The sequence below is a fragment of the Neovison vison genome, chromosome 10 (genome assembly GCF_020171115.1).
Source record: "Neovison vison isolate M4711 chromosome 10, ASM_NN_V1, whole genome shotgun sequence".
Classification (NCBI taxonomy): domain Eukaryota; kingdom Metazoa; phylum Chordata; class Mammalia; order Carnivora; family Mustelidae; genus Neogale; species Neogale vison.
In genome coordinates, this window is record NC_058100.1 from 22,719,059 (window position 1) to 22,791,147 (window position 72,089).

The 72,089-nt window shown below is 35.0% G+C and overlaps 1 long non-coding RNA gene across 1 annotated transcript; it reads right to left on the reverse strand.

Moving 5' to 3' along the window:
• Nucleotides 1–10,303: 10,303 nt before the first annotated feature.
• LOC122918109 lies at nucleotides 10,304–54,804 on the reverse strand. Its single transcript, XR_006386555.1, has 3 exons — nucleotides 54,728–54,804; nucleotides 52,638–52,724; nucleotides 10,304–10,410 (listed from the first exon to the last, which is right to left on the reverse strand). It is a non-coding gene; the product is annotated as an uncharacterized LOC122918109 (long non-coding RNA).
• Nucleotides 54,805–72,089: the final 17,285 nt, after the last annotated feature.

Consider the following 72,089-nt stretch of genomic DNA (forward strand, 5'->3'; position numbering starts at 1 on the left):
ATGGTAATTTTCTGTTCCTGACATTCCCTGTATATTTGTTGTTTGGAATTGTTCAAGATCTGTTCTTTATCCCTTTATTTAAATTAGATGGATAAATTGTTATTTATTAATTTTCTACTGAAACCTAAAAAAAAAAATATTGCACAAACTTGGCAGCTAAAACAGCATTCATTTATGATCTCATAGTTTCTATGCATCAGGAGTCTGGGCCATAGCGCAGCTCAGTTAGTTCCTTTGCTCTCAGACTCACAGGACAGAAAATAAGGTGTATTCAGGGCTGGATTCCTTTCTAGGATCACTTCCAAGTCGACGTTGTTGGCAGGACTCAGTTGCCTGTGATTGTAGAGCTGAAGTTTACTTACTGAATGTCAGTCAAGCATCATACTTAGTTTTTGGAGGTCCCTTGCATTCCTTGATTCAGTCTATTTCTAAGCCAGCAATGGTGTTATAGACCTTCTCATGCTTTGAATCTCTCCTTTGCCACCTCCTCTCATGCATCTTTCTGACTAAGCCCAGCTGGAGAGAAATCTCTGCTTTTAGGTGCTTATGTGACTAGATTGGGCTTATCTGGAGAATTGAGGATAATCTCCTTATTTTAAGTTTCATAACTTTAGTTATATTTGCAAAGCTATTTTTGCTATGCAACATAATCTATTCCAGGCAACCAAGATCAAGAAAGCCCAAATTCCATCATAGTTACATATTATTTTCTTTGGTTTATAAGCAAATGATTTGGTATTGTGTTTTGTTGCTCACCTTCTTCTAGCTTTGATCACTGAGGGCTCTTTCAGATTAGTTCCTATATTCATGATCCTCCTCTTTTTTTTTTTTTTAATTTTTAAAGCATTTTCTTATTTCGTGGTACACTACTGAATGTCCCAGGCTCATCTAGTATTTTCCTTGTCCCAGGAATTATATTACAATTATATATACAATTTCTGTAAGACCCCCGATTTCTTTTATTCTGAATTCCTTAACATATCCTCAACAAAAAAACAAAAAACAAAAACAAAAACAAAATGAAGCAATAACAACAACTAAATAACAACAACAACTAAAACTAAACTAAACTAAACTAAACTAAATAACAACTAAACAACAACAACAATTAAAAATCCCAGAACAACCATGAGACAAGAGAAAAAAAAAGTATTTATTGGTAACACGTCAGTAGGAGACAGAGAATACTAAAATTTCACATGACCTATAACCAGGCAAGCAAAAACTAATGCTTAAGAGTTCATTCTGGAGTCCACATCTGATTGGTGAGTCAGGAAGAGACTGTGATTCATATTTAGGTAGTAATGGGACAAAATATTGTCCCTATTTAATGACTTTCTTATAGTCTAGGTAATTCTCTGACATTAGGGCTTTGAATATTGTCTATCTCCTATTCTCCCAGTGGTCTCTTGGAACAAACCTCTGTTGGAAGTCTTAACATCCCATGTCTCCTGGCTTCTGTCTTATATTTCCATTTTTAAGTTTTCTATAATGTGTTTCAAGTCATTGGTTCATTGCTACCTATATTTTCAACTATTGTTTATCTGCCATTTAAGACATCCACTGAGGTTTTTTTTTTTATATTTTTTGTCAGAATTTCAATTTTGTCATTTATCAAATATCAGTAAGGGCAAAGAAGGTTATGTGCTGAAAAACAATAAAATTAGCTTTACCCTTTATCACAATATACATATAATCATATAGGTACAAATTCTAGTATTGTTTTAAATCTGGTTCCCCTTAAATGAAAATAGGTGTTTTAGGGTGTTTCCTATACTATATTCTGGGGGAATATCCAACATGAATAATTTGACAACCTTAGAATTTTAATTACAGACTAATTAAACTACAGATTTAGATTTTACCAAATCCTGAGTCTTACTTAGCTGAAGTTTGGTAATTCTCATTTTACGCACAAGAATGCTAAGACACGGAGAGGCTAAAGAATAAGTTCAGTGTTAAAATTAGTAATGTGATCATGGAATCTATGCTCTTAACTACTATTACTGTCTCCATTATAATGGCTAAATACTGAGTTTTAGCTAAATTTTGTGTCACATAGAAAGCCAGTTTTGTCCAAGGGAGAACACAAGAAGATAAAACATATTATATCTGCCTTTGCAGAATTTGTACCCTATTTAGAATATTGCTGGCAAAGGCTAATTAACTTATTGAATCAAACAGTATTATAGAAGACGAAATACAAGACCTGTACCACACTATATGGACAATACAAAGATGAAATCAATGGCCATTACTATCAAGAAGTTTACACTGGGAAGATTATGGCTGTATTTAAGAAATAAAAATATGATGCAGAATGGAATAGTGGTTAAAGAGAGTGATATAGTGTGCTTCTATACTTTTTCAGGTATCCATTTAATACGCCTTTAGACCTTTTTTCCCTGAAACATTCTCTGGTATTTGTGTGTATATAAAACTCAATTTGTATTCCAGCACCTATCAACTTCTCAAACTGCTTATCAAGGTTATGTTAATTGTAGGGAGGTCTGAGTAATGTCTATTCTCCCAACTACACATGAGCTTGATGACAGCAGGAACCACATTTGCTGAAATACCAATTTTTATATCTTTTCTCATGACATTTAGATGCTAATAATATGATCGTTTCAAAAAATAAAATTAAAAACTCTTTTCCTTAAAACACAATTTAGTCAGTGTCACATCGGAAAAACTGAATACACTATCATTTTTAAATCATGCTTTCCCCCACTTTTCCATTGAGCTCTGTTTTATGTAATTTGTCATGCTCCTTATATTCATTCAATAAAGAATAAGAATCTTTTATTAACCCAGAATATTAATTTGAAGATAATGATTCCCTACTTTAGAGTGGTCATCCTATGTCTTCCCTAATCAAAAACTTGTTTTTCAGTATTAAGGGTTAAATTCCATTTTTATTGATATAAGTGAAATGGAAGAATATTGGAATGCATGAAGCTGTTCTTATATTCAGGATTATTTTCTTGGGCTAGATTCCCAGCATTGTAATTGCAAGAGCTGAGAGGGAACATTGGCATATTGAAATAGGATGATTTTCAGATTATGTAAAATGTTTCCTGAAGGCACCTCACATGTAATATTAATAAGGCAGATAAGGTTTATAATTATAGTATTTTGCCATAGGAAACATGGAAATGCTGTATGAGAGAAATTATATTTTTTAAATTATATTTTTATTACTATACTTTCTTGTATCTGAATGTAGCATACATGAATTTTTGACTGAGTCTCGTATTTGCAAAAGCAGTTCTTTCCAAGGGAAACCATTCGTGCTTATATGGAGAACCATACGTGTAATCATGAAATGAATAGCCATTCAGGTTTCTATCACTGTATCCCTTGTATTTTTTTTTTCAAAGCACATCAAAGTTTAGATTGGAAGAAACTTGCTGAATTTGTGGGTTCAAGAGTTTTATATTTAAAATTCATAGGTTGTTTATTTATATGAGCTTTTCCTTTGTGTAAGTATAAACAAGTGATAGTAAAAAAATAGGTACAAAAAGCAGAAAGATCATCAATGAAGGCAGTATGAAGTCTTACAAATCAACAGATGGAGTGACAATCAAGATCCATCACTGGAATTAATGAATTCAGGAAGAAATAGTCACAGAACTATGGAGGCAATAAAAAGATTAGTGCCTGCTATGGGTGGGAGGGGGGGGGAGATGAATTAGCAAATCACAGAAGATTTTTAGGACAGTGGAAATAGCCTGTATCCTAAAATGATGGCTCTAATGATGGGTATATCATACTTTTGTCCCAACCCAGGTATACAATACTAACAGTGTCAAAGTCTTAAAAACATTTTTAAATGGAAAAGAAAATGGAATTTTCTTCAGCTATTTGGAAATGGACTAGTAGGTGGCCACTAAAATGCCGGCTTGTTGCCAAAAGAAACAATCAGCAGAAGATGGCCCCATTTCCTCTTAAGCATCTTTTAGAATATCAAACAAATGTTCCTTACTCTAGAATGTAACTGCTGCCCAGATGCAACCACAAGGAGTAGAAAAGAAGTAATTATGAACATTCAGTCTCTACTCTTCAGGAGAGCACCCTAGGAGAGCATGAGAATAGATACTAAGAATTAATAAGCCCATATCTCATACTGGTTTGCTACTGAAGACCTATACGGTGTACCTCCTACCCATAAAAATTCCCATAATAATAAGAGAAAGAACAATTATTCCCACCTAATGTATCACACTTATTCCTGGCATGTGCACACATGCACATACACCATGCATTAGACATTTCCTCAAGAGACATCTGAGTATCCTTTTAGTTGCCTTATCCATCTTGGGGTGATCACGTTACTATAATTTAAAGATCATCAAACATCCTCTAGCACCAACATCTTTATATGTGTTGTGAATGGAGAGGGAAGGTGGGAGTGCAGATAACTATTGCCACAGTCCTCATTTACACAACTGATCATAGTTAATATTTTGGACTCCTTTTTTTCCACCATACTTTGTGTGCTCCGTTAGTTTTCCAAATGGCTTGCGTTATTTTTGGGGGGATAGAAGAGACCAGAATTTCTATTCTTGAAGTCTAGATGTCTTGATAATATGCCTGTATTAGGGTTTGTAATCACTCATTTTTCTTTTATCTTTGGACATAGCAGTTATCAGGAAATGCCTTAGTATTGTGGTCACCAAGCATCATTGTCTGGGTACACTGTAGAGAAAATTTCAAGTAAAATGCATTTCCAAATGTGTATGTCATTTTGAATTTGACATCTGAAGCTTTTCATAATTAGAACAGTTTCAAAGTTTGTAGTTTTGAGATACTGTAATTATTGACCTTTAAAAACAAAACTTCTGCTTTTGTTTTAGGATAGAGTCACAAGACAACTCTCTTGCACCCTAACAACATGAACATAAAATCTGAGAGCTTAGTGGGCAAAGAGTCAAATTAACTACAATCCAAAAAGTGACAAGTCTATTTTGGGGAAGGAGGAACCCACAGCAGCTTTCATTCTTGGCAAAGCAGCAGGAAGCAAAACGTACTGCCACAGACGCAAGAAAGAACACTGATGAAATTGATCAAATTTGTAAAACCCGAGGGTGGTCTGGCATGATAGTTTAGAATCCCTGGGACACAACAGGAATCTCCATGCAATTTCCACTTTTTAACACAGATTCCCCAGAGTGCTCCTGCCGTGATTGGCAGAAAAGCAGGAGGTGGAGAGAGACCTCCTCTGAGGAATGAGTGCTGAAGTTTGAGGGTGGAATAGAAGAGCCCAGAGACAGTCTCCAGGCACTTCCATCTTCACACTGAGTAGGAGGCAACAGCTGTCTCCCATTTGGGAGGGGCTGTGGAGGAAAGCTGAGAGTCCTCTATGGGTGCGTGCTGAAGAATTTTGCAAAAATCTGGTATTAGGCAAGTGAGAGAAACCCATGATCAGTCTAAGCCATCTGCAGATGAAAGATGGTTAAGGAAGTTGAAAAAAATTTTTTTACCCACTAAAGATTAAGCACAAAGTGTCTGCTAAGGTCGACAGGTAGAGAAAAGCAAAGAAAGAAACCTCATAGGCAACCACCTTACATTGAGAACCAAGCTGTGGCACCATATACTGGTGTGTGCAGATGGCCTGAAAAGGACCTTTGAGTTGCAGGTACAGGGGCCTGCTGCTGTCTGAGCGTAGGGAAGAAGATCTGCAGTTTAAATCACTTGAGGGAAGCTTCTGTTCCCAAACTGCAAAGCCCACACCCAACTTAGCTCCAGGCCAAATTGACTTTATGACACATGTTGATGGCCTGACAGATAGCCAGTGATCTTTTCTGGGGATCATATTATTGTTATAAATAATATATTGGTATTGGGGCACCTTGTGGCTCAGTTATTAAGTGTCTGACTCTTGGTTTCAGCTCAGGTCATGATCTTAGAGGTCCTGATATCGAGCCCCATGCTGAGCTCCTTGCTCAGCCGGGAGTCAGCTTGAAGATTCTCTCCCTCTGCCCCTCCCTGCTCTCACACGTGCACTCTCTCTTTCTCTAAAATAAATAATCTTAAGAAAATAATGTATTAGTATTATTTACTTTAGTGTTTGTTACTTCCTTTACATCCAAGCCAAATATTAGAGAATTTACTTAAAAAATAATGGGTGCCCCTGGGTGGCTCAGTTGGTTAAGCAACTGCCTTTGGCTCAGGTCATGATCCCAGGGTCCTGGGTTCAAGTCCCACATCGGGCTCCCCCTGCTCTGCGGGAAACCTGTTTCTCTTTCCCTCTCTGCCTGCCACTCCCCCTGCTTGTGCTTTCTCTCTCTCTCTCTGTCAAATAAATGAATAAGATCTTTAAATGAATAAATTAAGTGAATAAAATCTTTAACAAAATTAATGAAAATGTGACACAGTATCAAGGGAGGAAAAAGTCAATGGAACCCAATTCAGAAATGGAACACAGTTTGAAATTAAAAAGGGAACAACAAATGTGTACAGATAAATAAGTCCATAAATAATATAGAACAGAATAAGCCAATTATAATGCTCATAATGAAAACATTATTGGAGATGAGTAATGGTGGGTTTATCAGTGGGCTAAACAAAATAGAAGAAAGAAGAAGCATAATCAATCAATAGAAATTATTCCAACTGAAACAGAAACAGAAAATGGTAGAAAAATAAATGTAAAAGAATATCCAAGGTATTGAGGTGAAGTAAAAGAAGTAAAATATTCTAATATATATGTAATTGGAGTACCTGACGAGAAGAGAAAGAAAATGGGACAGAAAAAAATAGTGAAGAGATAATGTCCAACAATTTCCTCAAGTTAAAAGCATAAGCCCATTAATCTCAGTAGTTTAGAAAAACACAAGAATATAAATTATCTCTCTCTCTCTCTCTCTCTCACACACACACACACACACACACACACACCTAAGTGCATCCTTATCAAACTGTTGAAAAGCAATATGACAGAAAAAAATGTTAAAGCAACTAGTAAAAATAGATGAATTACATACAGAAAACCAATAAGAATGGTGTCAGAGTTCTCACCAAAAATAATGGAGATCAATTAAAATGAAGAAGGGCACATATTGCATGGAGCACTGGTTGTTACATGTAAACAATGAATCATGGAACACTACATCAAAAACTAATGATGTAGGGTGACTAACATAACACAATAAAAAAAAAAAAAGAAGGCAGCAAAGGGAAACATATTTAAAGTACTAGAAGAGAAAGTAAGAACTATCAGTCTAGAATTCTCTGAAAATATCCTTCAGAAAAAGACGTAAATAAAAATACTATAGATAGACAAATGTTGAAAGAATTCATTTCCAGCTACAAGAAATACCAATAGTTCTTTGTAACAAAGGTAAATAAATGTTACTAGATGATCTTGCCAATGAAATGAAGATTTTCAGAAAACTCACACACAGTTTATAATTACTCTAAATATATTCAATACATATAATTAAATTGCTTTAATGGCTATGTTGATTGCTCGATATAAAAATAAATAGCTATGTGTTTATTCATGAGTTAACATTGCTATTTCCCAGCTCTGTTCATCGACAAGGTTTAAAAGCAGCAAAACCTCACTAAAAATGAATCCACCTTATGCTCAAATCTTTGTTTTAATTAACAATCTCCAAGGAAAGGAATCAGGGCTACTTGAAGAATTAGCAGATTCTAGGACTCGAACCTAGGAAATAGAAGATAAACATAGAGCATATTATAGAACACAGGGAGTTTTGTAAAAGAGAAAAATGGAGGGAGCACATTAAAAAGACGAGGGAAGTCAATGTGGAAACCTCCCAGTGGTGAAAGTCAGAATAATTTGAACAAAATAAAAAATTATAATATTGGATTATAGCCCTAAGAATGACATATTTGCACTTCATAATTGTTTAAAATATTGCCTTTATATACACGGAGAAAATCTGACAGTATTCTATTTTTTTTTCCTTTAGCCATCAAACATAACTGAAAACATTCAAGAGGAAAAAGGAGACTTATTGCACATTTACTGTATTTTTAAACTTTTCGACCCATCAGTTATATATAGATGTATTATTTAGTTTCTACTTATATGTGAATTTTTCAAATTCCTCTATTACTGTTTTGTTGAAAATTTTTTCAGCTTTATTGAGATATAATTGACATATAACATTGTGTAAGTTTAAGATATGCTGTCTGATGATTTGATACATCTAATGCAAAATGATTACCACCATAGTATTAACTAATACCTCCATTTTGTCACAAAATTCCTGTTTCTTTTTATGGTGAGAACATTTACAATCTTCTCCCTTGCAAACATTCAAGGATATAAAACCTTATTATTAGCTATAATAACCATGTTGTAATATTAGATCCCCAGAATTTGCTAATCTCTTTGACTTGAAGTTTAAACCCTTTGACCAGTGTCTGTCCATTTCCCCCAATTCCAACTCCTGGTAACCATCATTCCACTCTTTGTTTCTCTGAGTTTGGCTCTTTTGAATCCATACCCCAGTGTTATTATATAGTATTTATCTTTCTCCTATCTGACTTTTTTCTTTTAGTATAATGCCCTTAAGGTTCATCTAAATTGTCACAAATGCCAGGATTTCCTTCTTTCTCTTGCTGAATAATATTCCATTATACATCTATTTTTTAATCTATTCATCCACTGATGGAGACGTATCTTGTTTCCCTGGCTTGATTAGTATGACTAGCACAGCAGGGAACATGGGGATGCAGATATACCCCTTCAAGGTCATGCTTTCAATTCCTTTGGATATATCCCTGGAAGTGGGATTACTGAACATCTGATAGATCTTTTTTCAGTTTTTTGAGGAAACTGCATGCTGTTTTCCATAGTGGTTACCTCATCAGTAGTTCTAGCTCATCAGTAGTGCACAAGGGTTCCCTTTTTTCCACATCCTCACCAATACTTGTTGGCCCTTGTCTTCTTGATGACAGTCGTTCTAACATACGTGAGGTGATATCGCTCCATGATTTTGATTTGCATTTCCCTGATAAATAGTGATGTCAAACACCTTTTTATGTACCTGTTGTCCATTTGTAGGTCTTCTTTGGAAAACGGTCTTTTTTTTGTTTAACTGTGTTGCTAAAACCTCCTAAGTGGTCTAGAGGTCTCAGAGCTGTTTTTGTTCATGGATAGCTTGCCTAACCATTGCTTCTTTATGGGGAAATGAAAGCTGGTTTCTTGTTGCCATTTTTTCCACCATCCCTCCATTATTTATTTCTAATTTCATTCTATTGTTTATAGAATATACTTTATTTGATTTTGTTTTTTTCTAAATATATTGTGACTTATCTTGTGGTCTTACATGTGATCTTAGAGTGTATTCCATATGTGCAAGAGAAGAATGTGAACTTGCGATGGTTGTATGGAATGTTCTAGAGACATATGTTGGATCTACTTAGTTTAGAGTGTTTCCAAGTTTTCTGTATGTTGTTGAAATGCCTGGTAGCACTATTTATTATGGACTATAGGTATTTAAGTCCCCAAATCTTATAACTAAATTGTCTATTTCTCCTTTCAATTCTATCAGTTTTGCTTCATGAGTTTTAGGACACTATTATTAGGTGAGTATATGTTTATACTTGTTTTTCATCTTGATTGATTGACACTTTAATTATTACAAAATATATCTATGCAAATAATCTTTTATGTCTATCCTGTTTAATATTAGTACAGCCATTTCAGTTCTTATAGTTTCTGAGTGCATGATTCCTGTGTGCATGGTTCAATACTTTTACTTCAATCTATTTGTAACTTTGAATCTAAAGTGTATCTCTGGGAGACAGTATGTAGTTGTCCTCTTGACTATGCTGCCTGAAATTGTTTCTGCAACCTAGAACTGCAGGTATGAGTAAAGATACCGGGGAGGGGGGGCGCCTAAATGGGACCTAAGGAAAGAACATGTGTGGTTCTCACTGTTGTTGCTGAGATTTAGTCAGTTTCTGTAAATATGTTTTTCTATTTGCTTTATGCTCTTAAGACAATTTACAGAGACTTCAATGTTATATATGTGTATTTTTGTCCATTAAATGTTCATTTCCCTGGAGAGAGGGTTTGTTGAGCACCTCACACTGCCATTGTGAAAATCTCTGTTTTCACGGTAGTGATGGTCGGACCGCTGCAATCTGCCCCATCCTATCCAAGAGCACAGCTATTGCTTATCTTTTCAGTTTCTTACCTATCACACTTTGCTTCCTTTATTATACTCTTGACCAGCAAAGATGAGAAAATGACAAAAGCTTAAGGAGAAAGTTAAGACGCCATATCAAGCTCACCTTTCAGTGGCTCCATTTCCTTTGGTGTATTGACCTCTGAAGTCCAGGGCACCTTCATATCCCTGATCTCCAGTGCTTGGCCAGCTACATGAGACCGCTGTAGTTCTGATCTTCTTTTTCTTGACCTCCAAACTGAATACCAATTAAGAAACAGAAAGTGTCTCAAGGAAAAGGCAGCAGAGAATATCGGGCTCATCTCACTGCATTTCTTTTGTGGTACATTGACCCTTAAATGTCAGCTGTCTTGGATGCTTTCTAAGACTTTCAAATGTCAGCATGTTTTTATTTCACCCAGCTTTTACAGCTGTGATGCTTGTATGCTACTCAGTCATAGCCTGGGTTCACTTAACTGTCTAAAAATTCTCAAGTTTTAAAAAGGGTACCTTGAAGCATGCCTAGGGAGAAGTTATAAATAGTGATGTTGACTCTGTTAATGTACCTATTATCTTTGGACCACATTTTTTTTTTTACTGTCATTTTATAATTATATTGTTGCTTGATGTATTGTGGGAAGTTGTTTCAGTGGTCACTTTCTGTTTTTGGTAATATTTCCAGATGTGTGGCTGTTGGTGTTATTTTTAGTGTTTAGAGAATATCAGAATTTGGGAAAGAGAGGTACCTAGCAGGAAACAGATATTGTGTCCTTTGGTTTTATTTTACATTAAAAAAAAACATAAGGCTCATGTGTGGGTATGGTCATAGCTCTTCATACTGACCTCACTCTAGTTGAACTATATGTGTGATTGTCAATCAACTGAATTCCCACTCAAGTCTTCAATAAGATTGGGCTATTTTAGCGTTGTCATAGAAAGCTGTTGCATAAAAAGTCAGGAAAAGCCAAACAGAGAAGCATAATTTGATAGAAAGAAGCAAACATTCATTTCTAAAAGGATGACTAGATTCCTCCCACCCCTTTCTTTTTGAAAAGCAACCAGCAACAGCTTTATAGTGACTAAGGAAAACACTCAAAGAGGTAGATGGAATTGGGTTATGTTTTGTGACTGAAGTACATGCACAGAAGTTGCCTATGACATGTTAAAAATGCAAATGAAGCAAGATGATTAGGAAGTCCAGTTAGATAGTAACGATTCATTAGTTAGGCAGAGTTCTTTGCATTGTATCATACTTTAAATGAAGGGTTTTTCTAAGTAGCATAAAAAAATAATGGTGCATCTTAACAATTGTTAACACCCTCAAATATGTGAAATGTGGTATTAATCTATATGTGAAATGTGGTATTAATCTATATTTTCTTCCATTTTTGTGAGTTTGGTTCACAATGCATTGTATATAACACATCCCAAATATTTTAGTGCATGTTTAGTGCATGAGGTTTCTTGTATATATGTATATATGTATATATGTATATATGTATATATGTATTGTATATATGTATTTAAGAAATGACTTTATACTTATTGTTTTGAAATAGTTTTATATTACAATTATGTCTTATTTGAAAAGTTTAAGTTAGGTTAAATCTTTAAGTGGTTAAACTTTTACATATGAAATTTTACATAAAATTTACATTCTCTATTTTATAAATGTTTGATATTTTGAGGTCTAATAGGGTTTAGATTCCTTCAATAATATATCATCTTTGAGGTTTTCAGAAAAAGTATTCTGATTATTTATTGACAACACAAAATTTTGGCTATTTTCACAGCAGAGACATATCACTAGAATTTTCATTAAGTTTCAGTTGCTAAAATGTTGAAAAGGAACTATTGACCAACTGCGATCTGCTGGTTGGAGAGTCAACATATTGGAAAACAACGTATTTTTATCATTGTTTTTAAATAAAATATTTTTTCTATGATAATTCTTTATACCTTATTTGAAGAACCTCAGCAAATGTGATGGAATTTTTCTTGTGTTCTGGTTTGAGCACCATGGCTTTATGAGATGTAGGTATGATTCTGCTCTGGGACTAAAGAGTGATAAGTTCTAGCTTTAGGTTATCTATTCATCAGTGAGGCAGTCATAGACAAAAGCAGCCTCTTTAGGATTTTGTGTGCACATCTAAAAACTAAGCTGGGGGCGCCTGAGTGGCTCAGTGGATTAAAGCCTTTGCTTTCGGCTCAGGTCATGATCCTAGGGTCCTGGGATCAAGCCCCGCATTGGGCTCTTTGCTCCGTGGGGAGCCTGCTTCCCTTCCTCTCTCTCTGCCTGTTTTTGCTTGCTTGTGATCTCTCTCTGTCAAATAAATAAAATCTTAAAAAAAAAAATAAAAATAAACACTAAGCTGGTAACTAAGTTCCCAAGAAATTTATTATATTCATTATTCTTTTATTATCAGAAAACAATAAGTAAATTCTTATTTTACATGTCAAGAAATTCATTGTTGTTTTTTTATTTCCTAGTAATTATGTTTTGGGGGAAAGGTGCCCCCACATAGACCAGCGATTATTTTTAGCAATCTGTTTAGAGAGCTGTCCATTACTATGTGGATAACAACAATAGAGAGCTATCCATTACTATGTGGTAACAACAATAAGCTTTCAGAGCAAAGATATGTTCATTGTAAAATTATATGATATTTTGATTTTAGAAAATAGATGAATGTTGAAAAACTCAAAGGGTAATTTTGCTAACATTACATTGTGCAAGGGACCTTGTTATATTTCCCAGCATAAATTTAGATCCAGTATTTGCTCAAAATTTGCAAAAAAAATCCCTTTTAATATATTCATTCCCTTTGACTATCTTAAATGAAACTTTTATTAAATAGCACCGGTAAAAACAATCTGTGTCCTAAAATGTATATTCATCTCATAACTAATCAGCATCTGCTCTTGATATAGACTAAAAAAGCACATTGATCCTGACATGATTTCAAATCAATCGTTAGAAGCAACACGTTGGACCAAAATGGGCTGTTTTGGAAAAAGACTAGCTTTCCTGTAATCCCTAATACAAAGTTTGTCTACCCACAATTAATAAATCAAATAATCTGAAAAATTATTTAACTACAAATACTCAAATGCCTTGTATATGGTATTCTTACCTCACATCTGTAGAGAGAGTTAAGCCTACAACCCCCACTTCCTCCATTTTCATCTGTGCCTAGTATACTTTGAATCCAGAAGACCTGATTTGAATAATTTGTCCCTCTTTCAGACTAAACCAAATCACTGCTTAATAAAACAAGAACATAATCCCTTAATCAATATTGCATATGGTTGAACATGGCACAATGATTTTGAAATGTCTGATTATATTGCACTACCATGATGTAGTTGATTGAAATAAAATATATGCATGTCTGAATGTTTTGGAAATTAGAAATTAGCTATTCGTTTTTTCTTTTTCCTTTTTTAAATAATGTGGTAGGTTTAACCTAGCGAAATTTATTTGCGTAAATGGCAAATTGAATTCATTCATTACTGCTATCAAGTGTTTTATTCATTTAAATCAAAGCATGTTTCTTAAGGGTTTTGATTTCCTAGTCCCTGTGATAATATAAAAACTAATGAAGAATAAAGGATTAAATGAATGTATCGCTTTAAAAAAATTAAAATAATACATGGAAATAATCTGTAAACAGCACAACTTCATTGTACTTAGTAAAAATAAATCTCTGATTAAGGCCCCAAGTTGGGAATAATAACCGATGGTGGATAAAAAGCTCCAAAAATTGCCTGCTTTTTACAGTGATGCCTTCAAATGCAGAACTGAGCTCCTGATTCCCCTTAATATATCTTTGAATATAAAGTCTGGTTTGGACTAATACATCAAATTCCCATGGAACACTGCTGGATAAAGTAAACTGTATGGACGCTTTCTACATTATTTTTATTGTGAGAAATAGAAAAGATGTTGATAAATGAAATGTGTACGATACCTAATAATGATTACAAGGACAATGACTCTGAAGTTTGGTCACTGTCAACATCTGGTTTCCATCTGTATGCCCAGAGTGGCTGCTTCCCTTCCTGCCATTCCCCAGCCAAGAATAAAGATACCAGGGACCAGAGGAATAAGAAGCCAATTATTTTAAGGACAAAGCCTATAGTAAGTACTAATTGTTGCTAACTATATTATTTGACAGTCAAAAGTTGGCCTCATCAGCATTTCTAGTCACCAGGAAAGACAAAAATGGGGAAGATTAATGATGAACCAAAAGAAATGTGTCAAATGCTAAGTTTATTTTATTGTGGAAGAGGTGAAGAGATACAGGGTGAGGCGTGTGTGACTGTCCATATCAAGGATGGAAGAACTACCTTAGCATTTCCCTTAATTCCAATGGAGAAGTTTGAAAAATATCTATATAATAAGTAAATAAATTATTTCTCTGAAGAATTTTGATATTTCAAGCATCCAAATATTGGAGCTATAGTTATTTTTAATACATCTGTTTTTAACTTTTAAACTAGGGTTGAAATTGATTTACAGAACACCATGACACCATCACAGCATCTGATTTTGTTGTGCATTTGCCTTTACCAGTTAGTTTTATACATTCATATTTTTTCAGCTGTCAGAGCACTTTCATTCGAGTTTGAAGAAGAACTCCCCTTTGTATTTCTTGTAAGGCAATTACAAGAAGTAGTGGTGAACTACTTCAGCATTGTTTTGCTTGAAATGTCTTTATCACACTGTCATTTCTGAAGGACAGCTTTATCAGGGATATTATTATTGTTTGGCAGTTTGGGGTGTTTGGTTTGGTTTGGTTTGGTTTTCCTAGAAATTTGAATACACTATCCTACTTTCTCTGCCCTCAAGGTTTCTGCTGAATTTTTCATTTCGCCCTTGAACCCTTTAGCTCTAAGATTTCTGTGTGTGTGTGTGTGTGTGTTATGGTTTCTATTTTTTTGTTGAACTACTTATTTTGTTCATGTATTGTTTCTCTATTTTTATTTAGTTGTTTATCTTGTAGTTCACTGAATATTTTAAAGATTATTCCTAATTACTTATCAGTCAGTTCATAGATTTTTATTATTATTTTACGTTATTATTTTTTATTATTATTTTACAGTTATTGGAGCTTTTTTACTTTCCTTTGATGTTGTCATATTAACCTGGTTCTTCATGATCCTTGTATCCTTGCTTTTGCATTCAAGAAACATTCTCCTCTTCCAGGATTTTTCAGTTCCCTCTGGCAGGGAAAAAACTTCAACAGTCTTCCCAGCCTGGGGTTCTGGGCTGGCCAGCTGATAGTATCTGAAGGTAGGTGGTACCTACACCTGGGAGACATTTCTAGAAGGCTGCTGCCCTTACTGTGAGGAGTGAGAGATGGGGGGAGGTCTCATGCTGTTCTCCGTAGTCATGTGGGACTGCTGGCTGGGCACCATGGCTCAGGTAGGGCCATTAACTTAGTTCCAGATTGTGCTGCATGATTGGGGGGAAGGGGAGGCTACAGGCTGGGTTCTACTCTTGGGCAAGGCTGCTGGCTGAGATTCCCGCTAAGGTGGGGCTATCAGCTATTCTAGCAGTCAGATGTAGTCTGTGCTCTATGGTCAGGCAAGCTTATTGTTCATGCCTACCCATGGAGTGACACTGTAGGCTATGCCCCACCTTTGGGTTGAGTAATAAATTCATTTACATGGGCACCTGAGTGACTCATTCTGTTGCGTATCTGCCTTTGGCTCAGGTCATTCATAATCTTGGGGTTCTGGGATCCCGCTCTCAGTGGGCTCCCTGCTGAGTGGGAAGCCTGCTTCTCCTTCCCATCTCCCCTCCCGCTCGTGCTCTCTCTCTCATTTTCTCTCAAATAAATAGCAAATAAAATATTTTAAAAATTGAATAAAATCATTTACATTTTTTCTTCATGAAAATAATATTCTTGTAAATTAAAATTTTCAAAAATTTCAAGTGATCATGATTACCTTATTATATAGGAATATTACAAGTGAAAAACTTGATATGGAGAAATGCTCAGGATGACTCAGATTCTAATTAAAATTTTTGAAAATAATTTTTGGAAGTATATACAAATAATTCAATATTTAATAATGTGTAATATTATCTCTTAACCTAACCATATAGGTCACATTTTAAATGTTGAGGCAAGTTTACTTAATAATATAAGTCCCTTACAGTTTGTCCTCTGTGCTGTGTAAATATTAACATTATCTGTGTTTCCCACATCTCTAAGTTTAGGAAGAACTGCTGTTGGCACATCATTACCAATAGCTGTCCCTGCGGTATAATCTCCCCTCCATATATCCTACTGTCTATGACCTCTATCTTTCTTTTTTACTGTGTCTAATATCACAAATATGGAAGTTCTACAACCTTCTAAAACCCATTGATTATAACAGTTTATTAGACACATTCATTCCATATGCCTTCACCTCCTTCCTACCTAGATTAGATTGTGTGTTCAATATAACTCTCTCTTGAATATGCAACTAATTGTATGGATCCTTGCTCACATTTGATAATTTTTAAAAATTCAAATAGGTCAAAATTTAAATACATGACTTAAAATACTACAAATTTTAAAATTAAATATTAGAAAAAATCTTAGTGACTTTAATTTTGGCAAATGTTTCTTAACACATACAAAGCATACAGTATAAAAGCTGAAATATTAATAAATTACATATAATCAAATTTCATTTTTAAAGATTTTTATCTATCTATATCTATCTGTTTATTTGTCAGAGAGAGATGCAGAGAGAACAACCAGGGGGAATGGCTGGCAGTGAGAGAAGAAGGCTCCCTACTAAGCAAGGAGCCTGATGTAGGGCTTGATTCCAAGACCCTGGGATCATGACCCCAACCAAAGGTGGCTGCTTAACTGACTGAGCCATCCAGGTGTCCCACATACGGTCAAATTTTAAAATATCTTTGCTCTTCGTAGACTCTGATAAGAAAAAGGAAAAGGAAGTCATAGATTGCGAGAAATATTTATAAAATATTTATCTGAAAAAAGCTTAGTATCTAAAATATCTAAAGAACTCTTTGAACTTAACAATGAGGGGTGTCTGGTGACTCAGTCGGTTAAGCATCTGCCTGCAGCTCAGGTCATGATCCTACAGTCCTGGGATACAGCCCCACACTGGGCTCCCTGCTTAAGGCATAGCCTTCTTCTCCTCCCTCTGCTATTCCCCCAACTTGAATTCGATGGCTCTCTCATTCTGTCAAAGAAATAAATAAAATCTTAAAAAAAGAGAAAAAAGGACTTAATGATGAGACAAAATAACCCTGTATAAAAACAGATGAAAGATTTAAACAGACATTTTATCAAAGAAGATATATGCATGACAAATAAGCAAATGGAAAAATGCTCAGTGTTATTAGGGAAATGAAAATTATGATCTCAATTGGAGAGCAGTAAACACCCACTAGATGGCTGAAATTAAGAAGACTGACTATATATTTTGAATATCTTATTTATATTTAAGGTGATCATTAGAGTATCACTAAAGAGATACAGGTTTTCTGGGATGAGTATAATGCTTTTCTTTGTTTTGTTTTTCTTGTTTTTAAAGATTTACTTATTTATTTGAGAGGAAGAGAGCATGTGCACACGTGCCTGTGAAAACGGGGAGAGACAGAGGGAAAGGGAAAGAAAGTCCCAAGTGGATTGCACACTAAATTCAGAGCCCAGTGAGACTCAGTCTCCTGACCCTGAGATCCCAACCTGAGCTGAAACCAAGAGTCAGTCGCTTAACTGACTGAGCCACCCAGGAACCCCTGACTATCTTTGATTTTATGTTCAGAAAAGAAGGAAATTAAGGTTAATGTGGAAATGACTAGTAAGTGAAAGTTTCATATTCTAAGAATAAATGAGTTTACCTGCTTTTTTTTAAAGAAATGTTTATGGATAAAGACTTCATTCACAGAAAGAAACTTCAATAGTAATGAAATTTATGACTTTGTATTGCTACTGTTCATCTAGTATCTGATTGTAAGAATGGCATGATCAGTCAGTTCATTTATGCCTTTAATTTCTTTGTGGAAAAATTAATAAGTCATTGCAATAAAAAATAGTCACAGTCCAGGAAAGTAGCAAATTAACATTATTTTCGTTCCTACCATTAAGGATACACATTGGATTCATATAATATCAAAGTTTCAAAGCCAAAGCCTTTCAACAGTACATTACCTGCCAGGACTGATTTGGAAAATTAGTAGGGAAGGAAAAAAAAAATCACGTGCAAGAAATACGAATACAAGCTGTTCAATGAAGTCAAGTATCATACCCGTAGCAGAAATGCAGCATGTTTAGATCTTAGTAGCAGCTATATAATACACAATAGCCCAAATTATAAACACTCCCCTCTTCCACAACTTTTGCCAAAGAATTCTGCTTCTATGAAGACAGAAAATATGATTAGAATTAAAAATATCTTGAATAGAGTAGAGTCTTCATAATTTGATGGAAAAGGATAAGAGTTCCGTGACCCAAAGCATTATCACTATATGTTTAGGTTACAAGTGTTTTATATTTTTTTTAAGAAGAAGAAAGCCAATAATGTTCCTTTTTTTGTCTTGTTTAGATGCTAGCACCAGAATTCCATTTATTATTGAGTTTTTGTCTCATGATCTTTAAGGAATAAACTTCAGGGATACTGAGAACAATCACTGTAGAGATGTATAACATCTCTTATTGCTTGACTGAGCACAAAAGCCTTAGGAATAACCCTAGGGGGGAATTCACTCTCTCACTGTGTACTTAAAAATCATTTATGCTCCCTGGATTCAACACTCAAGCAGGCCATGCTAACAGAGCAATGCAATTAACCTTTCTTATAAATTAAATGTGCAAATGCTCTACGTACTACTTGCTTAGAATAATTTTCCATCATTTGCTGAATGTGTTAGAAAATAATTTTCTACCAATGGCTAGGCAGTTTGGAGATTAATTACAGATTTACTTCTTATTTTTGAACAAGTTATCTATTTTCAGGGGAAAGAAAATAGCAATGTGCTACTGTTTCTCTCTTTTATAACATTTCAAAAAGCACACACATCCTCCCAAGAAAACAAGGTATAAATATCCATTTATGCCTTAGAATATACTTATATTAATGGTTTTTGTTAATATTGTTTTTCAAATAATTTGTCTTTAATAATTCAGTACGTATTTACTCACCATCTTAATTTTTTCTTGAATTATTGTAGTAAGAACACAACATGAGATTTATCCTCTTAACAAAATTTAAATGTACCATTAAGTATGGAGAATTTTAAGTATAGTGTTGCACAGCTGGTCTTGTGAACCTACTTATCTTGCGTAAATGAAACTTCTTATTCTCTGATTAGCAACTCCCACTTCCCTTCCCCCAGACTCTAATAACCATTGTTCTACTCTCTGCTTCTATGAGTTTGACTATTTTAAGTACCGCCATAGAACTGGAATCATACAATATTTGTCCTGTGATTGGCTTATTTTACTTAGAATGTCTTCAAAGTTCTTCCATGTTGTAGTATATTGCATATTTTCCTCTTTTTAAAGGCTGAGTAATATTTCATTGCATGTATATACTACAACACATTTTCTCTATCCATTCATCTATTGGTGGGCATTTAGGTTGCTTTGACATCTTGGCTATTGCGAATAGTGCACTTAACGTGAGAGTGCTAATATGTCCTCAAGATCCTGATTTCTTTTATTCTGGAGAAATACCCAAGAGTGGGATTACTGGATCATTTGGTATTTTATTTTTCATCTTTATTTTTTTTTTTTTTTTGAAGAACCTCCATACTGTTCTCCATGACTGCTGTACCATTTTGCATTTCTACCGTAAGGGTGCAAGGGTTGAAATTCCCCCACGTTCTCACAAATGTTTATGATTTGTGGGTTTTTTTTTTCTTTTTTATAATAAACATCTGAACAGGTATGAGATGATTATCTCATGGTGATTTTGATTTGCATTTCTCTGATAATAGTGACATTAAACATCATAAATTACAAAGTACCAATATGTTACTGGCCTAAAGACAGGCCTATAGACAGTTGAAGTGGTTGCCTCTAAGAAGTAAAATTGAGTGTGGTTGGAAGGGGCAAGGAAAGGTCACTGTGGTTGCTGTTATACACGCTATGGTACTTTGACTTTCTTTCAACTTTTTAAGTTGTTTATTCTAGTTTTTATTTCAATATATCTAAATTCTTTACTATTTTTTATTTATATCTGGTATATGTTATCTATTGATTTTTATCTTGTTTGCTTTTCCTAGTCTCCCCCAGCATATCTCCTGCAGAGTGCTGTTAACACACTCTCAAAATTTTCTATTTTCTATTTTATGTATGTATAAAATATATTGTAGCATATACATGTATGCAGAATGAACATGATATACCCACAGAAGTAAACATTACTTTTGTTAGTTAGCTGTTACTCCACACTCTACCTTTAACTAATAAATATACATTTTTCAACAACTGATGTAATAGTGTATAAAAACAAGATTCTAGTATGGGGGCCTGGGTGACTCAGTGGATTAAGCCTCTGCCGTTGGCTCACGTCATGATCCTGGAGTCCTGGGATCAAGCCCCACATTGTGCTCTCTGCTCAGCGGGGAGCCTGCTGCCCCCTCTCTCTGCGTGCTGCTCTGCCTACTTGTGATCTCTCTCACTCTGTCCAAAAAATAAATAAAATCTTTAAAAAAAAAATATTCTACTAAAACATATTAATCAGTAACCTGGGTCCATTGTTCTGCATAGGCTAAATAATGAGGCTAGGTAATACTAAGCTTTCAGTGATAATACCAACCCTTCAATATCACATAATTGTTCATTATATTTTATTTTTCTAAATGAACTAGCAGTAATAAAAATTAACATGAATAGATAGAAAGAGGGAGATTACATAGCTTATTTAAGTTGATCAAAAGGGCTTTTGTGAAGTAGATCTAAATCAAAACATTTTTTCAGTATAGCACTGTGAAAATAAACCCACTGAATTTCATCATCATTAAACCAGACAGAAAAAGCACTTGAAGGTAAAGAAAAATATTATAAATTTCATCATAACAGTACTTCCGTATAACTTTTTTCTTATTCATCAATAATTAAACAAAAACCGCTTGAGTAGGCTCAGAATGCTTCTTGATGCTGCATCTGGAAGTACTAAATTTTATCTTTGGCTAATATGGTGTTGTAAATCATGAGATGCTGTGGAACACTAATTAATCGTTGTTAATTGTGCAAGAAAAAACTATTGGCTCTGACAATGTGAATCCTCAAAGGACGGAATTTTCATTTTTATTGCTGTGGAAAACATATACTGTGAATTAAGGAACTATTTATTAATTAATAGATGCACTAATTAACATAGCAGAAGCTAGCTCATTTCTATTATTCGAAATAGTTCTCTAGCCATGTTAAAATTAGGCAATCTCAAAAATATTAAAAAAAATATTAAGAGAAAAAATAATAAGAGAAATATATGCTGTACAAATATAGTATTCTGACTTTCACATGAAAATTTACTCTTTATACATTTAGTGAAGCATGCAGTCACAGAACTGAAAGATAATGCAGAGATATTTTGAATTAATATTTATTTCATCTGTGCTATTAAAAATACATTTGTTCCATTTCATCTCATTCATTATTTATATAGTTCTTTCTAGTGCTACATTTTATCCACTTTCTAAAACTGAATGCATCCACTTCTAAGACAAGGAGTTGATAGCAGCAGTGGCCTACACTGATGATTTGTTTAAAAAATATATAATGCATACCTAATAGGAGTTAGATTCCTCATTCTAACTCAGGCAAGTTCATTTTCTCTCTGGTTAAAATGTATATCCAGATTAATCCGGGGAAAATCAGAAATAGATATGCCATGACTAATCTCTGCTATATTGTTCTCAAGTTTCATCTTACAATTCTGTTTTTATAGTATATATGGAGAAAAAAATATTTTTCTTAAATTTGCTAGGTATATAGTCTTTTGCTTACATTGTCTTATCATTTACTCTTTCCTTTACCTTCCCATATCCATTTTCTGTCTTCCTTGGGGTTTTCTAATCAACAACCTGTTTTGTTTTGTTTTGTTTTTTTAATTTTATGGCATATTCCTGTGGCACTGCTTGCCCCCTGTTGCTACATAGTATGGTTTTATACTTATATATAATACATCAAGTAATTCCAGTTTTACATGTTCTTGTATACAAAAAAATATTTATCACTATCTGGAAATAAGTAAATTCTGAAAGCTAAGACCAAATACTAGCCTATCTAACACAAACACAAACATCATGAAATATGGATTGCATTTCCCTAGTAATTTGGAAGAAATTTATGGTAAAGTCAATAAAAGAGAATCTCAAGGAGGGATGACAAATATATTTCACATTAAATGACCATTCTATTCTTACTAAAACAAGTAAAGTTGCAACTTAGAGAAAATTATTAACTTTTAGCTAAAATTTATATTAATAAAGAATAAAATTATTAATACTTAATTGACTCAATAAATGAATAGTCTTTTTTTACTGGATCTTCATGTTCTATAAATACATCTGTATTTTATATTATGAATGAGCTTTCAATTATTTGTCTTCACCCAGGCACAATAAATTTCAACAATTAAGTAATTATTAGAATAATCCATCTTAGTAACTTAGCTTTGCCTGTCTAGGTCAAAAGTAAAAGCAGCTTTTATTTTAATTAGCTGAATTATTTCCTTAATTCTAAAATTACTTAGTAGATGTGCTACTGTCAAAACAGTGTGAACTCAACTCTGTAGGAACAAAGACTGGGAAAGTTTTCAGGTGGGATGTCTTATGAGCCATTTGTGTTTGCTATTCTACCTTACACAAAGGAAAAACCAACTTTCTCCAAACTTCATGACAGAAAGTAATTTTTCAAGTTGGAGCAAGGCACAGGATTGTAGCAATGCATCAGGAGAAGTTCTTGAGGAACAAATTGTAAAGAATAATTTCCTGTATTGGTTCCGGGACTTCTGGAATTGGCAATCTAATATGATTAGATTTTAAAAAGCTAACAAATTGCTTTTCCATTAATATTAAAAAATAACTATTTACTGTAAATTGTTTCCATAATAATCTCTATAGTTCAGTTTATATTTGTTTTAACCAAGCTGTTCAACTATGTCTCTATAAGTACATTCAAATCTATCATAGCTATTCATTTAAAAATACTGTAAGTTGATACTTCACTATTATTGTCAATAAAAGCTTCAGTGATCATAAAGTATCTATAAAATACATTCTTATTTTGTTTTGACCCAATAAATTTTCCACTTTGCATTTAATATTGCCAGGTAAAACTAAACTTTTTATATTTTCTCTATAGATCTTTCATGAGTCATATCACATTCACCAATAAAAATGTGCTAATTTTTCTGCATGTTCGATTTACTTTCCTCACTCATCTTGAGTATACTTCAGAATCTGTATAAATTTTTAATTTACTGTGCTTTATTCTTAGCTTACTTGTACATAACACCTGTCAGTTTATCAATTGAATGTAACATGCTCCAATTTACTGTGTGGATCAAATTGTATTACTTTTTCTTCTCACTTATGAATCTCTTTCTTGCTGCATTTTAATGATTCCACTATAACTGCAACATTAATTTACAGAGAAAATCAGAAATTTACACATGCCCTTAACAGTTAAGCTTAAATAAATATTCATGACAAATGTAATATGTTTATTGTATTAAATTGAATATGCCATTTTTAAAACTGTATTGAAATTCTGACTTTTTTTTTAAGATATTTTAAAATTTATTTGACAAAGAGGGAGATCACAAGTAGGCAGAGAGGTAGGCAGAGAGAGAGGGGGAAGCAGGCTCCTTGCTGAGCAGAAAGCCCAACAAGGGGTTAGATCTCAGGACCCTGAGATCATGACCTGGGTCAAAGGCAGAGGCTTTAACCCACTGAGCCACCCAGGTAGCTCTGTAATTCTGACTTTCTAAAGGAGCAATATAATCAAATGAATTTCACTCTGTGACTCACTTGAGTTATTCAACAATTTCTTTTGAAATCTCATGGTTGTAAAAGTTTCATAGTCTAAAATTTTATTTGATTTTATTCAAGATCCCTGTTTATTTTTAAATCTTTATACAAAGAAAGGAAAAGTATGTCTAGTATTGTCATCCTGTATTATCAGTTTCATATCATACTTTAGAGTTAGAATATTTGTGTTAGGAATGTAACATTTCATTGACATACATAGCTCATGTAAAGAAGATAACTGGTTTCTTTCTACATTTAGATGTTGAAAAATTGCCTAGGATAGTCTCAATTTTATTAGACCCTATATATCAAAGGGCCTGAACGGATTAAAGTTAATTTCTAAATATCTAAGATTAATCAGGAGGAGCTTCTTGTTGAAAGTAACCTGACATTTCTGGAAAGTTAGGTAAAAGAGTTGACTTCAGGACTGTGATTTTCTTGTGTTTACAAACTTCAGTTATTCAATGAAAAAAATAAATTAGCTTGAGCTCATGGTTTAACAGCTATATTTATGGTGCAACTTTGACATACAACTTCCTGACATCTGGACTCTTTCATCTTGTTTTAATATGTATTAGCTTTTCATCATCAAGTTTAAGCTTTCTACCTTGATCATAGCCCTTTGTTTTCCTAGTTTCTTGAATTTCGTTAGACCTCAAATGTTTTATTGAGCTATGCATTCTGACTAGTCTTATGAACATGGCAAAAAAAAATAATTTTTATATTGTATAAAAATATAATATTTTCACTGAGCCAAAAAAGAGGGGTGGAGACAAAAAGCTGATTTAATTTACTTGTTTAAAAAGTCATTTATTTTTTAAAATTGAATATGACTATAAACATATCAGAAAATAATTACTTCACAATTACTTTAATATCTAAAAGTAGTTACATTCAACTATCAAAAACTTATTAATATGTACTCTGCTATGCTAAGTAATTTACAGGCATGGTTTAATCTATTTCTCATAAGTAACATTTAAAAATATATGAATTCATTTCTTATGTATGAATTCAAATATACTTGATACAATATAAATTCAAATGTAATCCATGTTCTATGAATTATATTTTTATTTTGGTTTTGGCTTGTTTGGCAAGTTACTTAAATTATCTGAGCCTCATTTTCCTCATTAGGAAAATAAAGACAAGAACACATGTCTTATTGGGTTGCGGTAGGGTTCGAGATAATGTAAATAAGCTACTTGCCTGGCTCTGTGCCTGCCGCATGGGTCAGGCTTAGAAATTAGTCTCTGGGAACAGGAGTTCTGAGATAGTGAAGTGAGTAGCTCAACAAATCTACTCCCCAAGAAACAACAATAAAACCGGACAAAATATTTTATGACTGTGGAAATAAACCGAGGACATACATCTCACTGAAAAGTGGTTATATATTTAAAAGTATTGAACTTTGAATATGAATAGTAGAAGTCTGTGGTGGTTTTGTCTGGGGCTATGACCACTCCTCACCCTACCCTGTTCACCATAGTTGTGACATCAGGGTGCAGTAAGACGTGGAAACCAGTAGCTTCATTTCCATTGGCTGATTTTATTTGGAGCCAATCATGTAAAACCCTATGCCCAGAAGCAGCAGTAACAATGGAGACCTATGTGGCAAATGAATGGGCCAACTATCAACTTCACTGTTCTGAAGTTCCTGTCTTGTTTGCAGCAAGTAATTGACTGGAAGACCAACCAGAAGTTTGCTTCATCAGGAATATGTGAGAAGGAAGCCATAAAGGCCATGGACAGGCTTTCCATATATCTATTTTATTGTGACTTAAACACTGCCTGCACTTTGAAAGTACTCCCTAACACAGTTCCACTGACAAAAGTTGGAAGCCTTACTGGCTCAAAGTGTTGAGCGCAACTGTTGATCTGTCATTGCTTGATGACAAGTAAGCTATACTGACTTCTAGGAAGTTAGACATTTAAAAAAAAAAAAAATTGTGTAACCAAGAAAGAATAATGAGACTTAGAAAGGTTAAGACACTTGTTATCAACAGACTCCTTTATGCAGAAATACAAATCCAAGTAGTAAAGGCAAGGATGACCTGATGATGAATTCTAAGTAGATTTGTAGAGATCTAGATTGATTTGCTATACTTGTGTTTTGTTGCTTTCCTTACTCTGGATCTAAAGGAAACTGAAGTCATTCATGGAAATAGGTGAAAGCCTTGGTTTTATAGAAAAGCTAGAAAACATCGCATTCTCTTTTTAGTGATACATGTTAGACAACGTATGATTTTAAGCATTTTGTTTGTTGGGTGTCATCGCATTCTCTCTTTAGTGATACTTGTTAGACAACATATGATTTTAAGCATTTTGTTTGTTGGGTGTTTAGTTCTTAGGTTTCCTATCTTACAACAGACTGATTTGTAATGAAAGGATTGGTATGAATCAGACATAGGCCAAGTAGCAAGAATTTGTATCTGAAGTGGAGAAGAAAAAAAGATGTTAAAAAAAAAAATGTTTAGAGAGGAATAGGAAAGGAAATAAAATACCTGGGCCAACTGAAAGTATGCTTTATCTCTTTATATTGAATTATCTTTGGAAATATTTAGATTAAACTACAACCAGCAAGCCAAATACAGCCTTCTCTTGTTTATTAAATAAAATTTATTGGAATACCACCACACCCATTCATTTTTTACATTGTTTATGGCTGCTTTTTACTACACTGGCAAAGGAGCAGTTACTCGAGAAAACCATGTGGCTCATGAAACCAAAGATATTTACTATTTGTTATTACCTTTATAGAAGAAATTTTCCAGCCCCTAATTCAAAGTGAAGACAAAATTTTTAAGTTGGATTTAGAAATATAGAAAAAGGTATATCATTGTTTGATGGTACATTAGAGAGTATCTACCTATCCCCCTTACTTTACAGATGGACAGATAACATTCATTGAGACTAATTGATAAACTCAGCATTCAAAATTAATAATCAAAACCTCCAGTACCTGAAAGATTTTAGGAACACATTAGTTTTCTAAACTCAAGTCTCAAAAATGAAATAGGACACCAAATATCACCGAGAGAAAAAAGAAAATAAGAAAACCTTAACTTATGGTTATATACAATGTTTTAAACACTACATGTTTTAGAATATGAATAATTCATGATTAATTTCAAAAAGTAGTTGTGAAATTTCTCTGAATCATGTGGAGCTATAGGAGCTGTAAGCCTTCAACCCAAACAGTTGAAATTAGATAATGTTTTAAAGAGAATTCAATCTGAATATACAGTTTTTCACTTCATTTTCCTTAAGCTCTTTAAATTTTTCCAGAGAATTAGTAACCAAATGTTTGCATTCAGTTTTTTAACTTATTTTTTCCATGGTTAAAGAATACATAAATTGAAAGACAAAAGGACATTTTGTGATATATACAAATTTTGAAAGTGAATACAATCTATATCAATATAAAACAAATTAGCATCAGGGTAAGAAGGAATTGATATAAATAAAATCCATTACATTACAAAACAAGATCAAGATTAAAAATGTAAAACAGAGTAAAAAATGCAAGATTTACACATACATATACATACATATATGTATGCATATGTATAAATAATCTTAAGAATAAATTGTGAACTTCATATTCCTCTGGGAATAATACTGCTATTCCCCTGTAGAGTTGCCAGATAAAATATAGCCTATCTAGTGAAATTTGAATTTCAGATAAACAACAAATATCTTCTTTTAGTACAAATATGTCCCAAAAGCATTCACAAGGCATGCTTATACTAAAAGAAAAAAAAATGTTGCTTATCTAAAATTCAAATTTCACTGGGCATTCTGTGTATTTATTTCCTGTAATCTGGCAGCTCTATATTCCCTCCTCAATTCTACTGGTGCTTCTATACTTTATCAGCTCAGTTACTGAATTGTTCCCTTGTAGAGCAACAGGTGTTCTCTCGTTAACCCTCTGAGACAGTTGTACCACATATAAGTTTGATTCTATTTGCAGCCTCTTTTCTAAAGCTGTATGATAATTTGATTTCATTCTTCCTCTCAGCTACATCTATCTAAGCAATGGTAGACTGGTTCTTTTCAAGACAAAGTGGGAAGGTCTACCCTCAATCTTTATATCTGGACTTAGTTCTTTCCCTTAAGATTTATGTAATCTGAACTAATAGTCTCAAAATTTTAATGCTATAACTTTTTTCCTGTCCTAAAAAAATCACTATAGGTTTTACTTTTAACATTTTTATTTAATTACCTCATTGAATTTGACCATAAACTCATTTGGATTTGGAAAGAGTGAGAGGGAGAACTAATAGTGAATACAGTTTCATTTCAGATAATTTAAAGTATATTCATGTATTAAATGTTAGTTAGTGCCAGAAATTAAATGAAATGTTTTGCATTCATAATCTTACTAAATCATGGCTCATATTTATGAAATAGATATTATGTCTGTTTTAAAGATGAGGATTTGAGGGGCACCTGAGTGGCTCAGTGGGTTAAGCCTCTGCTTTGGCTCAGGTCATGCATCATCTCAGGGTCCTGGGATGGAGCTCCACGTCAGGCTCTCTGCTCAGAGGGGATCCTGCTTCCCCCTTCCCCTTTGCCTGCCTCTCTGCTTACTTATGATCTTTTTCTCTCTCTCTGTCAAATAAATAAATAAATCTTAAAAAAAAAAAAAAAGATGAAGATTTGAGACATTAGATACAGTTCCCAAGTCACATATGTAATAATAGGTTTAACATTTGAAACAAAGTCAGTTAGGTCATGATAGATGCTCTGAAGGTGGGGTCAGAGGGTCAGAGACTGGAACACAGCAAGCACATTCGGGTGTTTTGACTTAACTCAGTAGCCTGTCCCCAAATATGATACTCCATTTCATATGCCACTATGATTAGTTCTTTACTTTTTTTTTCTTTTTAGAATCATTTAAGTGTTTTGTTTAATTATAAAAGTAGTATGCACACATTGCAAAAAATATGTTCAAATAGTACCAAAAGGTTATAAAGTAAAAAAAAAAACAAAAAACAAAAAAACTATATAACTGTATAGTTCATGTTTTATTTTTTCACACTATACTGCATACTTCATGTATTTAAGGGTAAAGGCATCTGGAAAATGAGAGTATTAATGGTAACAAATAAGGTATTTCAATGTTGAAAACGTAATTCAGACAATCTCCTCTGAACTTAATTTGAGGAAAAATAAAAGTTTAGATTACTAACAAAATTCCCTAGCTAGTGTAATAACAGAAATGGTGTGGTCAAAACTACACAGGAATTCCTATAGTTGAAAAGATACATCACACTATGAAAAAGCATAAAAATGAGTCAATGGTAGCAAGGATACAGAAATCCTGTGAGAATATGTTGTATTAAAGGAAACTTTTTATCGGAGATTCATTTTCAAATGCATCACCACTATAGTATTTAATACTCAAGAAGAATAAAAATTAAATATTTTGGTGTTACAAGCTCTCTTCTGTGAATTAAAGAAAAGTATCTCTCTGTGGGATCACATTATACCAACTGGTTGTTGAATCTGAAATGTAAAGGATTTGGGGACCCAAAGGAAGAAGCAATCTATTATAAAACCCACGGTCTAGGAGTATGGTTAGAGATCATCAAATTAAAACGTTGTTTAGTTTTTCAATTTCCCTTTACTAAGGGTATCTGTTAGGCTTTTAATATTCATCTTTAATAATTCAAAATTAACAAAGAGGAGCATTAAAACCCCAACAGATATATCAGAACATTAGAACATTTCTGCTAAGTGGTTGTCCCACCCTTTCCTAAAGATATCCAGTGATAGCCACTCAACTCTTTTGTAAAAGTGTTTCAAGTTTTCACATAAAAATGAATAATCTGTCATCCTTTCTACTTTTAGAATAATCATGCTGAACATTAGATTTAGATATAAATCATCTTGAGTATTATTTGGGATAAACTAACACAATTTCTTCAATTTAAAGAAAGTTGAGAATCAGAGTTTAGAGCTCTACATTTATAAAACTCATGTGGGAGGAGATGGAAATAAAAGTCTCCTTAAAGTAAATAATCTATCATATAAATATACCAAATACTTAAATGAAATGAGCATTATAGGGAAAATATTTATAAATATGTATGTATATATTTATAAATATATAATATAAATATATAAATATATATAATTTTATTAGCCTAGATAGCCACTCAGGCTTTAGGTGGTAAATATGGCAATATTTCCATTATCTTTCATGACCTATTGCCCTCATTTTTACATTTAACTATTAAACTATTATAGTATTTTCATACCTTGAATTATTTCTAGTATTATAGTTTAATTACTATACATCTTATCACTTAAACCCATTATAAATTTCTTTAGAATAAAGTCATGTATCCTATGACTTTTGATTGCTCCAAATTCATAACAGTGTGCAAGACAATCTCTGAAATTAAAAGGTGATTGACTTTGGATAATCTTTTTTTTTTTTAAGATTTTATTTATTTATTTGACCGACGGAGATTACAAGTAGGCAGAGAGGCAGGCAGAGAGAGAGGGTGAAGCAGTCTCCCCACCAAGCAGAGAGCCCGATGCGGGACTCAATCCCAGGACCCTGAGGTCATGACCCACGCCGAAGGCAGAGGCCCAACCCACTGAGCCACCCAGGTGCCCCGACTTTGGATAATCTTAAGGGATGGAATGACCAGGGATGGTAGAAAATATACTAGAGAGAAATAAAGTTTCCTGGATTTTCCAGTCTTTCTGAAGAAAGCCCTTGCTTTCTGGGACATGGAAACACATGGGCTATCAACATTTCATTTACCCTAGAAGTATCCTTACATACCATGAGAATTAGATCTATAGTCATTATCTGATTAATTGCTGTGTTCCAAAAGAATCCGATAAAAATTAATCTCTTCCTAAAAGGGCCAAATGCTTACAGCCTGCCTGGACAAAGTTCTGAAAGACTAAAAGACTATTTATCCAAGTCTTTATCTGTCAAAATGGATGAAGTCCAGAATACAGAGACACAACCTGGTTGTAAACACTAGAGAAGACTAGAGACACTTGGTTCTGAGAGAGAGTATTCACATACAAAAGGGTTGGAAATAGAATTCAAATCCATTAGTTTCCAGGGAAATTCATTTAGGAAGAGAAGGAAACTGGTGCCTTCTTCTTCTTTATAAGCAGAGAATCATTTTTCTTTATCCCTTGCCTAAGGGCCGTCCAGCTACTGGACAACTGAGCTGGCTCTCATCATGTCCCCCTATGCATAAGGACTAGGGCAAATGGAAGCTGACACAAGTACTATCTGTGAAGAGTTTAATGTAAAATTCGTATTTGATACAGAACGCCATATGAGTGGATTCAAGATAAAATTATTGAAGGTGGATATGATATTAAAAACCAACAGATATATCAGAAAGACTGCAAGAAGGACATCATGTAAGAGAACTCAAGATATGGAAGCTTATTATTTCAAAAATGAATAACACTACAAATAGACACATTTTGTATGGGCAAATATCTGGATATTTATCATTGTTCAAATTTTTTTTTAAGATTTTTATTTATTTGACAGAGAAAGAGATCACAAATAGGCAGAGAGGCGGGCGGGGGGGGGGGGAGCAGGCTCCCCGCTGAGCAGAGAGCCCGATGCGATTCAGGGTTTGATCACAGGCCCCTGAGACCACGACCTGAACCAAAGGCAAAGGCTTAACCCACTGAGCCACCCAGGCACCCCTCATTGTTCAAAATTTACATGTTTCTGTATATTTTTATATTTGTTGATTTCTTTCTACGATTTTATTAGTCACTAATAGAAATATAGAAATATAAAATGATACAGTGATTAAATAATACCTTCACTCTTATACTTCAGAACACTGAAATAACTTTGAAAATATACACAAGAAATTTGAATAGAATAACATTGAAGGAAAAGTTGCAAATTAAAATTAAATATATATTAGGAAAAACATATTACGTCTAAATTAAAGCTCTAATCCCTTGTGCAGTTATTTGCCCACATTTTAGCTCCATACTCTGAAATAACATCAGTAATAACATCAGTAAATAAAGAATGCATTCAAATTAAGATTTATTTATTGGTAATTTGAAAACTTTACTGGGTTGTCAGGAGAAATACATTTTCTTCAGACTGAAGATTGTATCAAAGAAGGAGACTATGTAGTAAAGAGCATACAGCATTTCTCTCTTCTCTGTGTTCAAAATTTATGAGCACCTTCTTAATAACCATGGCAGATGTAGAATGAAAAATTAAAAATGCACAAAAAACAAACACACAAATCAATGAATAAGAAGGTTTTAGATATTAAGAAGTTGTTTGAAGTCCATAAAATTGAGTAATGGAATAGAGAATGTCTGTGGAGGTGTCGATCAGCAAGGAACTGGAGCTGTCTCTCATTCAGACAAGAAAATTTGTGTAGATGTTGGGGAACTCAAAAAGTTCTTCAGAAGCTTGGTGAACTGGGCTCAGAAAATAGAGCAGAAATAAAGAAGGGAACACCACACAGCTAGCACCTCCAGCCAGAGTGAAGACACTGACCTTGTGTCCTGATACCTGGCTTCTAGAACTGTTGCCAGAATGTTCTCTCTGGCCCTGCTGAAACTGCTGACTCCAAACACCGATGTTCTTACTGCTTCAGCCAAACCTCCCAAAATGCATCTTCCATTGTCCTGAGAGGCACTAGATCTTTTGGTTCGAAGTGAATAAAATCTAGTTAGCTGAAGTTAGACCAATGCAGACTGCAAGGAGAAATAAATACCTAGGTTTTTTGGCTACTATGTTAGGAAGCAGGTGCTGCCTCCAACCAGGGCAGGAAAACTTCAGAAATCACTAAGTTAATTTCAGGATTCAGCCAGATCAAAACAGAAAGGTGGGTGGAGGAAAGAAAGGGAGGGAGGAAAGAGGGAGGAAGTAAGGGAGGAAAAATATGTGCTTCGATGTATTGGAACACATGACTGAGGTGAGCTGAGACCACACAGATAAATAGAAATCACCCACAAACATACTCCAGGTAATTCCTTTGCAGGAATACAACTTGAAATAGGAATCAGGTCATTGTGTTTAAATAGCAGGAAAAAACAGCGTAGCCATCATGGTTGGAGCACAATGGATTGGCGTTCCTTTGATGAGTTATGGGATTGGTGAGATAGGATCCTTCGACTATTCAGAGTCTGTATGCCACATTAAAAAATTTGGATTTTATTAAAGGGAAGATATTGAAATAAACTGTTGCACTGTTGCTTTTTTCTGTTTTAGTCTGTCATATAATTATTTTTTGTAGAAGAATGGTTTAAAATGATTTAGTTTTCAGGGCACCTGAGTGTCTCCGTTGGTTGTGTCTGACTCTTGGTTTTTGCTCAGGCCCTGGTATGAGGGGCTTGAGGATGTAGCCCTGCGTGAGGGTTCCAAGTTCAGTGAGGAGTCTGCTTGAGATTCTTTCTCTCCCTATTCTTCTGCCCCTTAGCGTATTGATGCTCTCTATTTAAAATAAATCCTTTAAAAATGATTTAGTCTTAAGACATTTTTATAAACTATGGAAATTGACTACTGGGATGTAGGAGTGGAAAGAGGTAGGTTAATTCGGGTCTTCTAAATTGGAGGAAAGTACATGGTGGCTTGGAGTGGAGTAATAGCATGGGAGCTGTTGACATAGTAAGATGTGGGCCCACGAACCAAAAGACTGGTGGGTAAAAGGGTTCAGAGAGTGAATGGAATACAGAATGCCTTTGAAGTTTAGGTCCTCATTAAATGTATAGATAACATGTATCCTAAATTGAGGTTAGAATTGGAATTAAAGCATGTTTGCAGGTGTTGGGAAACATATGTTCTCTTTTGAGGATACTGGACATATTTATATAGACATCCAAGTGAATATATGGCATTAGCCGCTGGACATAGAAATTTAGAGCTTAAAGATCAAATCAGGATAAAGCTATACATCTCCGTAGTAGACATAAATAGCTTCCTTTCTAGCTATTAGCTTCAGAAAGAGCATGAGTAGAGAAGGAGTTCGCTCTCTCCAATATTTAGAGGTCAGGTAAAAGCATAACCAGCATATGAGACTGTTTTATGCTGGTCTCAGCCTATGGAGAGTAATGTTCTCAGCTAGAAATGCCTCGGGGCACTCACCTGGTTTGCAGAAATCTTCCTCCAGACATCTCCCCTTTCCAAATCAGTGTTCCTTCCAGACAGAGCCTTGTGGTTCTTATGATGGCAAGATGCTCTTCAGCAAAAACCATCAGGAAACATGGAAAGATTTATTATTTATTATTTATAAGACCTAGAAACACCACGCAGCTGGGGACACACAGGTTATGGCAGAGAAAAAGAGAGAGCACATGGGCGACGAGTTCTTGTTTTATTTGGGTCAAGGACTGAGGCCCAGGGTTTCCAGGCTCACTCTTTATTGCTGACTTTAAAACACAAGAACAGGAACTTAAAGCACAGGGGAGAAAAAAGACAAGTGTCCCATACCCTCGGTTATCAACATCAACCCAGATGCTGAAACAAAGGAGTCTCGGCAGTCAAAAGCTCACTGTCAAGGCTTACACTGCAGGGACTTCTCAGAAATGGTGAGTGAAGTTTGTGGTAAACAAGGAAGAAGCCAAGAAGAGAACCAGTTTTCAGAAATAAGTAATTGACAACCATAGCAAAGGCTTTAAGAGGCTCTAAGATTAGGGCATTGGTTATCCAGTGGATTTTGAAAATACAGTGTATTTTCAAAACATTAAGGAAAGGTGTGTGAATTAAAACGTTCTATTCAAACCTACAGAAAATGTAGGTTTGGCAGGAAATCCTTTAGTCTAGAAATATAGGGGCCTAGTTAATTGAAAAATACCTGGCATTGTTAATTACACTTACTGAGGTTTCTAGAGCTTAATCAGAGGTACAATGCTTTTTTTCATTGAGACAGTCTTGGAGGGTGGCTGGTACTGGAGAAGAACAAATTTATATGCAAACTTATTTTTGCATGTGGAAAAATAAATACAGAGGGGAATGTGGTTTAACCTGTTCCTCACACCCAGTAAGTAGCTGAGCCTGATTTCTAGCCTAATGCTATTTTTTCTAGGTTAATGTTCTTTCTATAACACAATACCTATTGTTCTTAACACACATATCATTTTAGGTTTTTATTTCAATTTAATGTACTGTTTTCAAGAGGCCGATAAAGTGGCCTGATTAGGAGCTTGCATATTGACAGCGTTCAACAGTGTATGATCCAGATTAGCCAGTTAAAGTAGCTGTTTAACTTTGGAAATTGACTTGATCTATGTAAGGGTACATTTCCTCACCTATAAAAGTGGATTAGCAATATTTAACATATGGTGTTACTTTAAGGTTGAAATGAGATGCCAATGTCAACTTTATGTCACACTAGACCATTCAAAAAAAATTTAAAAAATAATGAAACAATAGCTATTTAATTAATGGATTATATCCCTTTAAAAAATGATTCATAACATCATTCTTTTAAAAATATTTAACATGGGGTGCCTGGGTGGCTCAGTGGGTTAAAGCCTCTGCCTTCGGCTCAGGTCATGATCCCAGGGTCCTGGGATTGAGTCCCACATCGGGCTCTCTGCTTCATGGGGAGCCTGCTTCCTCCTCTTTCTCTGCCTGACTCTCTGCCTACTTGTGATCTCTGTCAAATAAATAAATAAAATATTTAAAAATAATAAAATAAAATAAAATATTTAACAAAGTAATAATTTTAGAAAATCATTTCCAAAATTCAGCATTGATCTTAAGAATATTATTGCAATCACAAATTCTTCAGAAATGCATGTTTTTAAAGAACAAATTCCAAGATTGTTTTACTGAAATGTTTTTGTAAATTGTTACTGAATAAATTTGGAATAATTACAATTTTTAAGATGTTTCCTTACTTATGAACTCAGAAACATTTGTTTTGTGCCATAATTAAGCAATAAAATTTGCCCTGTAACTATTTAAGTTCAAAGGTTATACTCTGTATGGTAATTAAATTGTGTTGGTTCAACATTCTGAACATGAATTATAGCAACAAATGAGATTATTTCTCTGCTCTGTGTATTAGGTGATTATCTAATAGATACCATTTATAACCAATTATTTAGAGAATTCCTATAATTTTCTTTCCAATCAAGATATTTCAGATAATTAAAATCTTCCCTGCGTTCTAGAATAAAATTAATTGATGGTAGACAGGAACTAAGAGACTACTTTTCTCTGAAATGCAACAGTTATCTCAATGGGAATATGCTATGTCAACCGATACTTGGATTGATATGAAATCTTTGCACATGCATCTCCCAAACATCATAATAAATATTGAGTAAAAAAAAAAATCAGTAGTTTTTGAAATGTTAACAGGAAAAAATGCTCCAGGATCATTCAAACAAGTAAATATTACCTGTTGTGTGGGACACTCAGATCATGACTTCTCTGTTTCTTAAGGTTACTATACATACTCCAAGAAAGAAGTCCAAAAGGGTGATGCTATATATCAACTCTTGGGATTATGTATTTCATATCTGTACAGAACACAATTAAACTGGTATGACAATATAAAGCACATCACAACCTCTTGCATGCACATATGCAAAGAGTTTTCTCATAAGATCCATCTACCAAACCCCTGTGTCATTCGTGTGACCTGACATCACATTGCTGCCATCACCCATCACTACTACTTAATCACGAGAATGCATTCATTGTTTTACAATGCTGCTTCCATTTACCCTGCTTATGTAGTGGAATTGCTTTTATTAAAGGAGATGCAACCATAACCTTGCATGTTTTACAAAACTTTCACAAGACATATATCACGATCTTCCCCGAGTTATTAACACTCTCCACTCTACTAATTCTATCTGTGCTTTAGTTGATTCAATGGCAGAAAAAATAGAAATATTTGCAAACAGCCTAATGAAGGCTTAAGAAAATCTCAGGATAAACATACTAGAAAAACATGGTTTTCAGCATCAAATATGCTTGTCCTTTTTCAAGTTGTTTAGTCTTTCCAAATATCAACTTTTATATCTATAAAATATAATTGTGATTTTTTAAAAAATAAAAAATAAAAGCTGTTATATGAAATCCATGAGTTCAGAGATATTCTACAATAAACATATGATAAATAGGAATTCTCTGGCTTCTACCTTCTTTTTCTCCACCCACTGCCATCCTTTTCCATGCCAAATGTGAGAGGAAGACCATTAGAAAACGAAAAGACTTTAGGAAACTTTTTAAAAAGTATTTATGTTTTATTTTTTATTTTTATTTTATATGTACACACTTTATTTTATTTTGTATTATATTATGTTAATCTCATATAGTACATCATTAGTTTTTGATGTATTGTTCCATGATTCATTGTGTATAATACCTACTGCTCCATTCCATTTATACCTTTCTTAATATCCATCATTAGGTTAGGCTAACCTAACCCCCACTAAAACTCTCTAAAACCCTCAGTTTGTTTCTCAAAGTCCATAGTCTCTCATGATTCATCTCCCCTTCCAATTTCCCTCCTTCATTTTCCCCTTCCTTTTCCTAATGTCCTCCGTGTTATTCCTTATGTTCCACAAGTAAGTGAAATCATATGATAATTGACTTTCTCTGTTTGACTTATTTCACCTAGCATAATCTCCTCCAGTCCCATCCACGTTGATGCAAAAGCTGGGTATTCATCCTTTCTGATGTCTGAGTAATATTCCATTGTATATATGGACCACATCTTCAGAGAAACAGTATTCATTATTTTTTCACCACACCCAGTGCTCCATGCAATCCGTGCCCTCCATAATACCCACCACCCGGTACCCCAACCTCCCACCCCCACCCCCGCCACTTCAAACCCCTCAGATTGTTTTTCAGAGTCCATAGTCTCTCATGGTTCACCTCCCCTTGCAATTTCCCTCAACTCCCTTCTCCTCTCCATCTCCCCTTGTCCTCCATGCTATTTGTTATGCTCCACAAATAAGTGAAACCAATTATGGTTTCACTTATTCACAATTGATAATTGACTCTCTCTGCTTAACTTAGTTCATTCAGCATAATCTCTTTATCCATTTGTCTGTTGAAGGGCACCTCAGCTCTTACCACAGTTTGGCTATTGTGGACATTGCTGCTACAAACATTGGGGTGCATATCGCCCTTCTTTTCACTACATCTGTATCTTTGGGGTAAATAAGCAGTAATGCAATTGCTGGGTCATAGGGTAGCTCTATTTTTAATTTTTTGAGAACCCTCCACACTGTTTTCCAACTTGCCTACTCACTAACAGTATAAGAGGGTTCCCCTTTCTCCACAACCTCTCCAACATTTGTTGTTTCTAGACATGTCAATTTTTGCCATTCTAACTGGTGTAAAGTGGTATCTCAATGTGGTTTTGTTTAGAATTTCCCTGATGGCTAATGATGATGAACATTTTTTCACATATCTATTAGCCATTTGTATGTCTTCTTTGGAGTAGTGTCTGTTCATGTCTTCTGCTCATTTTTCAACTTGATTATTTGTTTCTCAGATGTTGAGTTTGAGAAGTTATTTATAGATCTTGGATATCAGCCCTTGGTCTATAGTGTTATTTGCAAGTATCTTCTCCCATTCCATGGGTTGGCTCTTTGTTTTCTTGACTGTTTCCTTTACTGTGCAGAAGTTACTTTTTATCTTGATGAAGTCCCAAAAGTTCATTTTCTCCTTTGTTTCCCTTGCCTTTGGAGACAAGTCTTGAAAAAAGTTGCTGTGGCTGATGTCAAAGAGGTTACTGCTTTTGTTTTCCTCTGGGATTTTGATGGATTCCTGTCTCACATTGGGTTCTTTCATTCATTTTGAGTGTATGGTGTAAGAGAACAGTTGAGTTTCATTCTTTAGCATATAGTTATCCAATTTTCCCAGCACTATTTATTGAAGAGACTGTCTTTTTCAACTGGATATTTTTTCCTGCTTTGTCAAAGATTATTTGACCATGGAATTGAGGGTCCATATCTGGGCCCTCTATTCTGTTTCATTGGTCTATGTGTCTGTTTTTGTGGCAGTACTGTGCTGTCTTGGTGATCACAACTTTGTAAGATAGCTTAAAATCAGGCAACATGATGCCCCCAGCTTTGTTTTCTCTTTTTCAGCATTTCCTTGGCAATTTGGGGTCTTTTCTGGTTTCATACAAATTTTAGGATTGTTTGTTCCAGCACTTTGAAAAATGCCATTGGTATTTTGATCAGGATGGCATTGCAAGTATAGAGTGCTCTGGCAGCATAAACATTTTAACAATGTTTATTTTTCTGATTCATGAGCATGGAACGTTTTTCCATCTTTTTGTGTCTTCTTCAATTTCTTTCATGAGTGTTCTGTATTTCCTAGAGTATATATCCTTTAACTCTCTGTTTAGGTTTATTCCAAGGTATCTTACGATTTTTGGTGCTGTTGTAAATGGAATCCATTCTCTAATTTCTCTTTCTACAGTTTCATTGTTAGTGTATAAGAAAGCAACTGATTTCTGTGCATTGATTTTGTATCCTGTCACATTACTGAATTGTTATATGAGTTCTAGTAATTTGGGAGTGGACTCTTTTGGGTTTTCCACATAAAATATCGTGTTATTCTATGAATAGAGAGTTTGACTTCTTCTTTGCCAATTTGAGTACATTTTATTTCTTTTTGTTGTCTGATGGCTATTGCTAGGAACTTCTAGGACTATGTTGAACAACAGTGGCAAGAGTGGGCATCCTTGTCATGCTTCTGATCTGAAGGGAAAGGCTCTCAGCCTCCCCCACATTGAGAATGATATTCACTGTGGGGTTTTTCATTTCTTCTTTGGATGTTTGGTAGACAAATCCCCAAGGAATCCATAAGGCCCTGGACTCTTGTTTTTTGGGGGAGGTTTTTGATCATTGTTTCAATCTTACTGGTTATTAGTCTATTCAGGTGGTCAGTTTCTTCCTGTTTCAGTCTTGGTAGTTTATAGGTTTACAGGAATGCATCCATTTCTTCCAGGTTGCTTAATTTATTGGCATATAGGAGTTGGTAATAATTTCTAATAATTGTTTCTATTTCCTTGGTGTTCGATGTGATCTCTCCTTTTACTCATAATTTTATTAATTTGGTTCCTTTCTCTTTTCTTTTGGATAAGTCTGGCCAGTGGTTTATTGATCTTATTAATTCTTTCAAGGAACCACATTTTAGTTTTGTTAATGTGTTGTACTGTTTCTGGTTTCTAATTCATTGATCTCTGCTTTGATCTTAATTATTTCCCTTCTTGTTTGTGGGTCAGGCTTAATTTGTTGTTGATTCTCCAGTTCTTTAAGGTGTAAATATAGTCTGTGTATTCAGGACTTTTCTTTCTTTCTTTCTTTCTTTTTTTTTTTTTTTTTTTTTTTTTTTTGAGTGAGGCTTGAATATCTATGTATTGCCCATTAAGGACCCCCTTCACTTTCTCCCATATGTTTTGGACATATTTTGTTGTTGTTGTTGTTGTTCTCATTCTTTTCCATGAATTGTTTAAGTTCTTTGATATCCTGGTTGACCCAAACATTCTTGAGCAGGATGGTCTTTAGCTTCCAAGTGTTTAAATTTCTTTTAAACTTTTTCTTGTGATTGAGTTCCAGTTTCAAATCATTGTGGTCTGAGAATATGTGGGGAATAATCTCAGTCTTTTACTATTAGTTGATACCTGATTTGTGACCCAGTATGTGGTCTATTCTGGAGAAAGTTCCATGTTGTTCGAGAAGAATGAGTATTCTCTTGTTTTAGGTTGGAATGTTCTGTATATATCTATGACATCCATCTGAGGTTCAGTGTGTCATTCAAAACTCTTGTTTCTTTGTTGATTTCCTGCTTAGCTGATCTGTTTATCCATGAGAGTGGAGAGTTGAATTCTCCTACTGTTAACATGTTATTATTAATATGTATCTTTATTTTAGTTTCAATTGGCTTATGTTGTTGGCTGCTCCCATGTTGGGGACATAGATATTTACAACCATTAGATCTTCTTGTTTCATAGACCCTTTTAAGAATGATATAGTGTCCTTCTGTATCTCTAGCTACAGTCTTTATCTCGAAACCTAATTTGTCTGATATAAGAATTGCTACTCCAGCTTTCTTTTGAGGTCCATTGGCATGAAAGATGTTTCTCCATTCCTTCACTTTCAATCTGGATGTATATTTAGGTTCAAAATGAGTCTCTAGTAGACAGCATTTGGATGGGCCCTATCTTTTTATCCAATCAGCAACCCTGTGCCATTTAATGGGAGCATTTAGGCTGTTCACTTTGAGAGTGATTACTGAATTATGATTTTACTGTCATCATGTTGCATGGAGGTCCTCGTTTCTACAGATTGTCTCTGTATATTTCTATTCTATGTCACTTGTGGGATCTTTCTCCTTTTGTGGAACCCTCTTAATACTTCTTGCAGGGCTGGTTTAGTGGTCACATAGTCTTTCAGTTTCTGCCGGTCCTTTTCTTATCTCTCCATCCATTCTGAATGACAGCCTTGCCAGATAAAGAATTCTTGGCTTCATGTGCTTCTCATTTGTTACCCTGAATATTTCTTGCCAACCCTTTCTGGCTTGCCAGGTCTCTGTGGACAGGTCTGACATTATTCTGATGTTCCTCCCTCTGCATGTAAGGAATCTCTTCCCCCAACTGCCCTTAAGATGGTTTCCTTGGTTCTAAGACTTATGACTTTTACTATTACATGCTGGGGTGTCTGCTGGGATGTTGTTGTCCTTGATCTTGGGAGTGATCCTCTCTGACTCTTGAGCATGATTCCCCAAATTAGGGAAATTCTCAGCTACAATTTTCTCAACTATTTCTTCTAATTCTCTCTCTCTCCACCCACTCAGGCATCCCAATAATGCTGACATTGGAATGTTTCATGGTATCATTTATTTCTCTAATTCTGTTTTCATGGATTTTAAACTGTTTGTTCCAGACCTCCTCCTGTTCTGTCTTTTCTATCAGTTTGTCTTCTAGATCACTAATTCCTTCTTCTGTCTCATTTACCCTAGCTGTTAGAGCATCTAGTTTAGATTGGATCTCATTAATAGGATTTTTTTTTTAAGATTTTATTTATTTATTTGACAGAGAGAGATCACAAGTAGGCAGAGAGGCAGGCACAGAGAGAGAGAGAGAGGGAAGCAGGCTCCCTGTTGAGCAGAGAGCCCAATGCGGGACTCGATCCCAGGACCCTGAGATCATGACCTGAGCTGAAGGCAGAGGCTTAATCCACTGAGCCACCCAGGTGCCCCATTAATAGGATTTCTAAGTTCTTCCAGGTCAGCTCTCATTTCTGCCCTTTGAGAATCTATGCTTCCATTAATAGTTTTCTCTATCCTACCTATCGTATGCATAACTGTTACCCTGAAGTCTAAATTTCTGACATCTTGCTTATATCCATATCCATTAGTTCTGTGGCCAAAGTCACAGTTTCTGAGTCTTTCATATTTTGTGGGTTCCTTCTCTTCATTCTGTTGAGGGTGGTTGTGGGAATGTATGGAGTCCAAATTGTTGCCCATTACTCAAATAAGATGCAACTGTTTTATAGGGACCTTAGGGTTGTTGGGCTCTTGTTCTTCCAGCCTGTCTTCTGAGGGAGGGGCGTGCTACACCATTACTCAGGCATTCTTGTCTGGGAAGATTTGCCCTGACCCCTGTGGAGGGAATGAGCTCAGTGAAAGCCTGTTTTGGGGGGCTTTTGTTCTCTGGTGGCTTTCTCTGTTGGCTTTCCCTGGTGACTTTCCATGTTCCCTACCCCTCCCTCCCCACCCCTCACCAAGAGTCAGAGCAGAAGCTACCATATCCAAACCTCTGTCTCAGAACAGAGAGATTGCAGTCTGCCCCTCAGTGACCTATCCAGACCACACTGTCCTACTTCTGTCTTTGCTGCCCAAAACCACAGTGTCCTGGGTTTTGTGCCTCATAGAAGCTCTCCTAGCCCTTGCTTCTTGGTCCACTAGTGACCTCCAGTTTATATGCAGGTTTCAGTTTGTGGGGGGTCCCCTAAAGTCCTTTTCCTACTGCTACCGGTCTGCGAGTCTGTGCCAGGTCCCCAGTGTGGGAGATTTTTGTGCTGGTGGTGCAGGATCTGGAGGCTCTCTCTACCTTCCATTTATCTTCCAATATCTTCCCTCAGACTCATGGCTCCCTGCTTCATACCTTGAGACTAACCACCTGAGATATTCCCTTTATAGAGATCCAGATATATCTTCTTACATTACAGGCTGATTTTGTAGATGTTCAGAATGGTCTGGTACATATCCTGCTCAATTCAGGGGACTGGTTGAAATAGGGTCCCCTACTCCTTCGCCAGCTTTGCCACTCTCTGACACTGGGAAACTTTAAGCAAGTAGGCTTTTTTTGTTTGTTTGTTTATTTGTTTTTTGGTAAAGACCTTAGATCTTTGATAATTGCATGAATAGTTGAACATGCGAATCTAGAACTTGTTAGTAACATCTGGGAACATTTATATTCTTTCCTGTCCAACATATAAAAAACTTTAAAAATTGGAGGGAGGAAGATTAATTTTACTCAGTAAAAAAGTATAATATTTGGGGGGGAGGAGCCAAGATGGTGGAGGTGTAGCAGACTGAGATGACATCAGGTCACAGGAGTTAAGTTAGATAGTTATCAAACCATTCCAAATACCTACAAACCCAATAGGAGATTGAAAAGAACAGCAGCAATTCTAGAAACAGAAAACTGACCATTTTCTGAAAGGTAGGATGTGCGAAGAAGTGAATCCAAAACAATGGGAAGAAAGACTGTAGGGGAGGAAGAACAGAGCACAAAATTCAAACTTCTAAAAAGTCTGTCCCACTGAGGGACATCACTCCAGAGGTTAAGCGGGGGTGGAGCTGTCATGGGGATGGTGTGGTCTCAGGTCCCTTGAGGTCACAGAAAGATCAGGGGTATCTGAGTGCAGCCAAGCGCTCAGGTATTAGAGTGGGGAAGCCAGCTACAGGAGAGAGCCAAGGAGTGAGCTCTCAGCTCAGGATTACCTTAGACTGTGATCCGTGGCACAATTAGGCCACTGCTCTTTGAGCAGGGACCCCACAAGTAGCAGATCTGGAGAGAGCCACTGGAACAGCAAAGTGGCAGGAATCTTCTGGGTTTGGAGACTCCCAATGGGGCTGTGTGCCAGAGACAGAAAAGCTATATCATAGGCCAGGTGAGCTCAGAGCACGGCTGGAGGCCAGGGAGACAAGAGTGATTGAACATTTTTCTTCGAGGGCACACTGAAGAGTGGGGCCCCAAGATCTCGGCTCCTCCTGGCTGGAGATTGGGAGACTGCCCTTTTCATTCCCATCCTCTAGAGCTCTAAGTGTCAGGGAATAAAAGCTCCCAAGAGTGAACTTGAGCAGATTACTTAGCCTGGCCCCTGGGAGGGGTGGGGCATTTCCACTTTGGGCAAAGACATTTGAGAATCACTAACAGACCCTTCCTGCAGAATATCAGCAAGAATATCCAGCCAAGACCAAGATCAGTAATTAAGAATAGCAGAATTCCAGAGGAAGGGAAAGCAAAGCATGGAATTCATGGCTTTCTCCCCATGATTCTTTAATCTTGCAAAGTTGATTAAATTAAAAAATGTTTTATTCTAATTTTTTTTAACTTTTCCTCTTTCCTCTTTTAACATTTTTAACCAGTTTATCTTAACAATGTCTTTCTAAAAAAATATTTTTAAGCCTTCATTACTATAGTCGCATTTTATCCTTCATTATATCTAACTTTACTTTTTGTATACATGTAGGGTTTTTTCTCCTTAAAAATTTTGGGACACAACTTCTTCTAATAGATCTAAATGTACCCTAAATCTAGCACATGGCTTTGTCCTGGTCTCCAGCCTGAACAAATTCTCTCCACTTTCTTTTTCTCTCTTTTCCCAATCAACTTATTTTATCAATTCCTTTTTTAGAAGTTTTTATGTTTTCTTCTTTACAGTCCTATTCCATCCCTTCATCATGTTTACCTTTATTTTTGTATATACATACGTTTTTCTTTCTTTAAAATTATGGGAGGTAGTTTCTTCTAAGAGACCAAAAATATTCCCAAAATCAAGTGGGTGGCTCCATTCTATTCACCAGTCTAATATATATATATATATATATATATATATATATATAATATATACACACACACACAGAAACACACATATATATATTTATATATTATTATTTTTAATTAAAAAAAAAACTTCCTTTTACCCTGTTTCTTCCCCCAATTTGGGGTCTCTTCTGATTTCATTAGCGTACATTTCACTAGAGACTTTACCATTCTTTTAGTATTTTATTCTCTCATTTTTTTTAAAGATTTTATTTATTTATTTGACAGACAGAGATCACAAGTAGGCAGAGAGGCAGACAGAGAGAGAGGAGGAAGCGGGCTCCCCGTTGAGCAGAGAGCCCGATGCGGGGCTCGATCCTAGGACCCTGGGATCATGACCTGAGCTGAAGGCAGAGGCTTTAGCCCACTGAGCCACCCAGGCACCCCATTCTCTCATTCTTATATTCTTATCTGGATAAAATGACAAGGTGGAAAAACTCACCACCAAAAAAAAAAAAAAAAAAAAAAAAAAAGAACATGAGACAGTACCAAAGGCTAGGGACCTAATCAATATGGACATTGGTAATATTTCAGATCTAGAGTTCAGAATGATAGTTCTCAAGGTGCTAGCTGGGCTTGAAAAAGACATGGAAGATATTAGAGAAATCCTGTCCAGAGAAATAAAAACCCTTTCTGGAGAAATAAAAGAAGTAAAATCTAACCAAGCTGAAATTAAAAAAGCTATTAATGAAGTGCAATAAAGAATGGAGGCTCTTACATCTAGGATGAATGAGGCAGAAGAGAGAATTACTGATATAGAAGATTAAATGAGAGAGAATAAAGAAGCTGAGTGAAAGAGAGACAAACAACTCCTGGACCATGAGGGAAGAATTCGAGAGATAAATGATACCACAAGACAAAACAATATTAGAATAATTGGGATTCCAGAAGAAGAAGAAAGAAAGGGGGGGGCAGAAGGTATATTGGACAAATTATTGGAGAGAATTTCCCTAATATGGTAAAGGGAACAAGCATCAAAATCCAGGAGGTGCAGAGAAACCCCCTCAAAATAAAAAAAAATAGGTCCACAGGGCGCCTGGGTGGCTCAGTGGGTTAAAGCCTCTGCCTTCAGCTCAGGTCATGATTGCAGGGTCCCGGGATTGAGTCCCACATTGGGCTCTCTGCTCAGCAGGGAACCTGCTTCCTCCTCTCTCTCTCTCTCTGCCTGCCTCTCTGCCTACTTGTGATCTGTCTGTCAAATAAATAAATAAATAAAAATCTTAAAAAAAAAATAGGTCCACACCATATCATCTAATAGTAAAATTTACAAGTCTTAGTGACAAAGAGAAAATCCTGGGACAAGGTAGTCTGTAACATACAATGGTAAAAAATATTAGATTGGCAGCAGACTTATCCACAGAAACCTGACAGGCCAGAAAGAACTGGCATGATATATGCAGAGCACTAAAAGAGAAAAATATGCAGCCAAGAATGCTATATCCAGGTAGGCTATCATTGAATAGAAGGTGAGATAAAATGCTTCTAGGACAAACAGAAACCAGAAGAATTTGTAAACACCAAACCAACTCTACAGAAATATTGAAAGGGATCCTCTGAGCAAAGAGAAAGCCTAGAAGAAGCAGACCAGAAAGGAACAGAGACAATATACAGTAACAGTCACCTTACAGGCAATACAATGGCACTAAATTCATATCTCTCAATGGTTACCCTGAATGTAAATGGGCTAAATGCCCCAATCAAAAGACACAGGGTCTCAGAATGGATTAAAAAAAAAAAAAATCCATCAATATGCTATCTACAAAAACTCATTTTAGACCCAAAGACACCTCCAGATTTAAAGTGAGGGGTGGAAAACAATTTACCATGCTAATGGATATCAAAAGAAAGCTGGGGTAGCAATCCTTACATCAGATAAATTAGATTTTTAAGCCAAAGGCTATAATAAGATATGATGAAGGATACCTTATCATACTCAAAGGGTCTGTCCAACAAGAAGATCTAACAATTTTAAATATTTATGCCCCTAATATGGAAGCAGCCAATGATATAAAGCAATGAATAACAAAATCAAAGAAACACATTGACAATAATGCAATAATAGTAGGGGACTTTAGCACTGCCCTCACTGAAATGAACAGATCATCCAAGCAGAAGATCAACAAGAAAATAAAGGCCTTACATAACACACTGGATCACATGACATCACAGATATATTCAGAATATTCTATCCCAAAACAACAGAATATACATTATTCTCTAGTGCACATGGAATTTTCTCCAGAATAGAGCACATCCTGGGTCACAAATCAGGTTTCCACTGGTACCAAAAGATTGGGATCATTCCCTGCAGATTTTCAGACCACAATGCTCTGAAGCTAGAACTCAACCACAAGAGGAAATTTGGAAAGAACCCAAATATATGGAAGCTAAAGAGCATCCTACTAAAGAATGAATACAGTCAACCAGGAGATTAAAGAATTGAAAAAATTCATGGAAACAAATGATAATGAAAGCACAACTGTTCAAAATCTGTGGGATACAGCAAAGTAGTCCTGAGAGAAAATATGTTGCAATCACAAGAAACAAGAAAGTTCTCAAATACACAACCTAACCCTACACCTGGTTAGCTGGAGAAAGAATAAGAAAGAAAGCCTAAACCCAGCAGGAGTCTTATCAAAAAGAAAAGAGAAAGGACCTAAATAAATACAATTATGAATGAAAGAGGAGAGATCACAACCAACACTAAATAAATACAAACAATTATAAAAACATATTATGAGCAACTATATGCCAGCAAATTTGACAATCTGGAAGAAGTGGATACATTCCTAGAGACATATATACTACCAAAACTGAACGACGAAGAAATGGAAAACCTGAACATACCCATAACCAGTAAGGAGATTGAAGCAGTTATCAAAAATCTCCCAACAAACAAGAGCCCAGGGTCAGATGGCTTCCCAGGGGAATTCTACCAAACATTTAAAGAAGAATTAGTTCCTATTCTTCTGAAACTGTTCCAAAAAATAGAAATGGAAGGAAAACTTCCAAACTCATTTTATGAAGCCAGGATTACCCTGATCTCAAAACCGGACAAAGACACCATCAAAAAGGAGAATTACAGACCAATATCCCTGATGAACACAGATGCAAAAATTCTCAACAAAATACTAGCCAATAAGAGCCAACAGTACGTTAAAAGGATTATTCACCATTACCATGGGGGATTTATTCCTGGGTTTCAAGTTTGGTTCAACAACTGCAAATCAATCAATGTGATACAATACATTAATAAAAGAAAGAATAAGAACCATAGGGTACTTTCAATAGATGCAGAAAAACCAAATGACAAAATACAGCATCTTTTCTTGAGCAGAACTCTTCACAGTATAGGGATAGAGGGCACATACCTCAATATCATCAAAGCCATCTATGAAAAACCCACAGCAAATGTTATTCTCAATGGAGAAAAACTGAGAGCTTTTCCACTAAGGTCAGGAAGATGGTGGGGATGTCTATTATCACACTGCTATTCAACATAGTACTAGAAGTCCTAGCCTCAGCAATCAGACACCAAAAAGAAATTAAAGACATCCAAATCAGCAAAGAAGTCAAACTATCACTCTTTACAGATGGTATGATACTTTATGTGGAAAATCTGAGAGACTCCATTCCAAATCTACTAGAACTTGTACAGGAATTCTGTAAAGTGTCAGGATATAAAATCAATGCATAGAAATCAGTTGCATTTCTTTCTTTCTTTTAAAGATTTTATTTATTTATTTGAGAGAGAGAGAGCATGAGAGGAGAGAGGTCAGCAGGAGAAGCAGACTCCCTGCTGAGCAGGAAGTCTGATGTGGGACTCGATCCTATGAGTCCAGGATCATGACCTGAGCCGAAGGCAATCGCTCAACCAACTGAGCCACCCAGGCGCCCCTCAGTTGCATTTCTATACATACACAACAAGACAGAAGAAAGAGAAGTTAAGGAGTCAATCCCATTTACAATTATACCCCAAACCATAAGATACCAAGTAATAAACCTAACCAAAGAGGCACAGAATCTGTACTCAGAAAACTATAAAGTACTCATGAAATAAATTGAGGAAGACATAAAGAAATGGAAAAATGTTCCATGCTCATGGATTAGAAGAGAAAATATTGTGAAAATGTCTATACTACCTAAAACAATCTACACATTTAATGCAATCCCTAAAATTCCCATCCATTTTTTTCAAAGAAATGGAACAAATAATTCTAAAATTTACATGGAACCAGAAAAAAACTCAAATAGCCAGAGGATTGTTGAAAAAGAAAGCCAAAGTTGGTGGCATCACAATTCCAGACTTCAAGTTCTATTACAAAGCTGTCACCATCAAGGCAGAATGGTACTGGCACAAAAACAGACACATAGATCACTTGAACAGAATGGAGAGCCCAGAAATAGACCTTCAACTCTATGGTCAACTAATCTTTGACGAATTAGGAAAGAATGTCCAATGGAAAAAAGACACTCTCTTCAACAAATGGTATTGGGAAAATTGGACAGCCACATGCAGAAAAATGAAATTGGACCATTTCCTTACACCACACACAAAAATAGACTCCAAATGGGTGAAAGACCTCAATGTGAGAAAGGAATCCATCAATATCTTTGAGGAGAATGCAGGCAGCAACCTCCTCGACCTCAGCTGCAGCAACTTCTTCCTAGAAACATCACCAAATGCAAGGGAAGCAAGGGCAAAAATGAACTATTGGGACTTCAAGATCAAAAGCTTTTGCACAGCAAAGAAAACAGTCAACAAAACCAAAAGACAACTGACAGAATGGGAGAAGATATTTGCAAACAACATATCAGATAAAGGGCTAGTATCCAAAATCTATAAGGAACTTATCAAACTCAACACCCAAAGAAAAAATAATCCAATCAAGAAATGGGCAGAGGACATGAACAGGCATTTCTGCAAAGAAGACATCTAGATGGCCAAAAGACACATGAAAAAGTGTTCCATATCACTCAACATCAGAGAAATACAAATCAAAACCACAATGAGACACAACCTCACACCAGTCAGAATGGCTAAAATTAACAAGTCAGGAAATGACAGATGCTGGAGGGATGCAGAGAAAGGGGAACCCTCTTACACTGTTGGTGGGAATGCAAGCTGGTGCAGCCACTCTGAAAAACAATATGGAGGTTCCTCAAAAAGTTGAAAATAGAGCTATCTTATGACTCAGCAATTGCACTGCTGGGTATTTACCCTAAAGATGCAAATATAGTGATCTGAAGGACCATGTGTACCTGTATGTTTATAGCAGCAACGTCCACAATAACCAAAATATGGAAAAAAACCTAGATTTCCATCAGGAGATGAATGGATAAAGAAAAAGTGGTATATATACAATGGAATACTATGCAGCCATCAAAAGAAATGAAATCTTGCCATTTGCAACGACATGGATGGAACTAGAGAGTATTATGCTGAGCTAAATGAGTCAATCAGAGAAAGACAATTATCATACGATGTCCTTGATATGAGGGATTTGAGAGGCAACGTGGGGGGTTTGGTGTGTAGGGAAGGAAAGAGAGGAATAAGATGGGATCGGGAGGGAGACAAACTATAAGAGACTCTTAATCTCACAAAACAAACTAAGGGTTGTGGAGGGGTGGGTAGGGAGAGGGTTGTTAAGTTATGGATATTGGGAATGGTGTGTGCTATGGTGAGTGCTGTGAAGTATGTAAGTCTGATGATTCACAGACCTGTACCCCTGGGGCTAATAATACATTATATGTTAATAAGAAAAAATACTTCTCAGAAGAAAAAAAAAGTGTAACATTTAGGTATTTTGAGATTTTTATAAATTTCACTTTCATTGTCTATAAGATTATGTCCCTTTGTTTGAGAAAATTAAATACTTATGACCTATTACTTATATAAACAAAGGAAAATAAATGAAGGCACTGTGCCTTCAAATATGGATAATTTTTCAAGAGAATTTTTTTTAAGCTTTTATTTATTTGACAAAGAGAGAGATCACAAGTAGGCAGAGAGGGAGAGAGAGAGAGGAGGAAGCAGGCTCCCCGCCCAGCAGAGAGCCCGATGTGGGCTCGATCCCAGGACCCTGAGATCATGACCTGAGCCGAAGGCAGAGGTTTAACCCACCGAGCCACCCAGGTAGCCCCTAGAGAAGTTTCTTAAATAGGATTAGAGGAAATTCTGTAGATCCCCATGTTATTATAATGAAACAAGAAATGTAAGGTCAAAGGATAGGCACAATTTAACTTAGTACTTAGTGTCATTTGATTTCTGCTAACATGACTTACTTCTTTCAATGTGGAGTTGGAATTTGACACAAAATAATTCACTTCAACATTTATGGTAACATGGTAGCACTTTCTTTTTTTTTTTTAAAGATTATTTATTTATTCATTTGACAGAGAGAGAAATCACAAGTAGGCAGAAGTAGGCAGAGAGGCAGACAGATAGAGAGGGAGAAGCAGGCTCCCTGCTGGGCAGAGAGCCCGATGTGGGGCTCGATCCCAAGACCCGAGGTGAAGGCAGAGGCTTAACCCACTGAGCCACCCAGGCGCCCCATGGTAGCACTTTCTACTTCAAAGTAATATAGCTCAATACCTAAAATAACAATTTTATGATTTTATCTTATGCCAATCTTTATTAATTAGTTCTAAAAAGTAGTGTTTACATCATAGAACTCATAATTTCTATTTTATGTTTCCTTTTTTTCCTCATGATTTACCTTATAAAATAATTTTATAGGGCCCCCGTTCCTATAAGTCACAAATAGTTCATATAAACTTGTAAATGCATTTATTGAGAAATTCAAAATAGCTCCATCTGATAATTATAATACTAAAAGTAAAAGTAAAGTATATCAGTTACTTTATCACTTCCAAGAAATTACACAGTATTGAGTAAACCAATACAATAATTTATTGATTAAAGGGTAGAAATTTCCAGTTTCAAGATCAATAAGTTTTGGGGATTTAATGTACAGCATGGTGACAATAGTTAACAATACCTGTGTTGTACATGTGAAAGTTGCTAAGAGAGTAGGTTTTAGAAGTTCTCACCATGGGGGGAAAAAGAAAGATAACCATATGAGGTGATGGATATGTCAAGTAACCTTATTGTGTTAATCATTTCAATTTATATATATAGTAAACACCCACACATGCATACACATATATATCTATATATCACATATATATATCTTAAACTTAAACAATCTTATATGCCAATTATATATCAATAAAGGTGGGGGGGAGAATTGGACATATGGGGCAAGATCTGTAGAAAAACTCTTCTCACAAACTCTGAAAAATGTTCAAAAATGGGGTGGGCAATAAAATTGAAGAGATTGTGCTTGATGTTAGGTTTCCTTAACAGGGAAGTGGTTTTTTTTTAAGTACAAGCTGACTTACATTTAGCTTGGTGACATGCGACAGGCTCCTGGGGCAGCCTTCATCTTGTGGGTCTTGATACATGAATTAACTTTATCAAATGTGTTCCTGTTAAAATTAGGGATGAGAGGAGGATTTAGGAGCAGGATTTGAGGAGCAGTTTCAATAATCTTGAATTTATCATGCTAATTCCCAATTTTAATATCTTAGGTGAGAAAATTTTGAAAAGATTTATCAAAGTGTTAACATGTTACATCTTTCAATATCTTTTTATATGGAAGTATAATCTCAGTGACATTGTTGTAACTACTTAGGCATGATTTAGCTTCACTAAAGTCACATCACTGAGAATTGCAATGCCTGTAATGTGGAGGCCTAGGCTTTGTTATAATGCTCAAAAAACATATAACATAGATAAAATATAATAAAAATGTCTGTTGAAGTGCATGCCTGGAATTTAGAAAAGATGAAGAAATTCCCATATTTCAGAAGAAAATAAAGAGCTGAAAATCATAGCTCTGACTCATGAGCTAATGATTCTTCAACTACCCTGGGGAGTTGCTGGATCCAGCGTAATGGCTTGGATTTTACTGCCCACATGAAACTGGGGCAAAGGTTTTGAGAGTAAATCTAGAATTGTTTACAGTACTAAAATATCATTCTAGGGTAAGTTAAAAAATAAGGTCTTGGTTCTTAATAACCACCGTTGGTATTTGAAGGAAATATTTAAAGATATTATTAATGGAAAAAATATGTAGGGGTGGAATGCAGTTAGGGATATTGAGAAAAAAGGGTGAGAGCAAATACATTGACCAAAATCAATAATGATAATGATTATTTGGAGGTTGCAATGTAACGATTACTTGGAGGTTAAAAACAGATGTAAATAAGTAGCAGTAAAACATAGGTTTGGAAGCAGTAACTAGAAGAACAAGCTTTTAAGAGCTGTGCATTATTCAAGAGATACTCTAATGGAGCTTAAATCTCCCAGCTCTATCTTGCATCATATTCTATTGATATATCTCAAACCCAGCTGTTCTTCCTTCAAGTTCTTTTAAAATACCTTACTTTCTTCTATTCTAATGGACTTTACACATAATATTTATACTGCCTAAAATATATTATCCCATTCTGTTACTAAATACTTTCTCTTCATCTTTCAGATCCATTATTTTTCAAAAAAACTTTCACTGATGCCATCAACCAGATGTGATGCAATATTGGGTTATTGTTAAGAACTCAGGCTCTGGCCCCAAACATATGGAATTTGTTTCTAGTTAAGCCACTTACTCACTTTGTGGCCTTGGGTAAATACATTAACATTTCTGCATTTTAGTTTTTTTTCACATATGGTTGTTCTGAGGATAAAAAAGCTAATACATCTAAAATGTTTTGAACAGGGGCACCTGGGTGGCTCAGTGGGTTAAAAAGCCTCTGCTTTTGGCTCAGGTCATGATCCCAAAGTCCTGGGATCAAGCTCTCTGCTCAGCAAGAAGCCTGCTTCCCCCTCTCTCTCTGCCTGCCTCTCTGCCTACTTGTGATCTCTCTCTGTCAAATAAATAAATAAAATCTTTAAAAATAAATAAATAAAATATTTTTTAAAATCTTAAAAAAATAAAAATAAAATGTTTTGAATAGTGTTGGAAACACAGTTAAAACTAAATCATAGTTATTATTATTATTACATACCAAATGTCTTTATACTGAGATCACAATGAGCTCTTCCTCTTGTAACATCTAAAAGAGTTATAAATGTAATTCTTTTGTTGGATAATTTGATTTCTCTCTACCTTGCTCACCCACATTCAACCTCCATGAAGGCAGACATTATGGATGTTCTGGGTCAACCTTTTATCACTGCATGTAACATGAAAGAAGATCCAGTTAAAGGATTCAGTTGGTTCGTGAACAAATTAATTGTCTTTTTCTTAATATTTTCTATCATTATTTAGACATTTAGAAACTGAGGCTGTGACTAGGAATAAAAACTATAGTTTATTGTAGAGCCATAAAATGCAGACCTGGACTACCTCTGCATATATCATAGATGTGGATGAGGGAGCCCTGCACACAGTGATGTCATGTGGAGAGTTCTGAGCCGTCACACTTACCCAGTTGGACACAATGGATGGGAGGCTAATGCTCTGTGTTCCTAATGTCTTCCTAGGGATGGTTGATGATGAAACCTAAAATGGAGGAAAATTAAGGAACATGAGAGTGGGATTTTTTTTTCAATTGGATATTCTCCTTGCATTCCAAAAGACTTATATTATGAGATGCTGCAGAGCCACCTTGAAATGTGTCTACCACAAGGACAATGGATGAGAAGGAACTAGCAGACAAAATCTTCCCCTTTCCTATCAGTATGTTCTAACACAAAGAAAACTCTTTTATGCCTATCCAAAGAAGCTTCTTGAAAGGTACTTGTTAAGAAGCCGTTGGCCAGTTCTGTATAGCATTTCTAATTTTTCATCTTTTTCTTCCTTGTCTCCAGTCCCCTTACTTCTTAATTCTCTTTTTTTTTTCAGATATGTCTTCTGAACATATTAAAACTTTAAAAAAAAAAAAAAAAAAAACACAAGCAAAAGACAGTTGGTTGCCCAGTAACAGAGTGCTCTGAATGCCAGAGAGCCTCAATGACAGCGTTAAAGGAGATGCGCATCTCCTGCAGCTGTGGGGCTGACTTTGCCAAAAATCATGCTTAGAAACTGATAATGAGGGTGACAGAACTGCAAATGAGACAAAATTTTCAGTCAAAATATCCTCCTATGTGTAAGTCAGAGCCTTCATAGGGGACCCGTAGGTCACTGAAACACAGCATGGCAATGATCAAAAGCATTTGAATCCCCAAATTCACCTGAATGTTACTAGCTAGCAGAAGTGGTCCCCGCTGCCTTTGTAGAGGAAAAGAGACAACTCATGCCAGGAAAAATATAAAGCCAAGCTATTTCAAGGTGTTTACTTTCCTCCTCTCCTCCACGAACATTACTCCTGTCTGTTTCCAGCCAGCAGTTTTAACTAAAGGCCACGCAGAGAAGAGCAATTCCTGTTCCAGAAACACATACCTTACACACTAAAGGAAGTGCAGGACCTGGCTACTGTTTAGCCTAAAGAACTGAAACTGTGTATTTTGATGGTATCGGATTGGAGGGGTGACGGGATATAAAGTGATAAGGGAAGAATTTGTTGATAGGAATTTTTTGGCCGTGATTCAAAATTCAGTGTTGTAGTGAAATACCTTGAGTGGCTCTAATTGTGGAAAAAACAAACAAACAAACAAAAAAACAGATAAAAGTTGTATCCCGACATTCACAAATTTATTCAACAAATTAATGACCACATCCTACATGCCAGTCATTGCTTAAGACACAGGGCAATATTATCAAATTGATAAAATTTGCCCTCAGGGAGCTTACATTGTAGAAAGAGAGAGTAGAAAATAAACAATATGCACAATGAATGAGTGCATTGTATTTTTATAAGGCTATTAGTATTATAACATTAAGACAGAGTCAGGTCCACTGGGAGTGCTAAGGGGAAGGCTTGTAAATTCAAATGAGGTTGTGAAGACAGTAATCTGAAATGAACATCTGAGGAAAATCTTGAATGCAATGAAGGAGTTAAACAATGAATATCTGGAAATTTTTTTTTCTATGAAGAAGTAAAAGTAAAAATGAGTAAAAACACACTAAGCTTGGAGTACATCCTCCTTGGTAAAGGAACAGCAAGAAGGCCAGAGAGCCTGGAGCGGAGTTAGCAAAAGAGAGAAAAAAGGGAAGATAGGGTCAGACAGTTAATGGAGCCAGGCCAGGTGGGGCCAGTTCTTTGTCATAATTTTGCTTTGACTCAGCATTAAAAGGACCGCTCTATGGAGGGTTCTAAGAAGGGAAGTGACTTATCTTATACTTTGAAAGGAATCAATTCAGCGACTATGTTATAATGGATAATGTGCTATGGGGAAAAAAGTGGGCAGGGAGGTTAAAGTGAGACCAGTTAGAATTTTATCATAGGAAACCAGGTGAGACATGATGATAGCTTGAGTCTACAGGTAAAAGAAGATAGCTAGAATGTTAAAAGGCATACAAATAATTTTTCTCCATTGTATATTTTCTCAATACAAAAAATATGTAAAAGTAATGGAATAATAGCTTCAAAATATTTGAAAGCTATTCTAGTATCGTACACTATATGAAATTATCAACTAAAAATTAAGTAAAATTTAACATTTTCATACAAACAAGAGTTGAGAAATTTATTAACAGTAGACAATTGCTAAGGAAACTTCTAAAGAATGAACTTCAGATAGAAATAAAAATTCTACAATAAAGGTCTCAACTGGAAGAATTAGTGTTGAAAAAATACAATCATGTTGGTAAATCAAAACTGTTTTTGTGTGTATGAAACAATCATTGTATCTGATACTTGGCTTTACAAGTCATTGTAGAACTAAAGTGAAAAAAATGTCAGGAGGAATATTTGAGTTAACAAATCCTGGGTTTCTTATATAATGTGGAGAAGGTTACTAACATTTTAACATAATATACATCATAAGTAAAAAATACATAATATACATCATAAGGTAAAAAAACAATGGATATAATATCCAAAATAGTAGCATGAAATAGAATTAGAGTGGTATATAAGTAACATCAAAATATAACAAGACACAACAGCACACACATATACACACCCAAACACACATACATGCTAAGCAACAAAAGAAATGTCAAAAAACCAAACAAATAGAAAATAAAACAGAAAATAAATAAAATACATTGTAGGAATGGATCCTAATATATTTGAAATCAACTGTTTAAAATGAATAGAAGATCCAGGTAACAAATTATTATTTAACTCAAATGAAAAAATAAATAGTTATATGCTTTTTTGCAAGGGGGTAACTTTAGGTCCTAAAACTTACCATAAAAACACTTAGAATTTGAAATTTTAAAAATGCAAAAATAAAAAATATTAAAGATGTTGATAGTACATTTATGTTCATGTGGGACAAATACTTCAAGGAGTACTGTTAAGAATTAAAGTGAGATTAACTATAAATATGAATGTACCTAATAAAAGCATCACAGTTACTTAATACTGTAGAAATGCCAGGAAAAAAGAACAAATCTGAGTCAGGGATATTAACAAGCTGTTAAAAATTAGTAGAGATATAGAACATTTTAACTAAACAAAACCTTGATATAATGAATACTTTTAAAATTTTTATTTATTTTTTAAATTTCTTTTCAGTGTTCCAGAATCCATTGTATATGCACCACACCCAGTGCTCCATGCAATATGTGCCTCCATAATACCCACAACCAGGGTCACCCAACCTCTCACCCTCCTCCCCTCCAAAACCCTCAGTTTGTTTCTCAGAGTCCACAGTCTCTCATGGTTCATCTCCCCCTCCAGTTTCCCCCAACTCCCTCCTCCCCTCCATCTCCCCATGTCCTCTGTGTTATTCCTTATGCTCCACAAATAAGGGAAACCATGTGATAATTGACTCTCTCTGCTTGACTTATTTCACTCAACGTAATCTCTTCCTGATATAACGAGTATTGATGGAACATGGCAACGAACAAATGTAGAAAGTATATTATTTTCTTTTCTATTCTTTTTTTTGTTTTCTTTCTTTTTTTTTTTTAAATACCCTCCACACCAAGCACGGAGCCCAGCACAGGGCTTGAACTCATCCTCCTGAGATTAAGACTGAAAACTGAGCTCAAGAGTCAGATGCTTAACTGGCTCAGCCATCGAAGCACACAGAAAGTATACCATTTTCAAATAAACATAGCATATTCACAAAAACTGATCAGCTACAAGGCAGTAAAGCAGGCCTCATGATATTCACAAGTATCAGTATCTTAAAGAGCACATTCTTAATCAAATGCAGTTAAATTGTTCATTGGTATAAAGAGATTATTAGTAAGCAGCCATGTCATGAAGTTAGAAAAAAATAAAGCCACTCTTATACATAACCCCTAGAAGAAATAATAATATGATTTAATGATAATGAAAATCCTGCACATTGAAACTTCCCTATTGAAGCTGAAGTGGTATTTTGTACAAAATAAAACATATATTTAATTAAAAAAGAAAGATGAATAGAAATCAATTTTGCACTCAGCAAAAAAGTTAGAATAAGGCTAAGTGAAACAGAAGTAGGAAAATGTTAACCATAAGAGCAAAACACAGTAAAAACTATTGAAATAAAATATATAGAATCAGTAAGCACAATTTTATTCCTTGAAAAGACAACATTTACAAGCAAGCAAATAGTTAAGTGCAAAGAAAGGAGAACAATAAACAATATTCCAATATTAGCAATGGAAAATAAAATGTGTAATTGTTGCAGAAATAATTTGATGATATTGCAAACAGCACTATGCAATAAGCAAAATGAACAACAACAACAAAAAGTAATAAACTTGACACAGAATGAAACAGAAAATCCAATCTATAACAAATAAATTAAAATAGTGTTTTTCCCTAAAAAGAAAACACAAACCACAGGAATTTCTTAGGGAATTCTAATAACCATTCAAGGAATACATATTTTAAAGACTTTTCAAACATTTTTAAAGAATGAAAAAAGCTTGTTATTTTATAACTTCAGTATAAACTTAATACTAATAAATATATAAAATTTCTAAACAAAATATTATTAACAAATTAAATGAATAATGTCCAAAATTTTTTATGTGTCTATTCAAGAAATGCAATGTTAGTTCAATGTTAGAAAATATATTACTATATAAACACAGTAAAGGAGAAAAAAAACTATATATCCATCTGAATAGATGCATTTTTTAAAAAAATTAAAAATCATGTTGAATACTTGTACCAAACTAGGAATAGAATGAAACATACAGGCTGTAAAAATGGGAATCCACAGAAGAATTGGCAAGAAATATGCTGAATGCTCAAAAGTCAAAATTTTTGCTTTAAAATCAGCAGTAATACTAAAATATTCATTGTCAGCAATTCTAGTCATCATTTTACTAGAAAGTATATTCAACTTAATAAGGTGACGAATGAGTTTGAAAGAAAAAAATAAATTCATCATGAGTTACAGAAAATATCACTAATGTCAAAAATACAATATAGTCAATAAAATGTTAAGCAATATACCCAGATATAAGATAAATTGCATCTACATGGAATAGTGAGTAAAACTACAGTCCGAAAGAAAATAAATTACTTAATGTAGGAATAAGTCTAAGACTAGATGTGTATGAGATCTATGTAAAAAATTATAAATCTTGGTTTAAATATTAAATAATATCCAAATAAATCAATACATTTATATATTTGTGGATATGAAGATCAAGTATCATTATGATATCCATTCTCTTCAGTTAATCTACTGATACAAAAAATTGGATTAAAAATCTCCAAAATATTTTTTATGGAAAAACACATGAAAAGCTTATTCTAAAATGTATGTTGAATATAAAGAAACCAGTAGAACCAAGATACAAACACAGAAGTATAAAATGTTCAAAAAACCATTTCTTCTGCTATCACGATATTTTATAAAGGGATATGCGATAAGATTGTTGGATATTTACCTGATACTGGGGTGTTAAATCGTTGGATATTTACCTGAAACTAGGGTGTTACAGTGAGCAACAGAATATTAAGCCCTGATACAGATTCTTATTTGGAAAGATAACAGTGAAAACAATTGGAAGTAGTATAAACTGTTGAACAGTAAGAAAATTATTTGGGGAGAATATTAAAATGGATCCTCTTTATGTTGCCAGACACACAAGAAATGAATTATTGATGAAAGAAAGATTTACACATAAAAAGGACAATTCCCAATCTTTCAGAAGAAAATGTATTAGAATACCTTTATGATCTCATGGAAAGAATTTCTTTTAAAAGACACATCAACACCATGACAGAAAAAAATAAGAATTTCTGTTTATTAAAAGACAAGAAAACAGGGATGAAAATATAGACAAAATAGGAGAAGGTATTTGCAAAATATATAAGCAAGCAATAATCCAGCAATTATAAAGAACTTCTATAAGTTGAAAGCATAATAAAAGCAATTGATAAAATACATAAAATAGATATATATCATAGATATAATATGATATTATAAATTATATATGTATATAAATATAATATAATAATATAATATCATATAGATAAAATACATAAAAAACACTTTTCAAAGTAGAGGAAACAAAATTATTTGGAAAATAGAAAATATTGACACTATTAGTGAACTAGATAAAAGAAGTTTAACCCATAATTTTTGTAGTCATATTGGCAAAATTAAGAGGCTGAAAATGTTCTGCGATGATGAAGATGAGGAATAAGAACTCTCATGTAGTGCTGATGGGAATGTCGATTGATCCAATTAAGAGTTTCGAAGTTATACGGTAACCTGTACAGTATTGTAGTTTGCTGCAATACGAACACCCGTTATGATCCAACCATTCTACTTCCAGGAATAAACCCTTACACACATGCACAGGTGAGAATTTTCATGTCATTAGTATTTGTAATAGCAAAGATCTGGGAACAAATGAAATGCCTGTCACAAAAAATAAATGAATTATGGCTTATTACTAGTAATAAAATCAGATGAATTACGGTAATATAAAATAACATGTTTGCTCTCAGAGAGAAAACATTGAAGAAGTAATAGCCGCATATTAATCCACACAATTTTTTTTTTAAACATTTTATTTATTTATTTGACACAGAGAGAGAGAGAGAGCCCACAAGCAGGTTCCATCAGGCAGATGGAGAGGGAGAGGAACCGGGGTGGGGGGTGTTCTATCTCAGGACTCCAGGTCATGACCTGAGCTGAAGGCAGACGCTTAACCAACTAAGTCATCCAGGTGTCCCCCACACACTATCTTTTAGATAAATTATTAAGATAAGTATACCTGTATGGTAAAAGTATAAAGAAAAATATAATGATTAATAAAATATTCAGAAAAGCAGGCAATTCTTTTCAGGAAATTGCAATCACTTAAGGGCCTTAATGGGCTCCAAAGATAGTGGTATTCTCCCATCTATTAAATGAGATGTTATGAGTAAGTGTGTATTTGCTTGTTTTATAGAATATTTCTTTTTTTTTTTTTTTAAGATTTTGTTTATTTATTTATCAGAGGGAGAGAGAGAGAAAGAGGAGCTACAGGCAGAGGGAGAAGCAGATACCCCTCTGAGTAAGAAGTCCAATGGGGGACTAGATCTTAGGACCCTGGGATCAGGACCTGAGCTGAAGGCGGACGCTTAACCAACTGAACCACCCAGGGACCCTGTTTAATGTTTCTTTAGATGTCATATTGCATATATGTGTGTGTGCTGATACATTTAACATATTCAATTATGTAATTAATGTATTTATTAAGAAAGTGATTTATAGAAGGTTGATGAGCTTTTGCTATTTATGGTCTAAGAAGCATAATTTCATGGATCTGTTATCTTATTAGCTGTGCATTATTGCTGGACTAGTTTGGGCAAAGAGCACTTTTGTAGTCATTGGTGTGCACACAGAGTCTTGGTTCCTCAAGGCCTCATTCAAAAACTAGAAATGTACAATACATTTAGAAACTGTCATATATAAACCACAAATACTAGACTTTAATCAACAATGAATATAATGCAAGATATGCCAAAGTTAGTATGGTGATCTGAGTTAGTTTAAAAAGAGATAAATAAGAATCGGGCTATAAAGTGATTTTAAAAAATCTATAAGTACTGCCCATGCATGCAACTAGTCCATCTACAAATGTCTTGCACTGGAAAAGCTGGAATTGGAGAAATGCATATTGTGAAGACAGAGTCAAATTTAAGCAGAGAACAAGAGAAAAGTACTGCATCCTTCCATACAGTTATCTGGCGAAAGTATCAGGAACAGGAAATTTATACAAGAGAATATTTTAATTTCTTTTAAATCCATAGGCTTTGGTAACTGTTTCGTAACATTTTTTTCCTTGATGTTATAATTTCTGAGTGTAAGAATGTTCTTCAAACTTATCACCCTTTTGCAAAGGACACACACATAAAAAACTTGGCATATACAAATAACAGCCCTGCCATACTCAAATTAAAGATGAAAATGGCATGTTACCCTATAAAGTGGAGATCCCGAGACCAGCCATTACTGTTTGCAAAGGAGAACAGCCAGTGAAAGTTAAAATGTGTTCATTTATAGTTAAGAAGCTTGGTAACAGATGCCAAGATAAATGGAGCATATCAATAGTATGTAAATTTTTGACAAACATAGTAAACATAATGTTTCCAAAATATGGCCTCTCGGCAACTTTTTATCTTAAGAGGTTTTAATTAGTAGTTTCAAATCTAGGCTATTTAAAAAAGATTCGGATGAACTTAACATTTGTAAGTAATGGAATGGGGAAGTTGCTGGATAAACATAATAAATACAGAAAATGTATTCCTGGTGTATAATAGATAGTGACAGAAAATATCACAAAAAGAAGGTGTGTAGCTGGGAAGCATACAACTACAGAAGTGGATGGGGGAGGCTTGTCTACTGTCTAACCATAAATGAGCGTGGAAGCCAAGAGAAATCTGGCTCCCATCCCAGATGAATATAAATGAAATGAAAGGAATTACAAAGCACAGGATATGGCTCACCCATAGACATACATTCAGTATCAGTCACATGAGAAAATATGTAATTGCTCCTCCTGGGACACAAAATTATTCCAACCAATATGTTCCGACTCTCAGAGATGTGAATTATGAAGAGAAATTGAAGGATTTAAGCTAGTTCTCATAAAAAATAGAATAGTAGTCACTTAATTGAAGTTTTAAACCCAGCAGGGATCAACAAAATATTTCCAAATGAACCCCTTAAATTTGTAAAATGGAGTGACAAACAGGATGAAATGTTACCAAGATGTTCAATCAAGACTAATTGGTTTATAAATCAGGAGAAGCACATTATCTTGCCAAGTATCTTTTATTTTACTAAATCTTTTTCTTAATTTTACATCATGCCTGTTATCTAATGGATTTGAAATCTTTTACTAAGGTTACCATATAACATAATTAGGGAACCACATGAAACAGATAATTTGGGGTGAATACAGTGGATGTTACAAGTCACCTAGAATGAGCTAATTATTAGAGTTGGGCTCTAAACTTCATTTGTAGTTTCATGTCGCTAGAGGGTGAGCATCCTGAACACAGAACTAATGTAACATTCTTTTTTGCATCTCCATCACCAACCATGTTTCCTGCACTGAAAATATCTGAATTGATGCTATTAAAGTTAAAAATATGTCATGACCAATTTTATTTTTGAATTTAAAAATAGTATTTCTTCAATAGGTATTGAGTGTATATTTATGTCAACATTTCAGTAGTGAACAAGGGCAGACCTCTTTCCTCAAGTAGCATGCAGCACTGTTAGTAATAAAGTCAAGAAAATAGGTAATTTCAATACATTGTAAGAGGGCTAAAGACAGGGCACGTTCACACACTATAAATACACAAAAACAGAACCTAATAGTGAGGGGTTAGAAAAAAAAATAATGAATACTGTTTTTCTGAAAATAAATAAATTGGGAAAAAAAACAAAAAAAAGAAAAATTTTCTTTACACATTTTGTGTGATCGATAAATAAAAATTAACCAAGTTATAAAACAACATCTGATTAGACAGATTAATAAGTTTATTTGCAAAAAAAAATTCTTTTCAAAAACCTGTTTTATGACAAATACTGAATGACAACAAAAAATGACAACCTATTTTTTTTATTTCAAATATTCTGCAAAAAGAATAATTTTAACTAGAGCTATGTCTTCCTATTGAATTCACAACAGCCAAAAGATTTGGGACCATAGTAAAGGTTGATATAATTCAAGATATAGATTATTAAATCACCTATACTGAATATATGTCCATACTTATACCTTACATCAATCAATAATGTGCATTTCTTAATAAATCCACCTCAGTACTGTTTTCTTCCAATGTTGAAACGGATAAATTTGTCTAGTTTGAGCATTAGATGATGATACTAGTTTGTGTTTACAATCATATTCAACACAAAATGGCTTTTCTTAAAAAATCAGTCTCAGTAATGTGTGAAGTTTATTCTGTGAAAGTGATGGAGAAATGAGGGCATCCGACGGAAGTGGGATCATATCTTCCATCATCTGCTCACTCCAAGGTAAACCCTTTCTGAGTAGAAGCAGAATTCTATTTATATGGTTTAAACCTTTCCCTCTCCCTCTTTTTTTTTTTCCCCTCTCTTATTCTCTCTGTCTCCTCCCACTACCTTTTTTACTCTTCCTCTATATACATGAATTAGTTTTCCATCGCTGAATAAAAAATTTAATACACTTTGTCATTTATATCAACTCACGCTTATTTCACAGTTGTATAGATCGGAAGTTCAGGCAGCGCATTGTTTAAAAGTTTAAAAATTTAAAAAGTTGAAGTGTCCGCTGGACAACATTTTCATTTGGAACTTGGATTCCTTTTCTAAGCACATGTGGTTATGGCTGAATTTGATTCCTTGCTGAATTTTTAAAACATGATCCTATTAGTTTAATTAAAATGTTGCACAAGTAGGAAATTTTGTGAACAAATTTCTGAATTACTCCTTCCCATCAGCCTTGTTTTTCTGATGAAGCTCAATGTTCTTTCATCTATTTATACATGACAAATATAGGTGGTTATTTAAATGACTTTTAACTGTCAGAAACAGTGTTAAATCTTTGAAAGTTGGTTGGAAGGGGCAAGAGGACAGAAGTGGCAAAAGTAAAGAAGCCACAGTGTATTCCAGTAGGACTCTAATGACCTGTGGAGTAGCCATACATAGACAGGGCACAGGCCAGGACCTCCACAGAATGAGAGTACAGTATTCTTTGATAAATTTACAATTGAATAAACCCATCGCTAGTAATCTCAGAGGAATAAGGGAAAAACATATGCGTGCACACATACACACGCATGCACACTCAGAGATTTCCTAAGGTGAAGATAAGGAATATAAACAGGATTCTTGGAAGGGAAGGATGAGTTTTGTCTTAAAGGGCAAGAAGAGTTGAAGATATTAAAAAAAAGGTAAAGAAGCATCCCATAAAGGGGAGAGATCACAGGCAAATTGTGGTGATTTGGGCACAGCTAAGCTGAGCTTAAAGAATTTAATAATAGAGACCAAATCATAGAGCCACAATAGCCATTAAGTTTCTGTTATGAAATCCTAGGAGGCAGCAGAATCAGGCATCCTCAAGAGAAGCAGCAGGAAGATTAAAGCTGTCACTTCTCAGGAATCAAATGTATTTCTTTAATATAAATTAGAGAAAATTTGTTTTTCTCTAATAAAAATATACAGAGATTTGAATGGCAGGAATGGAGTGAATGGAGTTGGGAATTGAAGCCAGAGAGTTAATACTTGCAAAAGTAATAACATATACTTCATTAGAACTTTGAAATCCCAGGCACTAGCTGAGGCACATTATTGATGCTTGCTTAATCTTTGAAGATAGGTGCAATTATACTCTACCCCACGGGATGCATGTGTCAGGCAACACGGCTTCCAAATGCAAGCCAAATCCTTCTCCTGATACTATTAGCCTCCATATTTTTGCGATATAATGCTCTTTATTTCAAACAATTCAATATTTCTAATGACAGAAGTTAACCTAAAGGTGTTATTTATTGTATAGATTTATTATTAGGACCTATATTATATTAAGTTACTTAGGTTATATTAGGAAACCAGGATGTTTCAAGAAAACATGGTATCTGTATGAAGGAGGACATTATTTTTGAGTGTATTTTAAATTATCTTGATGTATTAGTGTGCAAATGTATAAGAAAAGAGTCAGAGTAAATTCTTGTTTATATCCCTGAAAAATTTAGGCTTATCAAATCATTAAGAACATTACAACTGATTCTGATTGAAGTAGTATTAAGGAATAGAAACTGTTAAAATATGAATGATGGAATATTATTGCAGCAAAACTTACAATAAACATATGTCTTTAATGTCAAAGTCTACAAAGCTACAAGTAATTTAATTAGCTCTAACATATTTCACTGTATTGTATTTTGTATTTGAATAGTTGAAGCCTAAACCTGTTTATTTTTAGCAGAATAGCTTCTTGATGACTTATTTGCAATAATTTTAAAAGAAAATGACATATATTTTGTTGGAAGATTTGGTAAGATAATATTTTAATTGAGGATAAGATAGTATGGCATTTAAAAAGTGAACTATTGGGGCACCCAAGTAGCTCAGTTGATTAAGTGTCTGTATTATCTCAGGATCCTGGGATTCAGCCCAGCATTGGGCTTCCTGCTCAGTGGGGAGTCTGCTTCTCCCTCTGCCTCTCCCCCTGCTTGTGCTCTCTCTTTCTCTGTTAAATAAATAAAATCTTTTAAAAAAGTGAACTATTATTTGAATAAAATTAAGCCTGGCTATACCATTAGAGCTAAAAAAAATAAAATAAAATAAAAATAACTTGAAAATTAAAGCAACAATCTCAAGAAATTCTGAAAGGCTAAGTGGTAAGAAATATCCTCAGACCACTACTTATGTTGAGTGTTTAAACAAGCTGAACTATAGAAAAGAAAGTTAGAGAAACACCCTACTCAAAATGAGCTCTGAAACTCATTAGGAGCAATTGATACTCAAGGTATTAAAAAGTCACATTCAGGGGTGCCTGGGTGGCTCAGTTGGTTAAGCAACTACCTTTGGCTGGCTCAGGGTCCTGGGATAGAGCTCTCTGTCAGGCTTCTTACTCAGCAGGGAGCCTGCTTCTCCCTTTCCCTGTTATTCCACCTGCTTGCTCTCTCTCTCTCTCTCTGTCAAATAAATAAATACAATTTTTTTAAAAAGTCACATTCATGAGAATCTTTTGTTATAACAAAATAGTGTTCACATGCAACAAAAAGAATCTTGTTACGGCACAGAACTTACAAAACAAATTCTGATTTGATATAATTATCAAATAAAAAAAAAAGAAAACAAGCAGTTTCCTTCAAGAACTAAGATAAAATGCCAACCTTTTATTTAGTAATTAGTAAAGTACTTTGAAAACTCCCATTTTAATATTACCTTATTTGGTCTCTAATACTTCTCTAAGCATAAATGACATTGCCTCTGAAACAGCATTGTCCGGAACCAAAATAAAGGTCTATAGTAATGATCCTGATCCTGAGGTCAGTAGAGGAGAAGCTAAGTATAATATGCAGGCACCTCCTTGACTACTGAGGGAGGCATTATTGAAAAGTGCTGAATTTAAAAAGGCTTGTCAAGAGCAATTTTCTTTATGAAATAATGTCAAAGTTCTTCATGACATACTTTTCAAGATGCCGGCCACCTTAGTAGATTGATTGCCAGTCTGTGGGCTGTGATAGAGCTGCTGACTATTGTCCCTTGCTTCTGCCTACTGTTGAGGGAGGCATTGACAATATGTGAGGAGAAGAACTCCTGACAAGCCACTCCCATGTTCCCTTCCATATTCACTTTCTTTCTGTGGGATGCTAGGGTCTAAAAGCAATTCCAATGAATGGATTTCATGTACTCTTGGCACTAGTTTCCCAATAAACCAGAACAGTGTTTTCTTGACAGGAGGTAAGGGCAAAACACAAGTGGTCAGAAAGTCAGAGTCAGCTTGAACCGCTGCTGATGACCATAACCATCTGTTCTAGGAACTGGACAAAGTAGAGCCATGTGGGTGGGGAGGCTGCGTAATACCAGCCGCTGGTGATGACTCATTGTCATACCTCAGAGTCCATTAATACCTGTGTTTTGAGATGCAGCCTGTGATTATACCATTCGAAACGTTGCTATTCCGAACAATGTGTAGCAACCGCTCTGCTAGCTGGGATCTAGCAGTGAACAAAATAGATCTTGCTTTCAAGAGAATTACAGGAAATACAGACAAAGAGATAAGCAAATAAGCATGTAGTATAAAATGACTGAGTTCTTTGTAAGGACTGTAAGGAAAACTAAAGCAGAGTCAGGAGAGAAGAATTGATGAGAATTACTGTCTTGGGTAGAAGAGTCATGGCAGCTCCATAAAGAATTCTTGTAAGGAGAATGCAGTGTAAGTAAATGTAAAAGGTAATCAAAATGCATGGGTCGAGGGTAAGGGGAGGATACAATAATTGCGGTTGGTATTTCATTTGCCTAGACAAGAAATCTTTCCCCAATCTCTCTCAAATCCATCTACGCAGCTCCAGACTGGTAATCTAACGTGTTGTAATTTCTCACTTAAAGTGTATTTTTAATCTTGGCCCTTCTTCTCTTCGTAACGCACACCCATGATTCTTTTCTTTACTTTTTTTTTTTTTAAGATTTTATTTATTTGACAGAGAGAGATCACAAGTAGGCACAGAGAGAGAGAGAGAGAGAGAGAGAGAGAACGGAGGAAGCAGGCTTCCTGCCCAGCAGAGAACCCGATGCGGGACTTGATCGCAGAACTCTGAGATCATGACCTGAGCTGAAGGCAGAGGCTTAACCCACTGAGCCACCCAGGCGCCCACACACCCATGATTCTTACTAAATTTTGTTTCTTAACTTTGTGCTTTAACTCAGAGATTTCACTCTGTCTGAACTATTTTATCCATCCATTATGTCCCTTACACTGAGAAGCTGAACTCCTGGTATCTCTTCAGATCTCAGTCGACTACATATTTTTATTCCTTGGATAGTCATCCTTAATAGTAAAATTATTCCAGTTGAGATCTTTGGATTTTGTCTGGCCAGTTTCCCTTAACCATTCCTTCTTGTGGTATAGTCCCTCATTTCCATTTATGAACTCTGCCCCCCCCTTCCTTAATATGCTTCTGGTAGATCTGTTAATAACAAAAGGATTCCTACTCTATTAGTAATATTTACTGGGCTATTTTTCAAGAATTATTTTTTTTTTCTTTTTTAAGATTTATTTATTTTAGAGAAAGAGGGAGGAAAGAGTGTGTGTGCAAGTGGGGGAGGGACAAAGGGAGAAATAGAGAGAATCTCAAGCAGACTCCCTGATGAGTGTGGAGACAATGGGGGATTGATCTTACACCCTGAGGTCATGACCTGAGCCAAATCAAGAGTCAGACACTTAACCAGGTGTTCCTACTTTTCAAGAATTCTCTATCTCCCTGAAGCCAGGATTATTCCAAGAGGTAGGTCTATGGGAAGGCAGTTAAAATAGATTGTACATTTCTTTTATTTACCAAAATGATGTAAATATTTTCAAAAAATTTTTAAGATTTTATTTATTTATTTGACAGAGAGAGAGAGAGCACAAGCAGGGGGAGTGACAGGCAGAGGGAGAGGGAGAAGCAGGCTCTCTACTGAACAAGGAGCCCCATGCAGGGCTTGATCCCAAGATGCTGGGATCATGACCTAAGCTTTAGGCAGACCCTTAACCAACTGAGCCACCCAAGCCCCCAATACAGAAAAATATTTCAGAAAGCAGTTAGTTACAGAAACCAAAATGCAAAGACAGAACAAATGAAAGGCAGAGTCCTGATATCATATCATTCACTGGATCCAGACTTTCTTGAATTAGCCAATCCTTAGGATCTAGGATTACATGAAGAAAAACAAAAACATGCAATACTTTAAACAATTTGAAGATTTAAAAAATTAAATTCAAAATAAAAATCTCTAACATTGCTCTCCTATTTCCTCATGAACAATACAGGTAAGACTTTCAGTTGTAACTGTTTCTTTATCTGTACTTCTCACTAGACTGTGTGATATAGGAGGACCCAGATAGTGTTTGCTAGTTTACTGTAACAGTCCCAGAGTTGACTAAAATATCTTTTACATTATATCATTTGGAAAATATAAAAAATCTGAATCAGAATATGACAATCCCTATTATCTTTTCCATGCCACCCTATATCAAACCCTCAGGTTGACAACCATGGGTCTATGTTAAGTTTTCTTTTCTTTCCATTCCTCTCAGTTTTCCTTTTTTCTTTCCAACAGAATTATTTCCTTCCCTTCTCTGTGATCTCTTTCACCACACATTACAGGGCGGCAAGTTATTCTCCCTTAGCTCAAGAGATAATCAGTGGAGATTTGGAATCACTTTATAACATGTGTGGTAAAAGCAAATTTCTAATTATTTGGATCACAACTAAAACAAAACAAACCAAACACAGAGGAGCATAGTAACTCACTCATCCAATACTTCTCATGATTTTGTAAGTACCAATTCTCTATATTAAGTATATTTTTACTTGAAGTACATAAAGTAGTTTTTGGCTTCTTTATACAATTATGAATGAAATAGAATAGAACACTAATAGCATTTCCAAGAACTAGACCATCAGAAAAGGCAGCTGGAAATTGCTGATCTCTCCAGGTTGTTTTGGATTCTAAGAACTAGACCATCAGAAAAAGCAGCTGGAAATTGTTTATCTCTCCAGGTTGTTTTGGAAGATTCTAAGTGAAAAATGTATACTGTCTTTCCATGGCATACAATTGCAAATAACTCCTTAAATTATTATGAATGACTGAATAAAGTGTCTTTTGAACGGAAGGTTTAGGAAGGTTAACTAGCTGTTACCAAAACATAGTATAAAGGATTAGTCCTTATAAGACTTGGTTGCTTTTGTTCAAACACCATAGCCAGTAGATAAAAAATTATTAGTTTATGAGTTTAAATTCTCAGCCCAAGAGTGGTAACAAGACTTCTAGGCTTACTTTTAAGTGATCTTTTATGTTTTATAGTTGCAGAATATAGCTTTCTGTAAGCCAGACCTTCCTAATCCTTTGGGCTCCCGAATCAAGAGGTGAAGGAACTTGTTGAGAATCTTAGCATCCATATTCATCAGTGATATTGGTTTAAATGAACTCGACCATTCTCTTACACCGTACACAAAGATAAACTCAAAATGGATAAAAGACCTCAACGTGAGACAGGAATCCATCAGAATCCTAGAGGAGAACATAGGCAGTAATCTCTTTGATACCAGCCACAGCAACTTCTTTTAAGATATGTCTCCAAAGGCAAAGGAAACAAAAGCAAAAATAAACTTCTGGGACTTCATCAAAATCAAAAGCTTCTGCACAGCAAAGGAAATAGTCAAAAAAACAAAGAGGCAACCCACGGAATGGGAGAAGATATTTGCAAATGACAGTACAGACAAAAGGTTGATATCCAGGATCTATAATGAACTCCTCAAACTCAACACACACGAAACAGGCAAACATCAAAAAATGGGCAGAAGATATGAACAGACACTTCTCCAATCAAGACATACAAATGGCTATCAGACACATGAAAAAATGTTCATCATCATTAGTCCTCAGGGAGATTCAAATTAAAACCACATTGAGATATCACCTTACACCAGTTAGAATGGCCAAAATTAACAAAACAGGAAACAACATGTGTTGGAGAGGATGTGGAGAAAGGGGAACCCTCTTACACTGTTGGTGGGAATGCAAGTTGGTGCAGCCACTTTGGAGAACAGTGTGGAGATTCCTCAAGAAATTAAAAATAGAGC